The sequence below is a fragment of the Patagioenas fasciata genome, chromosome 1 (assembly GCF_037038585.1).
Source record: "Patagioenas fasciata isolate bPatFas1 chromosome 1, bPatFas1.hap1, whole genome shotgun sequence".
Classification (NCBI taxonomy): domain Eukaryota; kingdom Metazoa; phylum Chordata; class Aves; order Columbiformes; family Columbidae; genus Patagioenas; species Patagioenas fasciata.
In genome coordinates, this window is record NC_092520.1 from 167873774 (window position 1) to 167945862 (window position 72089).

Genomic DNA, 72089 nt, shown 5'->3' on the forward strand with positions numbered 1-72089 from the left:
CACAGATTAAGAATTAATAGGGTTTATAAATATATTCTGCCAGTCAAACAATATTAACTTTAATTCACTCTGTAAAGAGGGTTTACATGCCACGTGGCTGTTTATATGTGGAAGTCTTAAAACTGTTTAGAGAATAGACAGGCAAACATTTCATATTTTGGTAATAAATCAAGAAAAGCATATTTTTGATTTCCCAAATACTCATACAAAAAGATTATCTGGAAACTTAAGTCTGTATTAGTTTCTAACTACATTGACATAATAAATTTATTTTTCCTTGAAAACCTAGTAGTCCTTTGTTATTATATCTTTGAGTATGAAATTTCTTTTTGTTTGTTTTTCTCCTCAAAAAACTATTTTTTAAGATTAAGAAAAGGAAATTTATATTTTAAAAAACCTGCATTCTTGTGAAATAATTAGGTTTTGTTTTTTAGAGATTCTGCTCAGAGTTCTTTTGGTAAATATTTGGGCAAACTCACAAAGAAAATACTATCCAATATTTGTTTTAATGAAAAATCATTTTGGAAGGATCATTTGAATGGCTTTCTTGTGGAAGAGCTACAACAAGTAGCAAGCACAGTTTATTCCAATCATTTCAATCACTCTTGAGAGAAATTCAGTGCCCCTCAGGCAAAAATTAGAAAAAAAAAAAAGTTTGAACAAGCAATCTTCTAGGCATTTATCTACACATGGACACACATGCCTTACATTTCTACTGACAATCATTTATGTTTTCCCTACTGATTCCTTTCTGGTGCTTCATATTGATTATTGGGTTTTTTTCACTATATTTTTTTCATTTGTATCCCAAAATTCCTAAGTGATTTTTAACGAAAAGCATGACTTCTGACCTAAATGTTTTGCATGCTGAGAACAACATTAGACTAATATGGTACAGGATACCGAAGCACTTCATTGATTTCTACAATAAAATTCAAAATAATTGCTTGTGTAACAATTTCTCCAGGTCATTATATTTCTGTGGCAGGTGCTGTTTTATCCTCAAACACCAACAAAAAGGTTTTTTCCCTGCAATATGAGATTGTGATGATGGGAAAATTATAATGCCTGGAATATTTCTGCAACATATGTCAGTTTCTTCATTTCCATGGGTTGGGCAGGAAAGAATCCATAGCAGACTGTACTGTACTGTTTTGGGGAGCACAGAGGAGAAAGTGCTTGCAAATGCTTCTGAAGTTTGTTATAGAGTTGATTTTGTTTGTATTCAAAACTAAATACAATGATGTCTTTATATAATTCTGGAAGTTAATAAGAACCTTGTTATTGGAATTAAACTCAGAATGCTGATGATGAGAAGGAAAGAAGAGATGCTTTCACTAAACTTATCTTTTTTAGTATTTGTCTGCATGCATACATGTGTTTACTGTGGACATCTATGTATTCATGTGAGCCAATTCTGTCTGGTTTCCATTGCCTTTGGTAGAAAGACATACGTAGTGGGCTAGATCTATTAGTGGAAAATGAATTAGATATTTGCCAACATCATGTGCTTAAAACTCAGAAAAAATAATAGAAAGGAAAATATCCTTTCCAGGTTGACCTCCTGTGCTCATCACCATGGTATCTCTATGTGTTCATAAGAACATTGATTGTGGTGTCTGTTCCCTCTCACACATGGTTCTTTTTTCCTCTCCTCTTTCCTCTCCCCATGCAAGAGTTATGGGGTGGAACTGGATTCATTTTGAAATGCTGTTACTTTGTAATTGGCAATGCAGTTTTCTTAGTGAGTCATATCAAGAAAAGGTACCATTTATTTTGAATGTAGAGTAGCTTCGTTCTGGTGAGAACAGGACTGTAGTCTTTCAGAGACATATAAGGAAAAATGAAATTGGGAAAAAAAAAAGTTTTTAAGAAAAGTTTAATCACTGAAGCACCGAGAATGACATCAATCAGCATCTCTCCATGTCACAGTTTTAAATGAGACTAGCATGTTTACGAAGTGGCACAGCAGACAAAGAAATGACAGTGACTTCAGGATCTGAGCATCATTTCCCAGTGCCATTAAAAAGAGTAAAATCCAGTTGTGGGAGCCAGGTTTGGCAGCATTTGGTCTGTTAAAACCATAATGTCATGGCAGCATTGAAGTACGTACAACTTTGAAAACAAACTGGGAAGACCGGTAGTGCTTCCTTAACCCAGTATTAGGCACACAGGTCTCTCTCTGAAGTGTAGCAAGCTGAAGTGCATCTGTTTCCAACGTTCCAGACGGTTCTTGTACAATCCCTATAACTTCTTTCAGTCTCCTATTCCCTTCCCAGTTTTCCTTCCAAAATGCCACTGACTATGAATAATTTAATTCGCCTGCCAGAGTTCTCCATCACATTCTCCAGCCTTAAGAGAGTAACTTTCTAACACTGTATTTCAATGTCTTCTGGCAGAATATTTTCCATCTGGTTTTTCGATGTGTGAGTGTGGGAGGGGCAGAGGAGGCTGGGATAGCGGGGGTGGTGTCAAGGAACGACGCCAAGACATACTGCTCTCGTTGAAATGATCTACTGCTTCCTTTCTCTTTCCACAAGCCTCGGTACACCACTCTCACTTCCCTTCGGTGTGACTGCTGTTCCTCACTTCTTGAGGTAAGGATAAAAAGGAAAGAGAAAGTCAACTCCTCTACAGATAACTTTCAGAATGTGTTTGGATTGGAAAAGTCTGTGAAATAAAGCTTTTATCCTGTTATTCTAGGCTTTTAGTCTCAGCTAGCAATGTAGCTAGCTTGAAAAGTGTTTGCAGTGTGAGCACTGATCTGAGCGGACAGAGGAAGCTGGGCAAGGACGTGGGCACCCAGAAGGAAAAGGACTTGGACTCCATCCCTGTCAGAGATCACTTGGGGCATTGCTCTGTGAACTGGGAAGACAGGGAGTCTTCTGGTTATCACAAAAGGAAAATAACATAAAGCAGCAGCTATTTTCCAAGATACTGTTCATAGAAATAACACAGGTTTATTTGCCACATGGCTTCTAGGGGTTGACCTTTACAGTGAAGATATATCTGCTACAAGCAGTTTTCCTGTGTTTGGGCTGGGAGAAGCTGATAAATTTTGGGTCTTCCCTACCTCTAGACACGTCTTTTGAGTGGTTTTCTGGGATGTTACATAAATAATGGGAAGCTATGAGAAACATCCTGAAGCAGCCTCTAGGATTGTATTGCAGTACAGTTATGTAATAAGAAGCAGCAACGTGGATTAGCTTGTGAAAGTCAAGAAACATGACAGCGGGCATTATGCTTAACGTGGAACATATTAATGATAGATTAAATAATACAGTAACCTGTTCTCCTAAAAGACTAGTCAGGCAGTTTGTTGCCTGTGGCTATGGCTGATGTGCTGCACCCCATCACATTCAATTGTGGATACTCAGTTCAGCTGTACAGGACCTTTATTTAAATGGAGAACGCTTGGAAATCCCACCCACCTTTGGCACAAGCCAAGGAACTGAACTCGTTCTGTGGAGCAATATTAGATCATGGAAACAGAACGAAAAAAGCTTTGTGCAGCTCTGTTGCTGCTGACACACAGCATGGAAAATGGCTGCTGACTGCTCTGTTTCCTTTGAGCTCTTGTACATTATTTTCTTCTGAGTTCTGCTAAATATAGTGGCATTTCATGCAAGTTATATAGTTTCTTTGTAGATAATTGATTATTAAATATAGTAGTGTTTTACCCAGATTATTTTTTTTTCTTTAGTAGATAAGAGCTTTAGCATATCAGTATGACAGGGAATTGGATGAGAATTTCAAATTCTTGAACATTGTAATGCAAAATTCTCTCACCAAGATGTTCATGGGGTAAAGACACAACTTCTTTCTTCTCTTTCTAAGAATCTTAGAGCTGAATTAACATGTTTTGCTATTGCAAAGTAGCAAATTTAGTTGATGAAATCTATTTGTTAATGTTATACTGTGGATATTTTAGCACTCTTTCTTGGTAGTTTTAACTCAGTTTGACAGGTGAAAATCTACATGCAGCTGGGTAATTAATTTATACTTCATCAAAGTTGGGAAACAATTTGAATGGCAATTCAGAAGAATCTCATACAATGCTTGAGTTAGATCGTTGCTCCATGTACCTTAGAGTGTGTACAAGACAAAGGCTGAAATCTACAGCTTTGTTCTATTTTGCATAAAATTGTAGGGTTCTTTTTTTTTTTTTTTTCTCTTTTTGAGCATATGCCACCAAGCATGATAATGAACCAGTCAAAGAATCAGCTGTACTAACAGTTAATGAGAATTCAAAGAGATTTATTTAGCCTAGCACCATCCTTTCAGTGAAGATTCAAAGAGGATTAATTTGATTTATGTCAAAATGGAGGAATCTTTATATAATCTGCAGTCAAACTTTCATGAATATATTTATGCAGACTTGCAGAGTTCTTCAAATTCATGTTTAAAAGGATATGAGAGAAGAAGACAATATTTATTTATATGTAAATTATTCTTTTTGTGCAGAAAATCTATTTCTGGTTTCAAATGTGTTTATATTTCATCTTTGCAATGCTTGGGGACTGACAGTATAAAATTTGGAGCTTCTGAAATCAAGAGGTTTTGTATGTGATTTCAATGGACTCCAGAATTCATCTACAAAAAGCTGATGGGCAGACATAGCTCAGAAAAAAAAACCCTGTACAACAAAATTCTTAAGGGTGCTCTACCATACCTCGCAGCATCATTTTTTCTGGTATACTTATCACACATAAAGAATACACATTAGTGTTTTATCAACATTTCATCTGCTCTCTTTCGGAGAAGTTGCATGACTCACATCTTTCTCATATCCAAGTAAAAAACTCGTGCTAATAACGTCATTGCAATGTAGCAAAACCTCACGTACAACTATATTAAGTATGAAAAAGACAGCTGATTTCAGCTCCAGCAGGATTTGCAAGCACATCACTGCTTCTCAAACCCCATATCATTATCATTTCCAGGAACTGTGCATGGCATCCTGAAATGGCTTTTCAGATGGCCCTTCATGCACTGCTGCTTTCATACAATGACCTCATATCATGCATGATGATACTGAGAGTCGCAGATGGCATGAACACAAAAAGCCTTGTGTTGAGCCATTTTCTTCACATACACATTGAAATCCAAATTATTCATGAGTAACTGTACTTTTGTTAGACAACTTGTGCTACCTAAACTCCAAATTCACAAGATTATTCATGCATAGCCAGAAAAGAAAGCAACTGTAGCACAAAGTATCAAATGACCTTACCAACTTTTACTATTCTTTTTTTTTTTTTTTTTTTTTTAATTATTATTTGTTACCTAGCAGGATTTTTTAAGCAGTGGGGAGTGCTTCAGGTGCACATTAATGCAATTCTTTTTCTGACCTGCTCTTTCCAACGTTTCAAGTGAGGATATTATTGGTAGTCAATGTTAATCGAAGATTAACTACGAGAAGCAAAAGCATTTTACTTGATCCAAGTAGCTATTGGTAATGGGTGTTAACATTTAGAATAAGCAAAATTTCCAGCTGTTTAGGCATATAATGTGAGGAAAACAGTAGATCTTGTCTTGTTTCACACCAAAACATCCCTTTCCCACTGACTCCACAACACTATTTCACGTCAGTATTCTTTCATTTTCACTAAGGGTATTTGCTAGAATGTTTGCTCTCTGAAACGACTCTCAAGCTCTCTGGCTGTCACCAGGGTTCTCTGTCAGTCATTATGTTCAGCACATATTAATGTTATGCTTCAGTAAGAAGGACTTAATGTCTTGTACTGTCCAGTCTACTGTATGATTCATGCACATAACTGTTTAGACATTCAGAATGAAATCTTAGCCTTGTCATTGCCTAGAAAAAGTAAGGTAGAGAAAATCCCTTTTATACTTGCCTTGATTTTAAATAGTCACATGTATTTACTTGCTATACTAACAGAATAAAGATATGTAGAGTGATGCCGTATTTTTGGCCAGGGAACCTTGAAAAACAGTGAGTATGTAGAAAGGATACAGGCTAGTTTAGTGCATCTCCCATAGGCATCAAGAGTCATTTTGTGACTGGCATCAGTTGGAGCAGCATTGGAGGAGCTCTGTCCACTTCAAAATCTAATGAGAAATTTCCGTGAAAATAAAATAGAGACTTATTTGGCAAAAAGTATCATAATAAACTCTGTGCCTCCTTAAACTGAACCTTAATATGAAAAAATGTGCTAGAACGTACAGTTAGTCTGGTAGGATGGAAAAAGTCTGGCTTCCTGTGGATCTATGTTCTCTGATCTTCATCTCTTACTCACCCACTTTTGTATTCCTATCCTCTATATTCCGTGTACCAATTTTCTTAGGTCTTTCTGAACATTTGCAAGCCTCTTTTCTGATACCTCCTGTCCTTCCAAGTCCCAGGTCTCCTGAACCAGTATTTTGCAACTGATGATCCTTGGGCCACTACTAGTCCACAGAAATCCAGGTGGCTGTCAATTAAAAACAAAAATACCAAACCAACCAACCAAACTAAAAACCCCTGAAAAAATTAGCTAAAGACTCTTACGTGTGCAAGCAAACAGCCACCAAATTTGGGGAAACAGAAGCAGTTAAATAAAATTCAGAGCTGACACTAGTTTTATTTTAGTGATAACTGAAAAGAAGTATAAAAATGCTCTTCGGCAGTCCTGCACAAGAGGAAGATATTTTTTGAAATGGTCAAGCAATCCTTGAAATAAAACTAGCTGAGAAATAATATCTTAACAATAACAATTTCTTGCCATGTCCTTTATCTGCCATGTCAGGCCAGAGCACCACTTGCCATGTCAGGTTTAGACCTGCCTACAAACCAGCTCACTATCTGTGATGGAAAGCTGACGGGTGCTTCCGTAGCACAAGCTGATCCCTAAGCCTCACTGGTACTGAACTGGGTCCTTCTGTACTTTCTGGACACCAGTCTTTATATAATGTACAGAAACATGATATCTTTGAGACCTCTACTTTTTGTCATATCTTGTTGTAACTGGCTAACTAATTAGACAGTTATTAGCTGGTACTGACAGATGAATTCAAAGAACTTATTTGCTAAAAAACCCAGCTAAAAATAGAAGGATTATAACAATGTCCTAAGTGACAGTTTCAGCATGATCTTAATTAAAGGGTTACTTCAGTGCACTGCATATGCAAACTAATCAATCAGGTCCTTTTAATGTGTTTTAAAAGGAAAAAAAAAAACTTTAATTTCACTGAAACAAGAAAACTTAAAACCTGCACAAAGTAGCTAATGATGAGTTGCTCTAAACATTTTCTGCTACTGCAAAATGTAGGTTCTGTGTTCAGTCAGTTGTGCTATGATAACTCTGTTATGTAAAGTCAGGTCATGTGAATGTAATGCCATTTAATGGGATAGGTTATAAAATCAGCTCTGGACAGAAATCCATTACAATTTCCCATTCTCATCTTGACAAGAGATAAAAACTTTATAGTGGTCTGTGTTATCTTAGCTTTTATCATATGGTGATATTGTATTCCCTGTTAAAAGAATAAATTTACTTTTCCTTGACCCAGAATGCAATTCTAAACAACAGTCACCTACACTCTCTTATGCTATAATGTGAATATAATAGATACAGCAAAGTTAATTTTAAGCTATACAGACTGTGATCATTGGGACGGCATCAGTATGGGGCTCAGCACAAACTAACACCTTATTTGCTTATTTACTTTGCTTTTTCAGCCTTTAATCTCTCATTGAACCTACCATTTCCTCTGTCACCTGCATCTAAACTACTTAGTGCAATGTTAATTCAGGATAGTTCCTGTTCCATGCACTGCAACAGCATTATAATCAGTAAAACAAAGGAATGAAAAGGCCCAAAAGTTTTCGCCTTATCCCACTGGAGAACAGTTAAACATGGAAAATAGTATCTTCACAGATCAGACAGTGCTGTGACCATGTAATAAAAATAGCTCCTTCTTATTCCTGTTGTCTCACTGCTGTGTGAGAAAAGCGGCAGGTTTTCCTCATACATATCATTTATGCTTCCATATATGAGACCTCTGTCCTGCGAGATTAAAAAAATAAAAACATTACATAACCAAGAGCATATTCTCCATAGAGTGGCCTAGAAGAATCACTTCAGTTTTCGGAAGCCTAATTAAAAAGCTTTCTTTCTCTTCATGAGGGAAAGAGAGGAAGAACAATCCTTGCTCAGAAAAAGTAACATTGGACTGTATTGGAGACCTTGGAGTTTCTTGAGGCAATTTACGCAGAAACATAGTTTCCCAAATGTCAGATACAGAATGTTTTTCCAGGCTTTTTGTGAAACTGAGAATAAATAAGTAATTATAATGAAACCAACACTCTTAAATCAACCAAGAGGTCAAGCTTTTTCAGTAGCTATTCACAACAGAGCTTTGAATATTTTTTCAATTATGTGCAACAGAAGGAGTTATGTCCTTCTGTAAGAATGTACTCTATTTTATAAAATATTTAACATGGTCCTATGCTTTGTAAGTAAACTCTAGAAAGAATGATATATTAATTACCAGGAGAGAACATCATCCACTTAATTAACTTGTGTGTTGAACTTCCTTTTAACATATACTGTGGAAGATATAAAGTTCTGATGTGTTATATTTATAATCTGTTATTTTTCTAGAAGCAAAAATGAGATGACTAGCATTTTGGATATGGAGATTTGCTGAACAAATTAGCTCTAGGGCTTCCCACATAATAATATTCCTTTGACATTCAGACTCTGGCCTCACTTTTAAAAAACATATGCTACACACTGAAATACTTCATAACTCTTTGGAAGTGAAATTAAAGTATATTTTAAGATTTTAAAATGTCAGGATATTATTTCTTGATTCTTTTATTTCCTAAATTAATGCAAATATGATAATTTAGATACTGGCTTATTCCTCTAAAAAGGACTAGAAAACAACTTGAACCGCAGTTGACCAGTAGTGCATTTGCAGTGAATGCACTACCCAGGATTCCAGGCTTCTGGTGCTGCCTGTGGGGTTTGTTAAACCACATACTCTGCTCTCACCTCACTCCATTTATGAATGGGAAATTTTATCTGAAGAAAGAGAGTAATTCACCTTTTCTGAGTGGTGTTACTGTCACAGAGGCACACCAAAACTAAACCAGACAGGTGAGAAGCTTGAACTTTGTTCTAACCAAAAAATAATCAGTAGAAAATCAATTAGAAATGGGGTTTATCCAAATGCTCCGGTAATATTTAGCAAACCACAGGTTCAGGATACGGGTTTGGATCTTATTACTACATGTCAACACACAGGAATGATGATTCAAAGCGAGCACTCACTCACTCACAAAATGAGAACCCTCAAGGGCAGCCCCTGAAACACAATCACTCACCAAGAAGACAAGGGCACTCAAGGATATCCAGGAGGTATGATCACTCGTGAATAAGATGACAACACTCAATCCTTTAGGAAGGTTCCTTAGATGGTGTCCCACATCAAGGAGAGAGTCCCCAGCTTCAGACTCACTGATCTGAAGAGGACTTTCTCAAATAAGTTTTCTGGCAGGGCCTCAGTTATACTCTAGGTCAAATCTGATCTGTGGTCGGATATGGTCAGTGGTCCATAAACTTCTCTGAATCGAGGTATTTCTTTGGCTAAGGACCTTGTCTATTGGCTGAAGGACTTTGCCTTGGCTACACAGGAAGGTGTCCAGGCAGGTTTTGAATATCTCCGGAGTAGGAGACTCCACAACCTCCCTGGGCAGCCTGTTCCAGTGTTCTGTCACCCTCACCATGAAGAAGTTTCTTCTCAAATTTAAATGGAACCTCCTGCATTCCAGTTTATACCCATTTCCCCTTGTCTTGTCATTGGTTGTCACTGAGAAGAGCCTGTCTCCATCCTTGTGACATTCACCCTTTATATATTTATAAACGTTAATGACTTCACCCCTCAGTCTCCTCCAAGCTAAACAGACCCAGCTCCCTCAGCCTTTCCTCATACGGGAGATGCTCCACTCCCTTAATTATCTTTGTTGCCCTGCGCTGGACTCTCTCCAGCAGTTCCTCATCCTTCTTGAACTGAGGGGCCCAGAGCTGGACAAAATATTCCAGGTGTGGTCTCACCAGGGCAGAGTTGAGGGGAAGGAGAACCTCTCTCGACCTACTAACCACTCCCCTTCTAATACACCCCAGGACGCCATTGTCCTTCTTGGCCACAAGGGCACAGTGCTGGCTCATGGTCATCCTGTTGTCCACCAGGACCCCCAGGTCCCTTTCCCCTACATTGCTTTCTAATCTTAGTGTTGCTATACAGTGTTATGTTCTTGTGCACTGTTTCAGAAAGATGGGGTGTTACAAATGCAGGCAACAGAAATCTGTAATATTTAGAAGCCAAACCTCCTTGTCCCTTTCTTTCCATTTGCCCTGAAGGCCACAGTCAGCTGTGATTTCTATAGCAGTGGTAATTTCTAAACATTTCCCGGAGCAAGAGAATGAACAAGATACAGATATGAATTGCAAAACCAGTACATAACAGTTTACAACATGAAAACAAACCAAACCAAACCAAAGTAACACAGATTAGCATTATTAAATTTAAGTTTATTTTTTTTTCCTTCTGTTCTTCACCAGAGGCAATAAAAATAACTTTTTCTACAAGATCCCACTCAGTCAATCTGAGATGGCAACATTGGTTTCATCACTATCATGTACATCATTTTCACCATGTTTACAGAAAAGTAACAGTTGGAGTGTTTCAAATTAATAAATGCCAAGCAGACAGGTCAGGATTTTTCTCATTGAGTAGAAATGTCATCTCATGCAAAAGATTCAGGACTCTTATTTGAACCCATTCTAGAAAAAGAGTTGTACTCAGGATCACCTTAAACAATGTCTCCAGGTTTGTGAACTGGAATGTCTGCTCCTACGAATCTCTTTTTTGTCTAGGATAATCTGGACTCGATTATTGGAAGCAGTTATTCTATTTGAAAACAATTCACTATATTTTGACTAAAAAAGGAAAACAAAGTCAGCTCTGTTGGTGTACAGGAGTGAAGTCTTTTTTAAAGTCCTATTCTGTAGCTGCTTAATTCTACTGTAACATTAACTGCTTAAAATTGCTTTCATCTCCTTTCTTTGCTTTATAATACATGCAGAAGTCCTGACACAGGTTATCTTATACACTTCCTAATACTGATTTTTTCTGTTTCTGTAACATGATAATGAACAATAATACAGTATAAAGTTTAGCTCAGATCTCCTAACATTTGGTTACTCAGTTGCCCATTTCCAAACAGGGAAATATTACATAATAAATCTCTCTGTGACGAAGAAGACTCATCGTTCAGAACAAATCACTTTTCTTGAAGCAACTACAGGAAAATTTCCTATTTATTTTTACCAGTTTTGGCATTAGTAAGAAGATCCCGTACTAGTGCATTCCAAAGGTGATGAGGTTTGCTCAGAGTCTGACTGAAAAAAGAAGATATCCTTAGTCAGAGGCATCAATATCAGACATCGATTTATTTCTCAAAATAAACCTTCAGTTTTCACCAAGTTAACTGTAACTTTTGTTCTTTAGCTTGTAAGCATACATATTTACAAACATACCAACCAATCATCCACTTTCATGCTTTACAAATTTTGTTCATTATTTGAAAGAGTTTCTAAAAACTTCTGTTAAAAAGATATGCTCTTGTTGGTCTCATCCTTCAGCCAGATGCCAAAGTTCTTAAAGAGTGTTTGTCTGATTCTATTCTTCCTATTAGGAAGTACATCTTGAATATGCAATAAAAGGAAAGATGTTAATGTTCACATTTTATTATCTAATGGATTAGCACTCTCTTCTTCTTTTTTTTTTTTTTCTTCCTGAGATGATTTCTTTTATTTTCTTGATTATTTATTTTTCATTGAATGTTTTATTCTGACTTTGTGATTTTTTTTTTTTTTTTTTAATATAAAACTGATCACACTGCATAGCCTATACTTGCATTTTTAATTGGTCTTCCATCTCATAGTCTATTGTTTCTGTTGCTTTCTAAAGAGTCTTGAACAAGGAATTTTAAAGTGTGTATTTTCTGATCCACTTTAGTGAGGTTTCACACTTTCACGAATTCAGGTAGGATGACCAAAATGTTTTTATTCACTTACTGTGGTGTGTAGGTATACTCATTTCAGTGCAAATAGCAACTGTTGCTTAAACTAACTGTTGTTAGTGAACAAAACTCACAAAGCAAAACCTTTCAAATAATGTTTGTGAATATGACTTGAAGCATTCAACTACAGTAATGGTTACCATAATGGAACTCCATAGCAAAAAAACAAAAGCACTGACAATGTTGTTAGGCAGCTCACATACATTTCTAGAAGAATAAAATATGTTTTAAGCACTGGGATTTGATTTTTTTTTTTCAATTTAGAGCAAACTTATTTTAGGTCTTTTAAGTTTACTGTGTTGTATTGTTATATCATATAAAACTATGTAATTTCGTAAAAAAAATCCGAAAATTTAGGATCCCACATAATACACATTTTTTTCTTAAACACTTTGCTAAATAATATTTTAATTTTTATCACCATTTTGTTCCTTTTTGGTCTACACTACTCACTAATATAAATACAGTTATTGATGCCAAGCATACAATTCCAAACTTCTTATTATATCCCACTAGTTGTCCCTGGTGTAGTTTCTGTAGCTGAATTCTAACTTTAAAAAGCATTGACTGAGAAAGACACAATTAATTTTATTTTTAGAAATCATAAAATTTGATCTGTGTTTGCAAAATGGGGATACCCATTGGACTTTGAAGCCCTGTTAAATAAAGACAATGCACATTGTCAGCACAGACTACAAATACAAGAAGTGTTCCTTAACCACATTGTGACAGTGAAAACTTGGAGAGCTACTGTGCTCCGTTTGGGAAGACAACTTAAATCACTAGTGCCAAGGACTCTAATGAGCAATAAACATGCTTCAGTTATAGGCCATTAAAATGTTATGACTATTCCATACTACTGTACCATTTCGCAAATGTTCCTCTCTATATAGAGAGAAACACAGAGAGCTCCTTATAGCGACAAACACGTTTAATACCTGTCTATATATAAACTTATTCGGCTATTTATAAAACTATATAAGGTTTCTAAACTATATTTGTAACTCTTTCTCTCAGCAACCATGCCTTCTGCTATTTTGAGGTGATAGTGGATACCTAAATAAATCCTATTGGCTATATTCAGCTTCTCTTTATTTTTGATCTCTTATAACTGATGGGTTTAGGTCTCATCAATTTGACCTTGAAAAGACCTTCTGTTAGTTGCATAGGACAATATAGATCTATGTGGTCAGTTATGGCAGACATTACATGCTTATGAAAGGGTAAAAAATATCAGCAATCATAGACAAGAAATAAATTCAAATTAAAGTAATCATATTCTAAATGAAGTGGAAGAGCAGGCAATGTGTTCCCTGTGACTGGACAAAAAATCAGGACAGTTGTATCCTAAGCCTTCCACAGGCTGCAGATTTTAATTTTACAGTGCTCAACTGGGACAGAAAATGAAGTACATCTTATAGAACTTTAGACTACTCCGGTTGAGATGCCAGTAACCAAACTGGTCAATCCAGTCCCTCTTTATAGTCACGTAGACACAGAATCACATTAGGATGACATTCACTTGCTTACTATGAGATGGCTGTTCACTGATTATCCAACTTACAGGTATCTACTTGGGATCTGAGGAATTCTGGTCTTAAAACCCAATGTTAAGGCTCGAATCATCTTTACCACCAGCTGAAGCTAATGGAAGTTGCAGACATTCAGCATTACTGAGAGTACTGGAGTTCATTTTTGACATACATAATTTGTAGTGATTCTTCTGTGGTCATGCTGTGAAAAGCACTCCCATCTCTTATCAGAAATATGTTACAGAAGTTAGTGATAAAAATGCATCCTCAGGTCGGAACTCAGCTAGAGAACACTTTTAATAGTTGATAAACTCTGTAACCATTTCATCACCTCAAGTATATTCATGACTCCTGAGAGGCCCCACCTTGAATACTGTGTTCAGTTTTGGGCCCCTCACTATAGGAAAGAAAATGGAGATGCTGGAGAGACTTCAGAGGAGGGTGATGAGGCTGGTGAGACATCTGGAGCACAAGTCTGACGAGGAGCGGCTGAGGGAACTGGGGCTGTTTAGCCTGGAGAAAAGGAGGCTGAGGGGAGACCTTATCACTGTCTACAGCTATCTGAAAGGAGGTTGTAGCATGGAGGATGTTGGTCTCTTCTCCTGGGTAGCAAGTTGTAGGACAAGAGGAAATGTCCTCAAGTTGTGGCAGAGAAGGTTTGGATTGGATATTAGGAAAAATTTCTTCACGGAAACGGGTGTGAAGCAGTGGAGCTGGCTGCCCAGGGAAGTGGTTGATTCACCATCCCTGAAGATATTTAAAAGATGCATAGATGAGGCACTTAGGGACATGGTGTAGTGCTAAAGTTAGATAATGGCTGGACTCAATGATCTGAAGTGAAGCATGGGAATATTCCAACCAAAATGATTCTGTGACTCTATTCTATGCTTCCATGTAGTGACGTCATCCATAGAAGAGTCTACAAACAAACAAAATCGATAATGAGTTAACTCTTACAACCTTTTTCAATTTTAAATGCTAACAGTAAATTATGTGCACACGTACAGGGCTGCATTCAATTTTTCTTTAAATATTTGCTTTCTTTAGCTGTTGAAGTTGATTCAGGAAAGAATTCTGTCTGAAAAATAAATGCAGTATAACACACAGAGTATTTTACTGAGAGGTTTTATAGATCTATAAATTTTAAAAGTTTCTCTTTCTCTACTAGAGGACTTTATTAAGACAAAATGATAAACCAGACACAGTCTTTTCAAAAGTGAGACTTGTGTTTCTTCTTTTCAAAGTAGTAAATGTCAAATCCACACGTGGTAGAAAGTACTCTACATTTATGTTCAGGGTAGAAAAAAGACATGTAAACAGTTTTGACTTTGTGTTCCAGAGAGGTTTGCTTAGTCAGATAAAGGTTTTATGAGAGGCTCAAGAAAAGATTAAGGAAGATCACAGACTGCTTTGAGGGAAGAGGAAAAGGAAGAAGTGGAGTCAAGGCAAGACCCAACATGTCTCAGCTGTGACATGGCATGATGGAACATGGCACAAATTGAAACAAAGCAAAACCTTCACCCCTGTGCCTCTGTTAAACGATGTTTTTCCTGGATGATGAGATTACATCTTGAGTGTAACAAGGGTTTCCCAGTATCAGAAAATAGATGAGACCTCACTGCCCTTTTGAAGGGTGGTTTACAATGGTGATCTGTGATTAATTTTCACATCTGATGAAAGAAAAAGACTTACGAGATTGGAACAAACCTTGAGGTTTGAGGTACTAAAATGGCTAGAGAGCAAGAAACCTAAATACCTCATCTCTTTGTGGACTGACTACATGATGATACTATTCTTCAGCATAACCCATGGAAATAAGAAATTAAAACTCATTCCTTTCACTCTGCAAACCTATGTATGCACTCATCTTACTCCATTGCTGCTATAGATGTATGATTTGCACAGGCTATCCTAGACTAATTCCAATAGACTAGATTGTGATGCTAATATCTGTGTGAATGTGTGGATGCTTTATTGTTAGAAGGGCCATTTCTTTCCATCTTAATAAAAAGCAGCCAGTTTGATTTCACTATACAGAAATACTGCTGAAAGCAGTTGCAGAATCTCATTATATTGTGTTGGGAAGAGCACACATATATGTTGAAATGGCTGCTTCAATGAAGTAGATTCTAGTGACCACGAATTAAATGCAAGGAAAAACTTTTTCACTGTGAACATGGTAAAGTATTTGAAGTAGCCCAGAGAATCTCCATCCATGGGAATATTCAAACTCAGAGAGTCTCTGACCAGCCTGGTTTAACTGAACTGCTTCAAGCAGAGTTTGGACTAGATGACCACGAGATGTCCCTTCCAACCTCATTTATTCTATGATTAGAAAGGTTAGGGGTTGATTGTACACCTAAGGCAAAAACATCAACCTCATGGTGAAAATCAGAGTGAGGAGCAAGAGAGACATCTGCACTCAGAATTTATCACAGAACAAGGAAGTTTATTTTCTAAAAGTTTTTCCAAACAGCTGTGCAAAATATTGTTAAAAATACTTGTCTTGAGGTCAAAGTTCATTTTTCCACTTTAAGTTTCTGATGTATTCACTATTCACTTAAAGTTAAAATTATACTAACGATTAAATAAAAGACACCTAAGTAGATTTGATGCTCAACTTTTAAACTAAAGTGAGAAAGTGCCATCCTTTATAGTTGTCTCTGTTTTTTTTCATGCATGACAGAAAGACAAAAATGAAAAATGTCGAAGAGCTGCATCACTTCTGAAATTCCATAAATTTTAAATTCTGATTAACACAGAGGTACAATAAAGACTTCAACAAAGCTTTTGACACGGTTTCCTGCAGCCTTCTCCTGGACAAAGTGGTAAGATACAAGTTGGGTGTGTGTCATTAGAGATGGATAGGAAATTGGCTCACAGGCTGCACTCAGAAGGTGGTGATCAATGGTTTTTACTCAGGCTGGCCACCTGGCACAAGTTGGGTCCCCCGGGAATCAATACTGAGCTCCTCACTGTTCGATATCTCCATAAAAATTCTGGCTTGTGGAACTGAAAGTACTGTTACGAAGTTTGCTGACGACACTAAACTGGGTGGTAGGGTGCACATGTCAGAAGGGAGAGCTATCTTACAGAGCGGCCTGGACAGGCTGGAAGAGTGGGTTAGCAAGAACTGTATGAAGACTAACAAAGACAAGTGCAAAGTCCTGCACCTGGAATGAAATAACCAAAGAGCCCAGTACAGGCTAGGATCTGTGTGGGGGACAACAGCCTTGCTGAAAGGGACGTGGGGGTCTTGGTGGACAGCAAGCTGAGCAGGAGTCGGCAGTGCACTGCTGCATCAATGAAGGCAAGTTGGATCCTCAGCTGCATCTGCAGGGGCATTATTAGCAGGGACAGAGTTGTGATTATCTCACTCTACTTAGCGCTTGTCAGGCCACACCTGTGTCCCCCACAAATCAAAAAAGAAGTGAACAGACTGGATAGGGTCCAAAGATGAGCCACAAAGTTGATGAAATGGCTAGAGAACCTGCCCTATGAGAAAAGACTGAAGGAGTTAGGTCTTTTCCACCTGGAAAAGAGAAGGTTCAGGGAATTTCACCACAGTATTCCAGTAATTAAATGATGTTTACAAAGAGAATAGAGGCTCTCTCTTCGCAAGGAGCCACATGGAGAAGACAATTGGCAATGGATACAAGTTCCACAGGGACAACTTTCATCTCCATATAAGAAAGAAATTTTTTACAGTGAGAACAGTTGATCACTAGAACTTCTTCCCCAGGGATGTGGTAGAGCTCTCATTGTTAGAGGTTTTCAAGATGCAGTTGGACAGGGTGTTGTATAACCTCATCTAGACTCCCTTTCCCGCAAGAGGCTGGACGACATGATCTTTCAAGGCCCCTTCCAAACTGAGCTATTCTGTGATTCTATGAAAGACAGAACATATTTAACATCACTTGGAATGCACCTGTGTGTAGTAAGGTATTGCTTCATCATGGAGTATGTGGTCAATAGCTGATTTCAGCAAAGATTTATTAGGATTTGGCATCTGTGCACTCTGACTCTTCTCCACCAGCTCCTGAACTCACTGAACAGCTTTGACAGAGCAACAAGCACACACTTCTCCTTGAGACAACTTTCTCTGCAGTTGCTTCTCTGGCACTAAGACTACAAACAAAGAGAGTGTCTTTCCAGTGCTCCACTCACTGCCAATCCTCCTACATAAAAGACAGCAGGAAAGTTTCCCTGGGTCAAGTATGAAGAGGAGGAGAATTAAAAAAAAAAAAAAGAGCACAGAGCTGTACTGGAAGAACTGACAATTTGGAAAGAAAGAAGGAAAGGAAAGTTAACAAATATTGGTCCATGTTCCTCTCATTCTGTTGGGACTGAATGTGGTAATCCTAAATCTTTGTTTCTCATACATCTAGAAATAAACCACACTGCCCATGTGTCCCCAGCTTATGGCAGAAGCAGAGCTGAACGGGAGATAATTTTTCCTTGTTATGAGTTTGCCTCTCAGTTCATGCTGCCATGACTGTTAAAAATATTTAAAGATCCTGTTGCTGCTGAGGATGTGATCATTAGATTCTTAGCAGTCCGATGGGATAGGGCCTTGAACCATGCTCCTTGTGAAGCAGTTCAGGAATTTCATCTCAACTTCCTTGATTTCAAAGATTATGTTCATGGGGTTGGCTCAACATTTACTGGCCCGTAGTATTTCAGTCTGTGTGCTGACGTGTGCCATTGCAACTGAAAAAGTTAATATTATTTCAGCTGTTCTCTAGTAAGAAAACTGCACCAGAGTTGAATGCTAGGAGCCTGCAGATCACTCAAGTACAGACCACTTTCCCATATGTGACTAATAGAGTTGCGTTTTGCTATGAACTTACGTTTTGCTTCATGTAGGGGAGAGATAGCTTTGAATGTCTGAGAGTCTCAAGGAATGATTCAAAATTATTGTTGACAGAATCACAGTGTGATATATTGCAATTTACTAGAGAAACCAGGAAAGGATACACTTTGTGTCCATGGTGGCAACTCTCTGGTAATCTCCTCATGTTGCCTGTAGTAAAAAACAAAACAAAGTGAAACAAAAAAACAAACAAACAACAACAAACCCAGACAAAAGCTTTTGGGATTATTTATTTATTATTCTAACCGAGGGCTGAATCACCCTAGAGGGGTCTTGCCACCTCCTGAATGAATTACTTCTGACATTTCAGTTGTAATCTGAAACACGGAACCAAATCTCTCTTTAGGCAAGTTTTACTAGCTGATTTCCTGCACTAAGCATACATTGTATAGAAAACTCAAAGGCTGAGAAGGGAAAAACAAGCCCTGTTGCTGGTATGGATGTCTATCCTTTTGCTGCTCTTGTTCTTGTAGATTGGTAATTACACACAAGAGGATGGATGCTTTTGTGGTTGGCTGTTTTCGGCTTCACAGACATTGAAAATTTTGTTTGAGTGAAGTCGGTGTAGTGAGTTAAAGCAGGTCAAAGCTTAGTCCATTTGAACATGTGCCTTTATGTAAGAGATGAGGAACACACCCCAAATCCTGACGGGTACTCAGTGCCCTCAGGCCCTACAAAGGGAAGGCAACTCTCTGATAATGAACTCACTGTTCCTCCTGTTTAAATCATGCCATGGCTCCACAGTTACACTGAGACATCTAAGAGTGTATCTTTTTATTAATCTATTCAGTTTTATTAACTATTATTTTTTTTTTCTAGATTAGGACTGGATATTTGAAGTCTAATTCAACTACTGTAAGCCAGGAACAATCAAATACATATATTGCGGTGCTTTTCAAGTTTTCTTCCTAATTTATGAAGACTGTGTGGGAGAAGACAACAATCCGTACTCAAGAGAAATGCAGTGAATCAGCTTGTTCTTTATGGTGAAATGTTCTTCTATGCAGCTGCTGTACTTTGGAGAAAAACAAACAAACAAAAAACAACAAAACAAACAAAAAACACAACAAAAAACTCCCAATAAACTCCAGATTCTACTGTAACAAGTCTGTGGGGGTTATTTGCTTGTTTTTGTTTTCTTTTGTTTGTTTGTTTTTGTTTTTAAGAAACTTAGGCTGATGTTCTTAAAAATACTGTTCAACAATGAAATCTACAGTCTTAATGCAATATTTGGTATTGTTTAGAAACACTGTATAATATCCCCCTCCCTTTCTCTTTGGCTGCAGGAGCAACACTGATTAATCACACTGACTATTATGGAAGTTAGACAAAGGCACAGAAGGAATAGTGTCAAGACCTATTGTCCCAGAAGAGGATCCGGGAGGGAGTCTTTCCTAAGTGCCACCACATGCAAACAGCATTGGTTGAGATGCCTTTTTAGGAAATCTGGAATGTTATCTGCATACCCAGCTGACCCATGAGGGAAAGAGAGAAGCAAGCACAACCCTTGTTGCCTTTCTGTCCTCTGCTGTGCAGAATGCCTGTCAACAATAACCACATCTTGCTTTACTCTGTTACTGTGCAGGGATGTAAGAGGTGACAGAACAGGTACATATGTACACAGTCACCACAAAGAAGCACCTGGAGAAATGAGGATCAGTCTGATTTGACCTGAGCTGAATTATCACCTTTTTTTTCCCTTTTCTAGGAAGTAAAGGACTATATGGATGTGGCCTGTTAAGCAGAGAGTAGTGGCTGTCCCTCTACATCTTTCCTGGAACAGAAACTAGCTGAAGAATTATCACAAAGGCTGACAGTTTGCAGTTCCAGCCTATACTTACTAGCCTACTAGTGTCACGGTGCTATGAGCATAGCAACAAGAATTATAAAGGTCTGGGAACTTGATGTAAAACGTGAGGCATCTTGGGATTACGTGATTCAGGAGACTAGCTGAATGGTCATGTGCTCTGACATCTTTTCTACTTGTCCCAGTGTGAGAAACCCCAGGAGTAAGGCTGGTAGCTCTCCATTCTTAGAAAATCTCACTAGTAATGTCTTTGCTGGGCACAGTCCTCTGTGGTTCAGATCTCTTCGAAGGCAGAGTAGGATAATGTTCCTTTGCACATTCCTACTTCACCTTCTGGTCTGAACAGCTACAGCAATGGTCTGGACTTCCAAGGCTTTTGGCAGCACCTCCATTCCGGAATGCTGCTATGACTACACGTATTTGCATTTTAAGCTTTATGAGAAGAAAGTGTTTCAAGCACTTTTACTTAGTGGCAGACATAGCCTTGGTCATTGTGCCCTACATGACTGTTGGAGTCACAAGGTGATCCAGCAGTCAAAACAGGCCACTTATCCTATCAACCACATGCCAGAGGCCACCAAAAACTTTGTTCATGCTCAGTACACTTTACTGGCTCCCTAGCAACTGCCCTGTGAGATGTAAACCACTAACTGCACTAAGTAGAAAACATCCACTCACCATTTCTCACCTTACTCTCAGAGAGTCAAAACTCACTGCAGTAGAAAGTAGGATCTTCATATTTGCAATACATCCCTCCCACTCCCAGCCTCCCCCAAACACACCTTACAGCAAACCTAGAATGAGGCAAAATAAACTACAAAATGCTTTCCTCACAGCAGTCACTGCCTTATATCAAAATATGAAATCCTAGCTCACAGAACAGATTTATAAATGCATGCTGTGAAAAGTCAGTAGGAATTAGGCATCAGGGCATATCCACAAATTGTCTTTGGTAAGGATTCAGACCTGGGCACCTGACATTTTCTCAGGTCCTGAACTTCACTCACTGGATTTGCCCTGTTTCTTTCCATCTACAAGGTATGGAAGAAAGGCAACGGTTTTCTCTTGTACCATTTTACAGGCATTGTAAACCCTCCAGTTTACTTCAGTTATACAAACACTTTTCCCAATGGAGCAAAACAATTCAGATTCATGCAGTTGTCTCTATGCTCTGGGTTAAAATGTTTCAGAAGCTTGATCTGAAATGCAACAAGGGTAAAACAATGATTCACTTACAGCTTGTTTTACTGAACATTGCAATAGTTTAACTTATTCCAGCAACACCCAAACATGTTCAGATGCAGCTGACACTGCACCATTGTGAACTTTTGTTATTTTGTTTAAATTCTTCTGGGTGGTTCAGTTGCAAAGTGAAGATCCAGATAAGACTGCATGTCAAGGTCAGAGGTGTTTACATCCCTAAGTTCAGCCCGGAAAACTAAAATTGTGGGATGGAATTTTATTCCAAACTTTTCCTTCCCTGACATTCAGGGTGGCAGCAGCTGTTAGCACTGATGTTAGTAACTGTGCCCAAAAAGATTCAGCAAGTGACAGATTGTTAAAGATTATGTAGGGTGATAATCTTTAAAATGCTTCTAAAGTATCTTATTATTATTATTGGTATCATTAATTCTCATGGGTAACACCAGTGACCAGATTTCAACCCCATCACTCACAAACAGTCCATCACCTGAGAAGGAATCAGACTGTTTAGTTTATGTTACAGCAGTAAACCCTTCACTGGGAGGAAAAAAATAATTCTGCTATTTGTGTTCAACATGGGAGTTTTTTCTTCAGTCATGGAATACAATGACTAGCAGACTATTACAACTTCGTTTTCTGGATATTTCCTGATATTCCAGAATGAATAAGATATGACCAGAGCATTGCAAATACTTATGCAAATGCTGAATTTTAGACATGCAGGTAGTCCCGTGAAATTCAACAAGGATAGTGAGATGGAAATGAAAAGCGATGCTGATATTCAGAGAGAAAAAAACCAAACAAACACTGCTTTCTGAGTTGCTACTCAGGGATGTGAGTTACTGATGACATTGTTGATGTAAGAACATGTCTCCTAGGCATACTTCAGAAGCTGGTTACCTTTCATTCAGTTTTCTGGAAGAAATTCCACAACAGAGGTACGTATTTCTATGGGATATGTAGGCCTCCTTTTTTCCTACACTCTCACTTCCATTTTTCATTGGTTCCTTGTGTGTGTTGAGAATGAGTCAGGGTCCTGCTAGTGACAGTGGGTACTCAAACTAACACCAAGTTCTGCTCAGCCCTGCATCAGAGAGAAAGTGGGGGCGAGTGCTGAAGCTGAGTCAATGTGCTCTGAGAGGTTTTGCGGGAATATGTCAGCATCAGAAAGTGATGGTTGTAAATGCATCTGAGCTCTAGCGTCGGCTATTTTAAGTACAAAAAATGAATTGTATCTGACCTAAGAACTAGCCCGCAGGGTGGACACTCTTCTGCAATGCATGACAGGACTGTCAAGTACTCAGAACAGGCATGTGAATTCAACAGGCTAGCAGAGCTGGGCTTCAGGTCCAGTTTCTTTTCCTTGGAGGCTGGCACTCTAATTGCTTGTCTCTTTTGGAGGACATGAAGGGGAGCAGCAGAAGGAGTGAGACAACAAAAACTTTAACTTGTTTGGTTTTTTTTTTTGCCTTGAAAAAGTTGAAAGGTCTCAATTTCATCCCTATATGGAATGGAAAACTGCTTCTTGACTTGAACGTATTTCTGGAATGGGAATAAACAGTTTTCTACTAATTTCTATTCATGGTTCTTCATTCTTTCTATTTACAGACATGGATTTCAGATCATGAAATCTGAAGTCCAAACACCTTTGAATAGTGATCCTCCCAGGAGATGTTTAGTATGGTTGCTCATGGGTGAGTGAAGATGGAGAACAGTTGCCTTATAAAAATCATCCCACTGCTTTCCTTCCTTCATTTTCACGGTATTCCTTTGGCTTTCAACTAACACCAACCATTTAGGAGAAGGAAAAAAAACTGAAAGCCTGTCATAAATAATTATATAGTCTTGCAGTCGTCTTAGCAATGTTCAGCAGTTATTTTTGAAGCATGCCAGCACTAAAACACAATTGTTAAAGTGCTTCAAGTTCTTTGCTTTTTGCGTAGTGGTGAATTTTTCCACTGATGTTTTTTATTAGATGAAAACAATGCAACTAACTGGGAGCCAAGAAGATCCTGTATTTTAATTCATGTGAGACAAGGGTTTGCCTGGGAGCATGTTGTCATAAGTGTGGTTGCCCAGGCCAAAAGAAAAAGAAAACAAAACATGACAAAACAAGCAAACAAAAACCCCCAAACCAAAACAAACAACAAACCAATACAATTTTAGTAGATACAGAAAAAAATGCTCAAATGTCCACTGATTGTATAATTGACACCTCTGCTCAACGAATGGAGACAAGATGATCCATAGTATGATAATTTTATTAGATCAGGGATATTGTTAATTAAATAAGTAGGTATTGCAGTCAAGTGTTTCATCTCCTGATCATTTTTCACTTTACTGTTCTATGGAATCCTGTGTCTCTTATTACATTGCTGGATGTAGATCTTGTTATAGTTGTCCATGCCTTTTCTACCTTTAAGTTAATCTAACATAATATGCTGCATGGGAAATGTCTGTCAAGATGTTCAGGGAAATGTGCTAGGGCAGCATATAACTGGCTTCTTAGTGATCAGCAGAAAACTTTACCTCTCTGCTCTGTGATCGGCACTGTCACTTCTTCATTTTCATGTGGTGTTCAAAGTGTTACATTTAGCCACTGAAACTAAGAGTCTTTTACCTGGTTGACTGAAGAAACTGTTTCTGCTCTGCAATGCTATCTCTAGAAAAGATCAAAGCTAAGATACCTACATATCTTATAATCACCATCAACATTTGACATCTGGTAAACTTGACTTGACCAGTTTCAGCAACTTTTAATGCAAAGATATAGAATCTGAAGAACTGGAAGAAGAAGGGGAAAAAAAAAAAAAAAAAAACAACAAACAAAACCCAATCTATTATAATGCACTAATTTTACACTTACCTGACAGGGAATCACCTGCGATGGCTGTAGGTTACATCTGCAAGAAAACAAAATGCTGTAATTAGACTGGCAGAGGCAAGCCTCACAAACCTTGGACTTCCTCTCATGAGAACAATCCACTTCAGATGACTTCTCTTACAAAATGAGTTAGATGACCAGAAAATAATTTCCTATAAACCTTGAGAAATACTCTGAGTAGACAACTATCATATAAAAAATATTTGCAAATGCTTCTGCACAAACTGCAGTTCACTTCTGATTTTGGCCATGGAAATAAAATGATCAGATGCAGAGGTCCAGATAATGGTGTCTTCACTCCACCCCCAGAGTCTAAGATGCAATAAACATTTTATTCTTAGCAGGGCAAAATAGTTTGAACTACATGGTATTCAGCCAGATTGGAGTTTAGGCAGAATGCATATGTAACTATCTGCACCTATCGGTGTAGTTGTGTCCTAAATTTGTTTACCTGTAAACACAGAGGCAAGAGTAATGCAGGGAGCAAAAGAGTTTCAAGGCTCAGGTAAATGTCTTTGTACAGGAAGGGCCATTTTGAGAAAAGGGAGGATCACCATACAAAGGACACATCAGGATTTATAGAACAATTATGGATATTTAGAGGTATTAATAACTCACCAACAGGAAGAGAAATATCTACCATAAATAATGAACACATCTAAACAGACAGAACAGATATGTTAACATATGAGCCCAAGGGCTATCATACAGTTGATACAAAAAAAAATAGGAATGAACTGGAAGTTAAATTTCATGGCTGAGGAACAGACCTGTTCTAGTTGAAGATATTTTGAAAGGAAAAATTAGAACATTAAGGATGGTGTGTGACATTCAGAACAGGAGTAGGAAAGGGTAATAAAGACTGGAAGATTAAAACAGAGATCTTACTGAGAACATCAAAAGGATAGAAATTAGCAATTAGTTAGGGTCAAGACAGGGTGCTTCTCCCAGGTGCTTCAAACATTGTGAAGAATTTTAAGATCTGATTTGATCTGATTTGATTTGATTTGATTTGATTTTGAGATTGTGTTAAAATTCTGGTTAGAGTTTGCTTTTTTGTCCCAAATGATTGTTGATCGTTACATATGAGCAATAAAAGTGTGACTGTGTGGGCTGGCTGTAATGAAGCTGGGATTTTGCGTTCATTCATCACAAGATGTAACTCTTAAGTACATCTGTTATCTATTTCAAGATCTTTTCTTCTTATGGGTAGCTTTATGGATAATTGAGCTAATGAGGTTTTTGTAGAAAATCATCAGGAAAGAAGGTAAATAGAGGCTTTGGTGTGGTGTCTGTGTGACGGGCTCAGTTATGACAGAAGAATTACAGAAAAATAGAGTTTACCTCATACAGACTTAGTCAAACAAGTTTTAGTATACAGTTTCAGAGAGTCATCAGGGACCTCTCTATTAATGCTGCATGAAAAATCATCTTTTTTTCTTATACAACTGTCTTACGATGTAGACAACTGGCATGTGAAGGTGCTTATCCCTCTCCAGTTAACACAGAGGACCAAAATAGTAGCTTAGGTGACACACTTCCAAATGACTGATAATGTAAATCTCACCTTAAGAATACAACAGAAATCTCTCTACTTAGGTTAAAGCCTCCGAGATGCCCTCCAAGGAGAGAGAATCATACAGATCCTCCAAACAGCTAGTGGAAGTTGGGCACAAACCTCAGGATATACCTGCAAAACTCCAGTCTCAGGTGTTAGGTTGTCTCTCTTCCCTAGAAAAGGTGGCAGATGGTAGCAAAAGCCTGCATGTATAAAAACCTTGATCTCGTCTAAAGCTCTTGAGTTGTGTGTTGCTTGTATTTAATTGTGTTGGACTTCAGAACCAACACAAGAAGTGAGCTGCTGATACAAGGGGAGGGAATGGAGGTGGACATAAGCTTGCACATAATCACATGCATGAATTAGTGCAGAGTATAGAGACTTGTATTCATATTCTCTGGGCAAACAACAGAAGTTGTTTAAGGAAATACCTTCTCAGCTGTTTGCTTACTGGACGTTACTGTTCCTGTAACTGTGCTCCAGCAGCTCCCACTCACAGACATGCATCTTCAGGCAAGACCACTTTCATTACCAGTATTGGCTAAGATATTGGACCTGATGTTCCTATCAGGGCAATGTGGATATGTAGTGAATTATTCTGACTCTGTCATGAGGAGACAGAAGGAAACACCGGGCAATGGAATGCTGTAAATTAATAGACCAACATCCCCAATAGATGCTTTGTCAAAGTCCTAGATCAGTGCATAATTTGATTCTTCATGTCCTTCAAAAGCCTATGTCATTCATTTGCAAGTGCTGTAATCAGAGGTTTGTTTATGGTAGGGGACACGCTTCCTGCTAGAGTAAGCTGTTGAAGACAACAGAAGTCTAAAGGCATAAACAAGGATTGAATACCAGACTCCTACTGTTTTTTTATGCAACCTAGTGTGTAGGGTAACTAAGCGTTGCACTCTGCACCTTTCAAATATTTCCCTGTAGACCTCAATGCACTGTTTTTCAATACATTTCTGAGACATGTTTAGTCTTCTCCTAGAAATTGCTGTGCTATTTTTGTATATTCAGATCTCTGTATCTGTATCATTCCAGTTTAGAGAGGCCAACTGTTCCCTCTGTTTTCATATGAAGATAGAATGAATCAGTGTTACTTCCATTCGTATTGCTGTTCCTCCAAATGCTTCCACAGATGTACTAGGAACATGGAGTTCTGCGATCTGTAACAGTAATATCCCAGACTGGGCTCCTTTCAGCTTTCAAAATCCACCCTGTAGGAACTGTACAGTTACAAATAATTCAAGACTAGTAGGAGTTATCGCATATTGCATGAGATGATAGCAAATCGCTAACAGAAAAAAAAGGAAAAATCACAGAAGCAAATAGGCTTCCAAAACTCTGATATGCACACTTAGGGGAAGAAAGTTACTGTGTCTCCAAGACTGGTCAGCACAGTACTTACTAGATGACTATATGGAAACTCTAATTATTGGTATATAATTTATTTTCAATTTGTTGTGTAAATTTTAGCCTGCTGTCAGGAAGGCTGGTATCACTCTCATATTCTTTTCTCCTCAGAAATATGATAGAAATCTAGCATGTACTCCTAACTATAAGGAGACTGCTGATTTTATATCCAGCCTGCTGTGAGAATTATTTCACATCACAGCATCACTGCGCATCACTTGCACTAGCTCAGCACAGATATCAGTATGAGCTCAGAGTGGAACAACTAATTATATCTACATTCCTGATGAGGGAAAAGATCGGGGAACTGCTGAAGATAAAGTACAGGGCCTGGTGATGAAGACAGGAGGAAAAGAAAGGTCTTCAGCTGGTAGACCTTAAACCTCTGCAAGCCTGAACATTTTTTTCTTGGCATTTCAATAGCAGTAACATCAATAACAGTTAAGAATAAATTGAAGAATGGCAATTAAGAATAAAATGAAGCCCATGTAAGCTTTCCTATCTGTGAGACACTTAGGCTCCACCAGCTGTGTTGGTTTGCTTCCTACATCTGGGCTCCAAAATGGGTAACAAGAAAACTCTGACAGAACTATTTTAAGATCTCTGGCACCAAGCAGAGTGGGAAAAAAAAAAAAAAAGAAAAAGAAAAATAGAAAGAACCCCAACCCTCCACTTTTGAACTGAAATCCGTCTGTTAAATGCATTTTTGTTTGGCTGCCACAGTTCACCAAGCAGCATAGTGTGCCAGCTATTAGTACCCAGCAGAGAGCATGTTTGCAGCTATTCAGCAAAACTATCACATGTCCTTAGCCAAGGCAAGAGGGATCAGCTGCTCAACACTGGAGATGATAAAGAGCAAGCCTATTAAAACAAGCAATAAAAAACAAAAAAACAAAACAAACCACAACCCAGAATGAAGAATGATTTTTATTATTATTTTTTTAACCTAATGGATGACATCTATAACTGGAAAGTATGAGTCAGAGCGTGCTGTGCCAGCATGGGGTCTATATGATGTTTTCATCTGGTTTGTTCTTCTTCCTTGGCTGGGACCATTTTATCTTATTGATTTGTAAGTTTTAGGTTCCTTACAGTGCTTAGGAGATAGGTTCACATGTGTGTTTGTGTGTGTGTAAGTAGTGATAGTAGCTCAGTGAACTGAAAGCAAAGAGCTAAACTACTCAACTCAGGGTATTTTTAGGGAGTAGTGAGGTTACTTTACAGCGTTGGGACCTCCTAGATAAATTATTGTTGCCAAAGAGTTATTGCTGCCAAATCTGGCAGCGATGTGAGTGTGGGAGGCAACCACCCACTTTCTAGGGAGGACAAAATGGACACAGCTCTGTCTTCACAATGATTAATCTCACCCAAAAAAGCTTTAAAAACAGAGAACTGTTTGTCCATTTGTAGCACATGAACAAATAGAATTCATTTGCCACAGAGCTTCTCTGTAATACTGGGGCAGTCAGCATGGCTTTACCAAGGGTAAGTCTTGCTTGACCAACCTCATAGCCTTTTATGAGAATGTAACAAGGTGGATGGATGATGGCAGAGTGGTGGATGTGGTCTACCTTGACTTCAGTAAAGCCTTTGACACAGTCTCCCACAGCATCCTCACAGCTAAATTGAGGAGGTGTGGTCTAGACAATAGAGTAGTGAGGTGGCTTGCAAACTGGTTTAAGGAGAGAAGCCAGAGAGTGGTGGTCAATGGTGCGGAGTCTAGTTGGAGGCCAGTATCTAGCGGAGTGCCTCAGGGGTCAGTACTGGGGCCAATATTATTCAATATATTCATTAACGATTTGGATGAGGGAATTGAGTGTACTATCAGCAAGTTTGCTGATGACACTAAGCTGGGAGGAGTGGCTGACATGCCAGAAGGCTGTGCTGCCATCCAGCGAGACTTGGACGGGCTGGAGAGTTGGGCGGGAAATAACCTGATGAAATTTAACAAGGGAAAGTGTAGAGTCCTGCATCTGGGCAGGAACAACCCCAGGTTCCAATATAGGTTGGGGAATTACATGTTAGAGAGCAGCGTAGGGAAAGGGACCTGGGGGTCCTGGTGGACAACAGGATGACCATGAACCAGCACTGTGCCCTTGTGGCCAAGAAGGACAATGGCATCCTCGGATGTATTAGAAGGGGGGTGGTTAGTAGATCGAGAGAGGTTCTCCTTCCCCTCTACTCTGCCCTGGTGAGACCACACCTGGAATATTGTGTCCAGTTCTGGGCCCCTCAGTTCAAGAAGGATGATGAACTGCCGGAGAGGGTCCAGCGTAGGGCAACAAAGATGATTAAGGGAGTGGAGCACCTCCCTTATGAAGAAAGGCTGATGGAGCTGGGGCTCTTTAGCTTGGAGAAGAGGAGACTGAGGGGTGACCTTATTAATGTTTATAAATATATAAAGGGTGAGTGCCACGAGGATGGAGCCAGGCTCTTCTCGGTGGCAAACAATGATCAAGCTGGAACACAAGAGGTTCCGCTTAAATTTGAGAAAAAAACTTCTTCTCAGTGAGGGTGACAGAGCACTGCAACAGGCTGCCCAGAGGGGTTGTGGAGTCTCCTTCCCTGGAGACATTCAAAACCCGCCTGGACATGTTCCTGTGCGACCTCACCTAGGTGTTCCTGCTCCAGCAGGGGGATTGGACTAGATGATCTTTTGAGGTCCCTTCCAATCCCAAACATACTGTGATACTGTGATACTGTGATCTCTAGCATGTAACCAAGAAATAAACTTGTACTACTTGTTGCAATGACATTTGTCTTGTTACCTCAGAAACAACATACCTGATTCCAGATTTTTGTTTCAGAAAAATCTCTTTATATTTCAAGATCAGCCCTGTAGCATGGAGGATCCCCTGACATGGGTGAATTCTGTCCTAACATAGAGCCAGCATTTTTTTAATGGCAGCTTCTCCTACCCTGCAACGCTCCATCACAGGATTCATGTTGGGACACACAGACTCCTGTGAGCAGAGTAATCCCCAAGACCAATGCAAGACAACATCATGTAATCCATGTCTGCTTGGGCTGGTGCAATGGTTGGGTCCCTGCACGGCTTTCCAAGGACATAGGGAGGTGTGAGGCACCCACAGAACCTTTGCCTCCCTTTTCCCACAGCTGATATAGGTCATGCTCAGTGCAGCTGAAAATTGAGCCCTCAGGGAGGGAGCTATAATGAATTCACTAGATTAGGCAGTGAAAGCCAATGTGAACAAAACAACCAGCTGGATCAAGAATGTTTCAAGCGAGAGCAAGAATGCTACATGAGTGGGGGAAATAATCTTCAGAAATATCTCCTTTCATTCTCCTGAAGATTATTCCCATCTTTTCTTTTATACACGTTGTTATAGCTCATATATAGCCGTGAAGCTGACAAGAAATAAAGGTATTTTCATCCTTTATGTACTATCTTGTAGTCATTAAAAGCAGTAGAATGTCTCCTCATGAAAGAATGTGATGTTTCTTGGTAAAAGACTAAAAGACTATTTATGGAGGAACCTGTCTGAAGCCCTGGGATGTCCCCCCGCCCCCCTTTTTTTTTTTTCTTTTTTCTATTTTATAATGAGTATCGGAATCTAAGTTGTTCAGCTCTTTGTGGTTATTTTTATTTCTGGACAATTAAAAGTCCTTACAAGAATTAAAACAGTAAAATAACATACATAAGGTAGCAGAATTCCAGAATCAGAAATTGAAAAGGTATTTTAACTTTGTTACTGGAGGTGGAACAATAATTTCAGCATAGACTAGTGTGAGAGTAAACTGCAGTTTATTTCTTTACTTTTGTCCTGTGTCTCACAGGTTGTGTGGAAACCCTATGCTTTCAAATGCTGTTGTTTTTCCTTTAGCTGAGAAATGTCTTTTCATATGTGAGCCAATCCACCCACACTCTTCCTGTGATTATCCTCAAGAAATGGGAAGAGAATTCCATACAATGTGCATACCCGATAGTGTCACATTTATACTTCAAGCCTAGTTTCACTTGATTAATAGTTTCCCTTCCTTTTCAGTTCCCAAGGAATGTGTATTCCCATAAGGCATTATTGGAAAATGTATGACAATTACTGTACTGGAGGAATCTCTCCTATGGATGCCACTCTTACCACAGAATTCAAGTAGGTAAAAGCAGCCTAACATTTGTCATTTGAAGGAGTGAAAGGCAACACTTAGGAATTTCTGTGCAGTATTGCCTGTAAAATCTCCTAAGGAAATCCACGGTAAAATACAGTATGTGCTGAGAACAGGCTGGGCCACCTAAATGTGGATTGCTTTTGGCTTCAGCTATTCAGAAATCCCCAGAACAGGTGCCAAATTAAGTCACTCTACTAGCTGCTTTCTGTGGTTGAAGGTCAGCGATAGTTAACACAGAGAGGAATTTGGATAGTAGATCTCACAATTCAAATACACAGGAGCTACTCTAAAACACCAATGCATTTCTACCTCAGAAAACCTCAAGTGTGGAGCAGTTTAGCTTTCCTTCGACATGGAAGTGGTTTACAGCTTATAAGAAAAACATTTTAGTCTTTCATATCAACGTTAATTTATGCCATTTATCCTATCTATTTATAACTCAAAGATTCTAAATTAGAACTATTAGATGCAAATACACTATAATCTGACAGAAGGCAAAATATTCTATAAATCTGATTTGGAAAAGGAAAATATTCACTCTCATATAGCTGACTAATGGTTTTACAGTTGCAGTTTCAGTAGCTCGACTTTCTGAAAGAACTGCTGACAACCCATGTTAAACTTCGAAGATTAGTATGTTTAGCCATAATTTTGCTCCTATTTGAATCCTACTTTGTTGTCTGCTTGTTTCTTATTGCTGCCTTTGTTTCTTCAAACACTTGCATAAATAGAGGATTTTTGTTACTTGAAAGCTTTTTGATCTCCTTTTCATTTCCCACCTGCAATTATAATTCTTTCTTGGTGACATCACCCATTGGATGCAATGAAAAGAATTCTGATAAATAGCTCAATAAAGAACTATTGACATCAAATGAAAAATAGTCAGCTGGAACTGATGAACTCTCAAAAAGCCTGTTTGCATGCAAGAATCATAAACTAGAAAGAATACAATCAGAGAAATACAGAAAATACACTATGTAAGCTATGCAGTGCAAAGTCAATGCAAAGAATTGAAAAATCTCATAAAGGTGGTTGGTAATACAAAGTTAACTATGTAACCTGGTTAGTTAGAGAATGCTCACAATCATTAATCCAACAATAGTGATGTATTATTGTACTTTATTTCAGTGAACTAACAGGGGTGTTGTAATTTCTTTTTCTTCCATATCTACTTAAATTCAAGCTGGGTGCACTTTTAAGAATATCTTTCTGTGTACTGAATTTCATTCTGACAGTGAAACACACCGTAAGTGCATGGTAGGCCCATATTGGTTTGATATTTTGCCTTTTTCCTTATTCCTCAGACTAGGAGTTGCATTATATGTAAGTGCAGACTGAGTAAGCATAAAAAAAATATAACTCTCTGAATGTGAGTGGAGTTGCCTTTAAACTGTGCTGGTAAAGGATCTCATACTTTTTTGAAACAAGTACTGGTGTATGCTATTGTTATGGGGTTTTTTTTGTGCGTATGTGTAAACTGAGGACATATTGACCTTAAGCACATACCTTAATCATATTTACTAGCCCATCATAGAAGTATGGATTGCAAGCCACTTCCCTCTATTAGATGTGAAGTATTCCTTAAAAGAGAATTAAAGCACAGTTGTTGCTCCTGGGCTCTATCCACTTTGGTGAAGTGCTTATAATATTCACAGCATAAAAGTGAAGGCAGGGAATATAGAGTGTACCAGTAATTTTAGTCTTGGCCTCTTCTTTTGAAAGAACTGGAAAAAAAGAAATTGCAGAGAGGAGTTTGTGTCAATTTACACTTCTGTTAGTTTTGGTACTCTTGGCTTTCTAGATAGAGGGAATGTGCTAGCTAATACATATTCTCAAATATCTTCAGATTAATATGGAGTCAGTTTAACTCACAGTTATAGATTATTATCATTATAGTGACTTTTTTTGACAAACCTGATATGTCTGTGTTCACTGAATAATAAGATATAAAAAGTGACAGGACCTCAGAGCTGTTTGAAAGAACGTGACACATACAGATTCAGTAATAACTCCTAAAAGAGTAACAACAGACATATACAGTCTTACAGTCAGAGTTGGTTTGTGTCGACAATCACAATAGTATTTTCCATGCTTATACAAGCTCTGTGTGCTAACAAGCATGGATAATGTTCAGGCTTTTCACTGTACTTTGAACTTACACAGGTTAACGCTTCATAGTAGAGATGACCCAAATGCATTCTCTGGTTCAAAAGCAGTTGCCCTCTGGAAGAACTTATTAGGTGCTCCTACTTCAAACCTAGTTATTTAAGCCTAAAAACCTCTTTCATACACAGGTTGTATCTGCTTTAAGTCCATCAAAGCTGCTGTGGGTTTACACCATTGCAAAAGAGAAAGAAAAGCAGGCACCATGTAACCTCTCATCCCCAAGGATCTCTGTCTCTATTTGCTTGGAATAGCACATTTGGGAAACCCATCAGCTCTGCAGTATGAACCAGCCAAACCAGATTTGGTTTAAAACAGACTGGTTTAGAGTTAAGGTAGACAGTTTATGTAAACAAGATGGTAGAAATAACTTCCAGACTACCCCAGTCTTCTGATGATCCGACATACAAAGAGAGATGGAAATCAGAAAGTTATTTCAGAAACTCTCTTTGATTCTGAGAGAGATACATTTTGCATTTGACCCTTTAAAAAATGTCAGCAACACTGTATTTGCCTTTCTTGATCTTTGTATCAATACCTTCTGGCTATGTAAGATACTAGCAAATACATTTTACATCCAAGAAGATTTTTTTCAGAGCTGTCACAAGTGACTTTTCACATGAAGCATCATTTATGTGACATTTACAGTTCCTGAAAAAATCAGGCACAGACATGCCCAAGAGTGCCAACCTTTTCCCTCTGGAAGGATGAACCTCAGAATGATTGTTTTACCAAAGAAGACAAGCAGTTTGTTGCCTGGTAGACTTTTACGTCATATGTCTTATTTAAAGTCATATATGTGGACACTAAAGGCAACACTGTGACCGCTGTGACTGCAGCCATCAAAACAGCGGTGTCCCTTAGCTCCACTTCGCTTCCTATTGTCCAGATGATGTGATTCCTCAGCTTTCTTCATGCTGGGTTGACGTAATTACTTGAGTGAGAGATAAATACCTGAAGCACATCTGAGAGAAGCTGGCAGACTGTCTGGGAGAGGTACTGTCTGAGGCTGAAGGAGATATTTCCTTCCTTTTGGCCAAGCCTGTGAACTGAGAGTATCTTCTAGAATCTTCAAGTGCATCTCAATACCTTGGCAGCAATTGCAGCCAGGGAACTTTATTCTGTTTTGTTTTCTTATTTACAAACCTATGTCAAAATGCAGATTTTCCACTGTTTTGGTCATGCAGAGTAAGCAGTTGTAGTGTCCAGGTTTTAAAATAATTTGAAACCTCAGAAAGAGGTTTCTGCTCCATGTCTGCTTTCTGCTCCATGTCTTTTACTGCCTTACTGCTTAATAGCTATCCTACCTTCCACTTCCATTCTGGATGCACATCAATTACTGACTCTTAAGATCACTGCATCTGAAAGACACAGTATCTTACAAGGCAACAGGTAAGATGAATGAACTACCTTGCTGTGGTCTTCATTTCTTGATCTAGTGTGCTGGTTATCAATGAATACTACTGATAAAAGCTATAATAACTTAGGATTGGATTTAGAGAAAAATTGTCTCGTTGTCTAGTTTTTTTCTGCTTGAGAGGTATTTATTTGAAATTGTGTCAGTTTGGGTTTATCGATAAAATGAGGTTTTGTATCATTTATACTTTCATCCAGAATATTTGTGACAGGTGCATTGTATAAATTGATTAAAAAGTTGCATAAATTGCATAACTGTTGTAGATATTAAAAGCAGGAGTTTACTGGAAAATGGCCATACAATCGCCGAATCATAAAGAAAGGCGTGATTGTGGTATATTAGGCCCAGTCATCTGAAGGTCTCACTTTAATCATTTGTGGTATTAGAGAAGATGATATTACTTCATTCCCCAGCACAAGGGAATGAAGCTATTTCACAAGTTGATGCAATCATGATCAGTTAGCTGTAATCATTTATTGGGCTCAGTTCTTCCCTCTTATGCAATGGTACACAGCTGTTTTATCAGGTCAGAGAGTGCTTTTCTTTTTAGTTCACTGTTGAGGCTATATTGTAATCTCTGCATTAATTTTCCTGAATGGAACTCATATCTAATCATGAATGTTTTAGCAAGGCATTCAGAAAACAAGCAGCACAGTTAGTCAGTTTTACATACTATGATTGTCTGGTGCTGCTAGGGCAGGATGAGGACTGAATAAGTTCTCTTCCATTGAGAAACTGGCCAAGATCTCAGTTCCCAGTTTCAGTTAAAGTACCTCTTAGGAACTTAATGGGGTGGATGACAATATACATGAAGGCAAGTTTTACAGCCGAGGCCCATTGCAAACACAGGCCAATTCATAGTAGACTTCTCAATGATTTCACAGTGATTTCTGGGATTTTACACTAGGAATTCAATGTAAAATTTTTTCTCACTGTAATTTAAGAGCATGAGGAAGCAAGACAGACATTTCAAATGTTTTTCTTTCAATTGTATTTTTAGCATCTGCTAGTGAGGTATTGTCTTTCACCATTGTATTAATCTGTACTACTGATACTTTCAATGCTTTGGTTTCTATGAAAAGAAGGAAGTTTTATACTAAAACAACAAATATATACTTGAGTATAAATAATGAAGACTGTTCTGCTAACTAACTTGAGTGTCAGTTTGTAAAGATAGCCAGATATTAAAAATTTTACAGTCCAGGTCAAGTTTGGATAAACATCTATGAGAGAGCAAGCTTTCTTATCAGATTCCAGAACTTCCACTTGGCATCTCAGCTGGAAATACCAGAAGAAAAGCCCTTCTGTTAGAGCACAGTCATTTCCAGCACCAGTCCCTGGTGGAAATCAGAGGTGCCAAAGTACTTTTGTTCATGAAGGGTTCAGTGTAAGTTCAGTTCCAAACATGGACTAAGGTTTGTGTTTTCTTCTTGAAGTCTGTGAGAGGGATTGAATTGTAAGTACTGCATTTTTATTTTAAAGCCTAATTGTAAACAAGCAAGGCCTTCACTTCTAATTGCTATCTGAGGATGTGACTCAAGCCAATCATAGAATCATAGAGTCATTTCAGTTAGAAGAGACCCTCTGGATCATTGAGTTCAATTATAACCTAGCTCTAGCACTAAACCATGTCCCTAAGAACCTCATCTAAACTCCTTTTGAACACCTTCAGGGATGGTGACTACACCACTTCCCTGAGCAGCCTGTTCCAATGCCTGACAACACTTTCTGTGAAGAAATTTGTCCTAATATCCAATCTAAACCTCCCCTGGCACAACTTGAGGCCATTTTCTCTTGTCCTACCACTCAGTAGAAGAGAACAACACCCTCCAAGCTACAACCACCTTTCAGGTAGTTGTAGACAGCGATAAGGTCTCCCCTCAGCCTCCTTTTCTCCAGGCTAAACAGCCCCAGTTCCCTCAGTTACTCCTCATCAGACTTGTGCTCCAGACCCCTCAGCAGCTTTGTTGCCTCTTCTGCACTCGCTCTAGTACATCAATGTCTTTCTTACGGTGAGGAGTCCAAAACTGAACACAACATTCAAGGTGTGGCTTCACCAGTGACAAGTACTGTGGTACAATCACTTCTCTAGTCCTGCTGGTCACACTATTCCTGATACAAGCCAGGATGCTTTTTGGCCACCTGGGCATGCTTCTGGCTCACATTCAGCTGGCTGTCAATCAACACTCCCAGATCCCTTTCTTCCAGGCAGCTTTCCAGCCACTCTTCCCAGAGCCTGTAGTGCTGCCTGGGGTTGTTACGACAAGCACACAACCTGGCACTTGGCCTTGTTGAACCTCATACAACTGGCCTCAGCCCCATGATCCAGTCAGTTAGTTTTGAAAAGGACCACTGGTTTGGCATACATTAGTTGTCAGGTTTTCTGTAAAAGAGAAAGGAAGTAGTTAAGATATTAGATGGAACTTTTCTTAACTTAATAATTAAATCTATTCCTTTCCCACAAAATGCAGAACTATCTTCTTCTGCCTGAAGAGACTTGAGCAGCAATTGTTTATATCCCCAAAGACTGCCCTAATCACTGCACTTCACCACAGTCTGAGAGTGGGAGGGAGGAAAGTCGTCTTTCTTGGCTACTTTTGATAAAGCTATTTCACTTTGGATAAAATAACACAAATCAGATGAAGAGGTTTAATACACATTTCCTTATATTCAGACAAGTGCTTAAGCTAAAAGAAAGATTTATTTTCATTGTTTACCTCAATTAATTTTTAAACATGTGCAGATGAAGTAGAGCAGCTTCAGTTGGAGAGGCAGAGTTGACCCTCCAGTCCAAAATGTGTCACATCTATATATTAGACCATGCTTGCAGAAAGTGTGAGTTCACAGCCTCTGAAGCAGATGAGTAATGTGAGTTCAAGGCTTTTAAGACCCTCCTGAGTGCTTTAATATCAATAGCAAGACAGCACTAGCACCTCTTCCAGCAATTTTTCTCTGTTTACAATGTCTGGTCCAGTAGCCGTCTTGTGAGAAATCCCAAATTCTGAGTGGACTATAGTTTGATGTTTAGCTCAGTGGACATTTAGCTCACACAGACATAGTTTGGATGGTCCTGTACATGCTGACAAGCAGATGTTTGGGGTCAAATTGGGCCTGATCTTGGTTAATTCTCCTCTTCAGTCAATGAAGGTGCTGTCAGAGGGTCATTCATCCTACATACCTTAGTGTCACACCTTATGATAGAACGAGTGGTCCTCTGAAGGTGACTATTTCTCTTCATAGCATGAACGTAGACATCCAGCTTTGATTATGTTAACTTTTAGGGTGACAGGAAGAAATCTCACTATGGAATCCTTATGAAACCTGTCTTGTACAAGTGGATACATTTTCAAAATTCAGACATCAATACTGTTTGGTAACAGTTTGTGGGGTCTTTTCAGATTAAAATTTTGAATGTCAGCAACAAAAGTAGGAAGCAGATACAGCAACATTTTTGTTGATATAGAACTGCATGCCTGTTTGGTGTCCTCTCTGCCTGGACCTGAGGTCAGCTCTTTAGATTCTGTTTTAAGATGAATAAATAAAAATCTTTATTTTCTTTGTAAAGTGATTTCACATGACAATCCTGTGTAACAGAAAAAAATTGTTCAGGATACTGCATTTAAAACCTTTGATAAAGTTCATAAATGTATTTTTTATGTCTTATTTTTTTTCTTGCCTAAATATCCAAAACACTATGCTTTGCCAATTTGATATTCATGTGCAGATGGATTGGCTGGGAAAGATAGCATGAATTTTAAAATAATATATTGACTTTTTCCTTGGAATTAAAAATGTTGATTTCCTTTGAAAATAGTCTGAAAGTTGCAACACCTGTAGTTCTTTTAATTACTTTTTCTTTCTTAAAGTTTAAATTAAAAAATCAGCATATCTCTCTGTTCTTCTTTTTGATTATTTCCATTCAATCTCAGCTCAGGACTTAATCTGAAAAATGGACCTCAGAAGAACTTCGTATTCTCATATATATCTTCCTTATGGTTGATCTGTGGAAAGCATGTTCCTGTTGCCAAATTCCTAAGACTATATTGGATACTGCATTATTGATACTGTAGTATATAACAGTCATATGCCAGCACAAGGCAGGGACAGAAATATCCACAGGGCAGCAGGCAACTTCAGTTGCAAAGTTTGACCTTGTGTTAAATCCACTCTCTTTTTAATTCTTATGTTTATTTCTGAAAAAGGGGTTATCTCTTCTATGGAGTACAACCCTGAGTGAAGTGAACCAAGATTTTCCTGCTGCTTGAAAGAGGAGAGCTGAGAGTGTTACCAGAAGGTCACTCAAGGTAACACAGCTGCTTTAACTCAATATAGCATCTTTACCTAGAAAGCAAGAGGCCTGACTTACTTTCTGCATGAAATTAATTTTTTGCAGTGTGTATTTTTCCTTATTAATTCAGAAAATTGTGTGGATTGTACCTGTGAGTTATCTGTACTGTGGAACAGTGTGGAAATAAACAATGATCCAGAAAACAAAGCCACTAACTCAGTTATCATGGCATCTGTCATTTCTTCCTATGGATTTCAGGGTCTTCAGTAAGGAAGATGACAGTCTTTGAATATCAACATGATGAGAAGATGTGTTCAATGTGGGCTGTACGCTGCTGTGCTTATAATCATTGACCTAAACTGTGAGCTGGGAAAGTGACAGACTCCTTCCAGTCCCTAAACATCCATTTGGCTCACTCAAGGGCAAATTTATTTTCACAGCAGTTGATTACCTGTCTGGAATAAGTGAACTTCAGAGAAGGCCAAGGTAACAGAGCTGAAACACACATCTGTTCAGATCACAGTGCAAATGAAGTTTGTGAAATGATGCATATTTCCTGCAGAAAGTCCCAATTGCTCCTTTCTTTCTGTGTAAAGTATACTTTTTCTCCGGAAGTTAATTAATTGATATTTATGTTTCATAATATGTTCCTGCTATTACTAACACTACAGCTCACTGCACAAAATGCACATCAGGTGTTTTTTTCTTTTTTTTCAGGCTGTCAAACAACTGTAGTGTGGCACTAGCTGTTTAACAAGACAGAGCACATACTACCCATTGCTAATTCTTCTCCAAAGCAGCGGCTGAATAAACATAAGCTTTAAGTGGGTGTTATGTATTCATTTGCACATTTGCTGCTGCTGCTTATAACTGATTCTGCTGCAATATGCTACACCTGACAGGACTGTTGAATCTCCACAGAACCTTAAAGAAGTGACAGATGTTGCAGGTATCTCTGCATAAACTCGTGAAACACACTACAGGTCATTAGTTTCAAATGTCTTGGGGCAGAGAGATAGGAATCTCTTTTCCTCTGCCCACAGTCTCACCCACTACCAGCTCTGGACAGAGTACTCTCTGTAACCTACCTCATCATTGTGAGTCACATTTCAGCTTACTGTCCTTTTTCTCTGCTGTCTTTTATTCAGGTGAGATATTTGATTAAAGTATATCCAGGATACACTGGTCATAAAAGAGATATATTTTTTTTCCATTTACCTCAGAAGACTGAACCTGGTCAAATGCAATCAATTGCAGTGCTTGCTTTTCCACACAACCCTGCTGCAGTACTCCCTACCAGAAGGACTCCAGGCATAACCCCTCTGTTGAGCATGCTGAAGTAACTTTGTTAAACCATTTCCTTAAAGACAATAAGATCAAACCAATGGTATCATTCTCTGCTATTACCTACACAGGATTTGAATTCAGATTCTTTGCAGAAATTCCTGTGATAGCTCACAACTACTGCTTGTTTCCTTTTATTCTGGGTAAGCACCATTTGCAGAAAAACATCAGTACCATGACTCCCTGAATTCAGATTAAATCAGGAAGTATATGCTATTTTTAGTTCTGGAAAATATGATCATCTTCTCTTGCCTGCTGCTTGTAAATCACTTTGCATGGCTTTTTTTTTTTCTCTCTTTTTTTTTTTTTTTTCTCTTTGAATGTATTAGGATGTTACATATTTCTGTTGATGTATGCAGTGGTGATTTCCAAGATCACATAGGAATGAAAGTGAAGTGTGTACTGTTTGTTTTGATTGCTTATTCAGTCATTACACAGCAAGGGTAGAACTCATTCATGCACTGCTCTTCATTTTGTATCAGTTACCACTGTGACCCCACTGTGCAAGTAGCTTTGCACACAGAGCTGTAGAGGCATGCTTAATCTCTTATCTCCCTGAGATCACTTCTTAAAGCAAAGCATGAAGTGGATTACATAAAAATGTGTTAAATGTTTTTATTTGTTTGTTTGCTTGTGTTTGTTGTTTGTTTTCTGGCCTACATTTTATGTGGTAAGTGTCAGGACAGCTGAGACATTTTATAATAACTTTTCTGCATTCAGTTTCACTTTGAAACCCTCTTTTCTACAGCCTGTGGTTGGTACATATGAAAACCTATGAGCTGTATCACTGGAGGTCTGTCAATATTGAATGTCATGCAAAGCAGCAGAGCTATTCCAAGGACAGAGAGCTAAAAGTCTGTGACCAACAGTGTGTTAGGTTCTACTGTAAGGTGATGAATCTTCCTATTATGTCCAAATAATGACATAGCACAACCTGCCTTACTTCCTTCACTCTTTTTGGCAACATCGATTTGCTGAGTCAGGCTGTAGTTGTGAGAGGTGACAGAAAGAGTGATGGATAAACTGCAGAAACTACTGTAAAAACTGAGAAAAGAAGGCTGATGTCCATGTTTCAAAGACAGTAATTATCTGTATGAAATCTGTCTCTGGACATGTTCATTTTCTACCGCGAAACATGCTTTATAAGTTGTTCCTTTTTCTTCTTAGCTACTGTAACATGCAGTATACCATTTTCCACCACTAACAGGTTGCTATTTATGAACCCTACTTGATAAAGAAAACTATTAACACTCGAGCCTCTCTTTGAAATGTTAAGCATGCATCCTCTAGAGACAATTAACTTGTTTATATTCCCATACACTTCCTTTTTTTCTTGTTATTTGCTACTCAGTTTGATCACAGAATCACAGAATGTTAGGGATTGAAGGGACCTCAAAAGATCATATAGTCCAATTTCCCTGCTGGAGCAGGAACACCCAGATGAGGTCACACAGGAAGGTGTCCAGGTGGATTTTGAATGTCTCCAGAGAAGGAGACTCCACAACCTCCCTGGGCAGCCTGTTCCAGTGTTCTATTACCCTCATCATGAATAAATTTCTTCTCAAATTTAAATGGAACTTCCTGCCTTCCAGTTTATACCCATTGCCCCTTGTCTTGTCATTGGTTGTCACTGAGAAGAGCCTGGCTCCATCTTAGTGGAACTCACCCTTTATATATTTATAAATGTTAATGAGGTCGCCCCTCAGTCTCCTCTTCTCCAAACTAAAGAGACCCAGCTCCCTCAGCCTTTCCTCATAAGGGAGATGTTCCACTCCCTTCATCATCTTTGTTGCCCTGCGCCGGACTCTTTCCAGCAGTTCCCTGTCCTTCTTGAACTGAGGGACTCAGAACTGGACACAATATTCCAGGTGTCGTCTCACCAGGGCAGAGTAGAGGGGGAGAAGAACCTCTCCATACCCCTTCTGATACACCTCAGGGTGCCATTGTCCTTCTTGACCACAAGGGCACAGTGCTGGCTCATGGTCATCCTGCTGTCACCAGAGCATATTTGTTCCTAAACATTATTTTAAATAATCTCAGTGGAAATGTCTTGGATGCAGTAACTGAATGATAGATTGTCAGGTTGCTTTTCAGCTGTAGGTGAAATGTCCCTGTTGTCACGTATGTTGTTTGACATTCTGAAAACTGTCTTTTCAAACAAATATTTCCCAACAGGGAAAGACAAAAATAATATACTAAAACTTTTATTTGAATCAAAACCACACTAAATACATTGGTAAGAGATTTTTTTTCTTTAATTTTTATTTTCCCATTGGATTGTGCATTTTTTTGAGTTCCTAATATTCAACATGCTGTATTAATTCTCATGAAGGAAAGACTTAAGCCTTTGACATGGAATATGTCTTCATCTCACCAGGTTTTACCTATAAAATATGCAAACATTTAATCTAAGCTAAACAAGTAGGCTCCATTTGTAGCTGAAACACCTCCATATTATCTTAATACAAGTGTCTTGGGCTGATGGGATGAATGACCCTCTTGAGATGCCTATGTCTCAATTAGGTGTAGATGGAGCCTAGAAGGCAATCCTAGATTTGATGTCAAGTCTAATTTTTAGATGAATTTAATTTGATGAGGTGAATTGCATGTGATTTCACTTAAAGGTTGATTCAACACAGTATGAACTCAAGATTTTTTTATGAGAAAACTAAGTTATATAACAAAATATTTTGCTATTGCATTGGACTGCAATATGACCTCGTGTTGAAATAAGGCAACAATGAAGAAAGAGGGCTGAGTAACCAGATAAATTATTGATCTTCTCAAGAGAGAAAAAGGGCTCTCATTCCTTGTACTATTCCCTAGGTAGAATAATGATTCACATTTCACTCCCATCCTCCCCTCTGGGCATTTGGGCAATAGGTGTAGTGAAAGAGTAACGTTGTCTTTTAGGAAGATATTCCAGGATATTCCAAGGTATTCCAAGACAACAGAGCAAATTAGGAGCGTGATACAGGTGAGAAATTATGGGAAATTTATCTCAGTTTGAGTTTAGTTAAGAAAAATAAAAACCCGCCTTGATACCATGTTCTTCAAATGTCTCTGAACTGGATCATCCTTACCTACCTAATTTTGACAAAAGGGTCCTTCCTGAAAAAAATTATTTCAGCATTACTTTACTGTGTTTTTTATGTAGTGTGTTTGGTTATTTTCACTGTGATTTCAACCATATGATTCCTGTGTTTAATAACTATTTCTGTAGAAATTCTACATACCATGAGCAGCTGTAATGGCTGGAGAAAGTGCCATTTCAGTGATGGACCATGTTCGTGCATTTGTATATAGGAGACGTGTTTTGGCAATAATTTTTCATCAGAAAAAATTTGTGCTTCGGGGACTTTGTTTTACTTTTTTTTTCTCCAAAAAACTAAAAAAAAAAATGGAAAAACAATCAGCTAGCTGTGGGAAGCACATCTGTGTGTGCATCAGATTCTTTTGACGGAAGGCACTAAGCAAAACAAAAATTCTTAACTGCTATTGTAATAAGTTATTTGTGTTCAGTAATGAGTTATCTTTGTTCACTAATGACCAGAAGAATTTTTAATGAGAAGTCACTTTCTGATGTTTGGATCATAGGTCATAATGTTCAGATAGAGACAACAGAAGTTAAACATATGAAGAGTTATGTAGTCACTCACACGGTCAGATCTTAACTGGTGTCACGTACTCAGAGGTTCCACTAGCCTGTGGAGAAATTATTTTATTGCTCAGCACCTCCAAAAATAGGGCTATAGAGAACTGGACTGAAAAATCTAATGTAATACTGACTGAAAAGCAAAGATATTTCAAAGCCAAACACTTTGTTTCATATATCAGTCATTGTAAATAACAAAAAGCTCTGTATTTAGCTTTTGGAGGCATTTGCACTTTACACAAAACAAGTACCATTACTAAATTAGCTCTTTTGTACAGTCATACTTGTTAAAAGAGATAACCCTGCGAGTGCTTGCTGAAAAGCCAGCCAGAAGCATTTCCAACACATTCCTTGTGTTTAATGAACTATGGCTACACAGAGACTTACTGTCATGTGGATATGGAGTTTCACCAGGGCCAGTGAACAACCTGGAGAAACACTATTCATTAACATGGACATGGATTTCCTGTTTGTTCCTAAATAACAGTGCTTCAAATATGTAAGGTGGTGTGGGAAAAATATGTAAAGCGATAGTACACTCATTAAAACTAAGTGTTCTAAATAGAAGAAATTCTCTTGCCAGTCTTCAAAGTCACATGTGGATTTTGTCTGTAAACTTCCCATTAACTGATGTGAAAATTTCTGATGATTATTATTACTGTTTTCCTTCTGTTCAAATTACTCACCTGCTTTTTTTAAACAGAATTACTTTATCTTAAATGTACCTCTCTGGCAAGCTCATAACATTAGTCCTCCTTTAGCAAATGTTTAAGATTATTACAGACAAGACAGCATTAGAAGCAAGGATAGACCGAGAACTACAGCTTCTCTGCTCTACCTGATTCGACACTTCAGAGTTCTAAAAGGTGTGGTGATGTGGGAAGGTAGCACCAAGACAACAGGTTTCACCCAAGGGTATAGTCCAGCCTATGGCATTTGGTACATCCACTTGCTTGAAGTATCATCATGTAATTCTTGTATCTAGTAATCTGCAGAGGTCTGTCAGCTATAGTTCCTTTATTCTAGCGAAGTCCAGTAGTAAAGAATGGTCAAAGGACTAGAAAATAAGAGAATTACAGATTACTTGAAAGCATGGTTAAATATGGTTAAATATTATTTTAAAATGCTACCTCTATCTTGCTATTTAGAAGCAGACTTGTACCTTCACACATATATTTGCAAATGTATGGATATACGCCCTTTTAAAAGGAAACAAATTCAGTCATACGTCTGTGCAGCTCCTACATTACGTAACTGGCCCCAAGCTATGGGAGTGATCTTGTCTTTTATTAATATGCAAGTTAAGAGCTTACTCTAAGATAGCCATGTGAGTTGGGATTCTTCCTACCCTTATTATTTTTCTTTCTAGGTTCAGACTCAGAATTTGCCTCAATGTTCACTGGTTTTTCCTCCTTCTTACGTTTCTCTCCAAAGCGAGAAGTGTCTCAGCAGTTGCCCAAACTTCTATATAAAGTACAGAGGCAAGTATATGACTAACTTAGACTGGACTCACATTTTAGGTAACTAAAATTAGTGAGGTGAATCCTACCCACTTAGGTTTGCTGTCTCTATGAAGACAGTTTGCGTCATATGGACGATAAATGCTACAACAAACATCACCCTTGTAAGATTCCAGAACTTCAAAACACAGCCATGTGAAGTTCTTTTCCGGAGTTTTTTTTTTTTGTCTAAAATGGGTGTGAAGTTTAAATATTTCACTGATGTTTGACTAATGTCTTCAGCATTGGAAAGACATTTTTAATAAGGATATACAAGTAAATTTTCGAAAAACTCAGAGGCTCACCTCTTCTGCCAAAAATATTGATTAGGTCTTCAACATCTTCTCGTGAAGCAAAGGCTATTATTGTCACAAATGCATTCAGCTGAGAGGAAAGACAGTGAGACTAGCTGTAATTGTCTTGGCTCAGAGTCTAAACCCTTGATTTGCAATTGGTTATTATCTTTTTTTTTTGACCTCAAGAATGTTGAATCAAGAATTTTCTCTATCAGTGCTTCTTGGCTATAATGGTATAAATAAGTTAGGTATGGTCATTCACTTCATATGTTCATGCTTTTGGGGATAACTAAGATATTCAAAAGCTCAGTACTTTCTATTCAGCAACTGATGCAAAGTTTTTTTTTAAATGAAAGACTTCTGTTGATATACCCTTTTTTTGTTTTTCCTTCCCTCATTTTATTCCTCCACATAAGAGAGAGTAGCACATGAACCTTACACTGATTGATATTTTGCACATGACTAACAAAAATCTCAGCTTGGAAACTTGGGGAAATAAAGTGTGACATTTACTTAAAGTCTGCCTGTATCACAAAATAGTAAAAGCTTTTCTGGCTTTTCACCTCCAGTCTGGAATCAAGTCAGAACAGAGACAAGTTCAGTTAGATGGCATGTTTCATAATTCTTCTTCCTTGGAAGAAACTGAATAACTCCACATGGATTCTTTGGCAATCCTTAGTGACAGCAGTCCTGGTAAGAGAGAACACGTAGGAGATGATCATGCAATAATGCTTTTGAACATGACAGCTTGCACTTACTTCTTAAAATTAAGAAACAAACAAACCAAGAATGTTTTATTTTAAAATGCCTAGTACTAATGGAATATTCCCCTGTTGTCAAACTGCAGCATTGCTTGCACTGGGATCCCATTTTCTTAACATACACTGTCATGAAGTACTTTCCAAAATAGCACCTATCTTAAAGTGGTTACTTTCTTTTCTGTTCTCCAGTGAAACTTATATAACTTCCTGTTAAACAGGAAAACCAATAGCATCTTCATGAATCTTTCTTTTTTCAGTTCACCAAAAAAAAAAGAATAAGTGCCTTGGTGTTCCTCTTAACATGGGAATGTTGTTGAAAATACATGTTAAAATGAAAATTTCAGTGTTTTCAATAAATGCCAGAATATAGACAGAAACATTTTCTGTTGATACATCCTAAGAAGTCCCCCTCCACAACCTTGTTTGATAGTAACACTGCTGGAAGATTTTTAATATGCGTCTGACTTCATTCATTTTATTCAAAACCAATGATGATGTTCATTTGCCAATTTTTGTTTCTGGCTTGTTTTTTTTTGTGACCCTGGCTCAGTTATTAGTATTTCCTTAATTGACGAGCAATCCATTTTGTTACTGCATTTTTGGTGCTTCATCAGTAAGTAATATTTTGTTTATTCTGCATTGATCTAACAGTCCAACTGATGCTTTAGAAACAGTCATTGCTCTGTAGATACCGGTCAATGGGCAACAAAACTCAGTAGACTTCACCTCATGGCATCAGTCTATTATCGCTTCCTAGTTTGAGCTACCTTAATTTTATTTTTTGCTTCATTTTCAGTTCCACCATAAGCATTAGTGGAAATTTTCCTGCCTATGTACATATTTTATATTAGGCTATCATTTAGTAAACTCAAAAATATCAGTATTCTGAACCTGACCTGAAATCCACATTGAAGACTCATTCTTTCCTTAAACCAAATGTGAACTATTTATAGGCCTTTGGATTACAGAAAAGTGTTAAACCAGCTACTGGTTCATAATACTGCTTTTACCAAAAGCTTCCAATCCTGCACAGATCATGAACAGCACACAGTTTAACTGTCCTTCAGTACTGCCCTATCCAGGTGAAACTATCTTGAGACATTGGCTTGACTAAAATGAAGAGAAGCTGCTTTCTTTTGTTTTTCCTTTTCCTTAAATTTTCTGAAGAAAAAGAAAGAAAAGAAAAAGTAAAAGAAAAAAAAAAAAGATAGGAATTGTGGAAAGGCTTGAGAAGGAAAGGAAATTAAAAAAAGAATAGATCAAATTAGATCAAATTGCTTTAGAAGGACTGATCCAAAGAGGATCATTGGCCTGGAAGGACTGATAAGACAATGGTGTTTTAGAAGTGGGTGTTTAGTCCTTGAAGTTTCGAGATCAAAGCTAAAGGGTGAAGGAGAATGAGCAACAAATTGTGGGAAAATGATCCCAAACACTTTGTAGTTTATACTGAGAAAAAAGTGACAAGGAAACTGAGACAGGAAAATATATATGAGAGTATTTCCTGCAGTTTGCCTAAACCTTCCCCTTTGCCTAAGGCTATGTGGATCTCGTGGATGTGTAGCCAGCAGAATGGGATAGGGGAGTGCCCTAATGCAAGGAGCTCAAACAACACTCTGCTGGTGGACAAAAATGGTTTAACAGGGCATATCAGTGGACATAAACAGTGTGATGGGGCATAACAGTGACTCAGAAAGCAAACCACACTGAGGCAGTGATTTTCCACTGCCTCTTGGTGGAGACAACGGCCAACTGTGTAGGTGAGTTCCTTCTTGCCACTCTGCTCCACTAAAACAACGCGAGTGGGTGCAGGCTCCTGATTTGATGATTTGAAGAGACCCGTTCTCATCTTGCACAAGTTAAAACAGTTGAAGATGACTGACTTACAATAAGTTGTTCCTAAATGAATCCGACACAGCTGAAAAAAGGATTAGTTAATGATCTTGTCTGTAGCCCATGAGAGGCACATTTTATTCACTTTCCCATTACCAAACTTCTCAGTGCTTGTTTTTGTTACATTCTCTTCTTCTGCAGCTAGTGGATAAGATGGCAGAATTCCCACTCATTTCTGTATTGTGTATAAGTATTGTGTAAATCTTTTCATGAGGTCCAGAAGGCTTTTTCTCCTGCTGTACCGTACCTGTCTGCAAACAAGTCCACTCTGGTTTCTAATTTTGAGTATTTATTAGAAATGCTTTTACATCAGCTGGCAAGGAGACAACAGAGCAACCCTATCTACAGTAAAAAGAAATGTTCTTTTCAAAAGCATTGTGTGAAAACAAAAAGGAAATCAGTGCTAAAATAAATCACTTAAAAATATGCTAGACTCCTTGATGTGTCTTTCCATCATCTGAAGATGATGCAAGCCAGTTATTAAAAAAACGCAAAGAATATTTTTCTGGGTAGATCACTACAACCTCTTGGGATTTGGCTGACATATTTACATATGTATCATAATAATTATCCTGCCTTTTCCTGTCTGTTGTTGTATTAGTTTAGCTACATTTGTTTTAACATTGATACTCAAAATAGTCGGCTTGATTATTCTTATTATACTTCCCTGTCTTAACTGGTGGGCACCAATAGATGGAGCAAATATTCAAGAACATGTTAATTCTCTCTTTTGCACCTTATATTGCTTTCATATAAAAAGATAAAATAGATTTTTGGAGACAATATGCTATTACTGTAAAGCATCATCTCAAAGAATCACAACATAGTTCAATGGAGTAACCACAGTTATTCTCTGATAGGGAGCTCTCTTCTGATAGGGACAGGTAATGCTATGATTTTCCCAAGGCCATCCACTCAAAAATCATGGATTAATTGCATCTTCAACACATGCAAAATAATAATTAAAAAATTCCAACTTTTTTTTCTCTAATTTTCCTTTTGGTTTTTGAAGCCATATGTGTGCTCATAGCACCCTTTCAAACTCTTATTTTTAGCCAAGAGTCCTTTTTTTTTAAGTTTTTAAACAGAAACTGGAATTATGTGTTTGCTACTCAACCTCATCTCCAAGAGTGGAGGTTTAAGAAAACACATTAAAGAGAGGAAGACTGCATATAAATTGCAGGAGCTGAGAACACACATATAAGAAAAACATGGAAGATGTAACATGCATTTCTATACTATAAAATAAATCTTTGGCACCAAGAAAATTATGCAAAAGTTAAATAATGAAATTTAGATGTTGTTAGCTGACCTTTAGAAGGGGTTGTACAAGTATTCAAAGTGCCAGTGTTTGATTGTTCAATTTAATAAAACCAGTAAGAAATATGTTTCTCATTTCACTGCCTCTTGCTATTCATACAGGCTAATTTTCACTCTGCCAGTGGCTCATTTCTTCAATTCCAAGATGTACCTTCATTATTGTTGATGTATTATATTACACAGTAAGTGTCTTATGTTAATATTCAGAACCTTGTGGTTGCCAGGCATCCTCCTTAAAGAAAAAAAACCTAGAATTTTCTTTTTAATTAAACAGTTGTCTTCAGTATGAATAGTTGTCATAAGCTACTGCCATTACCCAAGTGGTAATGTTTTCACAGATCATTAGAGAATTATTCAATAAGAAATCCCACACCTGTATTTATTGAATAGTATATGGAATATATAAAAGCAGTCAAATTACCAAGTAAACAGTCCTCTAGTGTAGCCCCCAAAGAGAAGAATTATATAACAGTACTGAAGAAACTTCGGGAGTTTCTACAACTTCCTGTTGTATTCTGTAAAGAAATATAACAGCCACCTTTGTCATTTGTATCATCTTATTACAGTAATAGCCATCTTTTGCCCTCAGTTTTTCCATGGTGTCTGTTGCAGACATTTGACTCATCTCATTAACTGGGCTATAACGGTTTGATGATGAAATGATGTTATTGGAGAAATCAAAGCAGCTCCCAGTGAGCAGCAGTGGCAAAGGCAGAGTGGGTACTGCTTCTTGCTGTGAATCTAGAAACTTGGGTTTGAGCCATGTCCCCTGTAACCCAACCAGCAGTGAGGGCTGTCCTCTGGTGACCCAAACAGAAAGGGTATTATCTGATTTAGGTAACTAAGAGGAGCGGGAAAGGAGACTGCCCCTTGTGCATCAGTGTCTACACAGCAGATACTGGCTCACATTAACCACATCGGATCACTTGCAAAGCCTTGCATGAACTGGACAGACATCAGTGTAATGAATCTGGTCTGGATCAGTGTCTTTGGGCCATGTCTTAAAAATCTGAAATGTGAAACATGACTTTGAACTTCTCAGAGTGCATAAATTTTCCCTGTGTGATTGACTGAAACAGAAAGCTCATTAAAAATACTCCCATCTTCACATATTTAAGCCTGGGAAAACAGTGGGAAGGTATTTCACTGTGTTTTCCTCTCTCTTTCCCAGTTCTTCTTCGGCTACTGCAGTAATATGTAATGAAATAATGATCTTACAGAAATATTGTGTCTGAAGAAAACCACAAAACCCTTAGAATGCTTTTAAATGATGGGATTCATTATTTAATCAAAGCAAAACTAATGTGACAGTGTCTCCAAAGGTGAGTCAGTTTATTCTAAGAAAAAATACCTAAGACAAGAAGGCTAAGTTGCCCTCTAGAAATGTCATTCTTTTTCTATTGCCTCCTGAGGGAGCCCAGATGACTTGGTTAGATTATGTGCCTAATTTCTAACAGGCTAAAATTAAGTCAGCAGGATACTGCTCTAGATGGTTGTGTTATAAAGATCATCTATTTGATGTCTCACTGTATTCAGTACAACATTGGCACTAGGAGGAACCTTGAGTTCAGTTTAATGATGGAAAACCAGCCCTAGTGTAAACCTAAAAAAGATCTCTAAATTATGCAAAATGCTGCAAGACAAACAAACAAACAAAAGCTTCCACCATTTCCTTTGTCTTCAGAAGACTAAAAAGGCTTCAGATAGTCTGTTTTCTAAAGCTTTAATAATTTATGTGAGTAGATTTAATTGTCCTGGTGCTTCTGTTTATCTATTTTTCTCAGCATTTTACCTGAAAATCACACTAATGGAGAACTTGGCAGAAAAATATAGTTGTCAGGAAACTGGATTGTCAGAGACCTGTTATCTAGACAAAGAAAACCAAACAAAACTGAAGGAAAATATAAAAAGACAGGAATGTCACTTCCTGCTGTTCCTTCACCAGGATTATTACCATTCAAAAGACCACTTTCCAACACAGCAATGATGTAAATAGAAGTGAAATTTATAGTGCTTTGTCTAAAAGGAACAAAAGACTCCAGATGCTGTTAAGAAACATATGTGATAAAAAATATAAGAAAACATTATTTCATTATAAAAAGTTTTCATTCTATAAAGAAATAAAGTCATCATGAGGCAGTTCCAAGCTTAACTCTAAGTGAAGGAGAACTCTAGAGAATTTAAACAGTCTTGAAAGTGTCTTGGACTGCCTGAAAAAAATATCATAGATCAAGCTGCTATTAAATTTCTTGACCCTTTCAGATGCCTGTTTAGACACCGAAGAAATGCCTAGGATGGGAATGTATTTGTAGCTCTTTTGTAAGACAGAAGATGAGACGTCTCTGCTACCTTTTTTTTTTTTTTTTCCCTGTATATGCTTCATCCACCAGTTAAACTAAGACAGAATATTGACAACAAGCATCTGAATAGATATGAGCAATGTAGGAGAGAAAGAGTTGGTCTCTGCAAACTCAGTTTCCTATCTTACATTATGTATTCTTGTTTATTGGTCTGTTCCTTAATGTCTGCCACAGGAGTGTTGGAGTGATTAGAGAAATTAATTTACACTTAGAAAATTTAAATTTATTTTCTAGATCTGCCAGCAATTTTCTGTATAAACCTCAGCAAACCAACTGAAAGATGAGATTTGGATACATTAAACTTGCATAAGTCTTCAGAGCTCAGTTCTGGAAACCTTGGGACAGTTTGGCTGTATAGGACATGCTTGGGACAATTGTTCTTTCTGTTTTCTTGTTAATAAATAAATATTCACATGGTTCATGAGTGCTCTAGGAAGTGTCCAACAGTAAATAAAAGCCATGGATCTGTCTGGTGTTTATGTGTGTCATGCGATCTGGCTCTATTTCAAGGCAAATAGACACTAATAAACACAAGAATGATAGACAAAAGAATGTTTCTTTATTACATATGCTAAAATTATCAGAGTTTTGCTCTTGTTTTGACATTGGTAAGATAACACATCTCTGTAGCTGGTAATATGCATACTAAATGCCCAAAATTATACCTTATTCAAGTTTTCCTGGATTTTCTTTTCAGTTTAGGATTGAATCAGAATTAATATTTTTTTTTTCCCACATCAGACTAAAAATGGTAACATTCAGCCAAATAAAGTTAAAAAGAAAGTTCAAAAATATTAATTCTTGACACTAAATTTCATTAAGTTTTTAGAAGATGTCAGAAAATGCATCCAATCTAACTTCAAAATGCATACTAATTAATCATTTTTTTTTCTGTACAGAATATGGCATATCACTACGTACTTATCCTGGTAACAGATCTTCCTCAGAATTACAACTGCTTGTAGCTATGACTAGTGTTATAAGATTATTTTTGGATTACAGCAGCAAGAAGGATAATTATTTTATCTTGATAAGGAAAACTTATGGATTTATGAATCATAAATAAAAAGTAGAAAATACATCAGGAATTTTAACAAATGAATAAACATCCTTTATAATATTTTAAATTCATATTCATATTTAAATTCATATTTATTAAATTCATATTCATATTTATTCTGTGTTATCATAATAGGATTGTCTCCCACATCTGACCCTGAACTTCTAACAACTTTTGAACCTGTTAACTAATTTCAGACTAATTTGACACAGAGGTGGAAATTTCATCATGAAATTCTTAAGTACCTCATTACAATCTGGCTGGTAGAGGAGCATGTGTCCTCATAAAAGGAAAATTACCATATGAACTTATATCTGATTGGGTACCAAAGAATTAAACCAAGAAAGAGCCCTTAGAAGTCCTCTGATGCATGGAAAGATTCAGTCAAATTTGGCCCCTTCTTCATATCAAATTCAGTTAATGATGATAAAGATAAGCTCTGAAAAGAGAAACACTTGGTTAGCCCCAGTGCCTATGGAACAAAGTCCTTGTTTATTCAAAGTTTATATGTGCTTGCACCCTGAGGACAGTAAAGTCAAGGCAAATGCCTTTCAATCACTCTATTTGAGGACCCCATATGGTCTTTGCCTTTAAACTGTCACTGACTTTAGACTGAAACACCTCTCTTGACGAAAATTACTTTTTTTAATGATTTTTTTTCTTGAAGAAAGTTTTATTTTTTCTGAACATAGATTATACTGGAAATGCTGAAATTAAATGAAATTATCTTTGAAGGCTCTTAAACCTTCATGAGATTCCACTGGATTCTACACTTGCATCAAATGTAATGGCCCAAGATATGAAGCAAGTCTGACTTGATTATTTTGAGACATTTTCTTGTTTTATACTTTACAAATTTAGGAGCTAAAAGTGGCCTTGACTGTGTCTGGCAAGTCATTAGTACAGAATATGCGAAAGAGCTCCATTCTTTTCTGATCATAGAAGAGACTCCTAGATCCCTAACTTCTTATCTACAAAGACCAGCTACCCACCTGGTTATAAGCAAATATAGGAAGACAATTTAAATGACCTAGGCACCCATGATGGGAGTCAGCCAGCACTTGTGTACATTGGCAGCGGACATTAATGTCTGTACACAGAAGAAAAACAGGACACTGCTGTTAAAATGTCAGAGGTTAAAACACCCAAAATTAGGGTGTATCATTATTTAATAGTGCAACAGGCAAAATCTTTAATTAATTCAGTCTGAATGAATACAGTCATTTGTAAGTATAGTATGTCAACTCCAATATTTAAATTAATTTTTACTTCTTGATTCATGCCTACTTGAACTAATATGGAAAATGTAAAAATACTTTTGAAAGTATCAGAAAATTTTGACTACTTTTACTCACTATAGTGAAAAACTGACAAAAGTTATAATAGAAACCTGAAGCCATTGGCTATACGTTCTGTAAGATCTGTATTTCCTGTGACTGAGAACAAAAATAGGTTAGATGTTTACATACGAGCTGAGAAGAACAGGGAGCAAATTAATAAAAGTGTGTTTTTCTTTATTGGATGGCCACACATACATATATTTAATGGATTTTGCTTATCAATATTAAAGAAAAACAGATTTTGGTAGTATATATATACATAGTAAGTTAAAATATTCATATACATTTTTTGTTTTATTTATACTAAGCATTCATATATATACTTAAGTAATGTTACAAGACTACTTAAAATATGAATTTATAATTTAATACTATAATACATCCATATCCCAAGTACTTTCAGCAGTCCTTAACTGAAGCATAGATGATGAAGTACTTTACTATGTAGTTAGCAGGTGTTTTCTGTTTCTTTTTCAGACTACATCACTTCTGAAGAGGAAACAATATTGTTTCTCTCATAATAATCTTTGGTGGGGCCAGGCATGTACAGCAAACTCCAAAGAACCCCTTTGAGTTAGTGGAGACAGTTTGCAGCAGTTTGTAAGGAACTTGGAGAAAAAAGTTTGTGTGAAAAACCTGGAGGAAGCCTCAATCTTTTTGCTCAGAGCTCCTCTAGCAGTAGCTAGAACACCCTCATAAATAAGTAATAGGGAAACTAGATTTTTTTAGAAGCAGGTAACCCTTTCATGTCACTACCCAGTATGTATGAAACACGGTGGCAATGAGGAAAGCTAGTGAGAAGTACAAGAAAACAGGTGAGTGTTGTTAGCAGAAAAACAAACCAGCAGTCACAGCCTAAATAGGTGACTCATATAATAGGAAGTGAGATCATTAACAGAAATAGTGCCCCAAACTGAGGACAGTGGAAAAACTGAATTCTGTCACTTCAAACTGGAAGAGTGTCTGTGGTGACATTGTTTATCAGAAAACAATGGGCAACAAGCAACAGTGTTGAGAAACTTGTTATTACATGTGATTTTGGCAAGCATTAAAAATTTCTTAATTTTTGGCAGGGCTATGTCATGGAACTTGTGCCTCCAGGGGTAGAATGGTCAGAGAAACAAATTTAAACTTCAGCAATGGTCTGCAAATAACTAACATTAATGAAACATTCAGAGAAAAGTGCAGAATAAATGTGGATGCTCAAAATGAAGGAATGCACAGGGCAGGAGAGAGGCTGAAAGCTGAGGAAAACAGGCAATATAGAGCAACATATATACTCCAGAAAGTAATATGAAGTCTTAAGAAAGAAAAAAACAGTGTCTGGGCAAGAATACAAGAGACCAAACAACCCTAGCCTCTTACTACCCAGTTAATTGGACAGCTTCTTCAGGAGGAAGAAAGTAACTGAGAAGGTAAAAACTGCACCTGGTGAGAAAACTTCTTGTAATGTCATTTGTACACACCTTGCCAGGCAGCTGTTGTGCTTGCTGTGATGTAAAAGGAAGAAAATAACTGTCTTAGGTGTTGCCTGGCAATGATTCTGTTTGGTTTTTGTTTAGTTAGTTTTTTGTTTGTTTTGTTTGCTTGTTTGTTTATTTGTTGTTGGTTTTGGTTCTTTCTTTTTTTTTTTTTTTCCATTTCCTTTTCACACGAAAATAACAAGAACATTTTAAATAGTTATTTTTCTGATGAATGCAATGAAAGAACAAAGGAGAAAAGGTGGCGAAAGTGGTTTTAAAGAAACAGCATTTTTGAGAGAAGAACAGGTGATGCTGTAGCAAGCATGAAAAAAGCACAGATGTATGTGAAGTTTTGGAAGATAAATTCAGGAGCTACTGACCTCAAAAATGCCTAAAGCTAACTGTTCCAGTCATGATAAAATTTGAATAAATACAAATCAAATAAGAGACACAAAAATTACATTAAGATTCCATGCATTTCATAGAAATTATGATCAGGCACAGTTCTTTGTCCTTAATAAATACTTTGCAACAAGAGTAATAGATTATAATTGGATTTTGGCTTTTTTTTTTTTTTTTACAAGACAACTAAAGTGATAGTTTAATGATTTATAGAGTTTAATTGTGTTTCTCTAGAGAAATGCCACTTAATAAATAGCATAACTGAAACTCCAAGTAATGCAGAGAAATCAGCAAAAGGGATGAAAACAAGTTCATCCTGGAATCAGATCTCCAGCTAAACATTACTTTGAATATGTCATGCACACAGATGCACATTTTAAGAGTTCAAATACCTTTCTGTTTCAAACATCAACTGAAGAAGTTACTTAACATTCTTACTTTTGGAGCATAAGGTTGCAACGTAGCCCTTGAGTTTGATTTTTTTCTAAAGTAGAGGGTGCTCTCTCAAATGCCACAGCTCTGCAGTTTATGCTTTTGCTTTAAAACAACAATTGCCAGCAGCCTTATTCATGTCACTTTGTTCTTCCCATAATATATCTTTTTGTTTCTCCACAAATTAAATTATAATTCATAATTCTCTCTCAGAATTAGCTTCCCACAGAGATCCTTATTATAGCAAATGCAATTGTTATAACTAATTTTAACAATTTAGTGTATAAGTTGGTAGAAAGTACTTTTCGTTTTTCTGCTAGTGAACAGAACTTATTTTTAAAGGGAATTTAGATGTGTTATATGTACTGCATGCTGACAAATTTTTGCATATCTGCCATTACAGTACATTAAGCATGTAGTAATGCCGCAAGTAGGGATGTTAGCTGCAGACCCAAACATGAATTTGAAAGAACTGAGACTGAAGAGGAAGAAATAATACTTTTGTGAAAAAAAACTAGAATTATGCTGATATGTTAGAGCACAGGCAAATGTATTCTAATAATTATTGAGATTTCAAAGAATAACTGCTGCCAGAAGTGTTGAAAAAAATCTTATTACCACATACAGTGCTTACCTTACAGCCAGTTCCGAGTGACATAGTAGGCTTTGTTTATAGATAGATAGACAGACAGATTGATATATCTGTATTTTAACTTATTTTTTAAGATTAAGCATATCACTAAGCTGTCAGGGAAGTCAGGTAGGAGCAGGCTGCTCTGGGCTGGGAGTAGCTGGCAGGACAGGCAGCACTTTGCTGTCACCAACAAAACGGTGGAACCTTGCAGCACCTGCACAAGGTGAGCAGGTCAGGGATGATGGCAGTAGCTGGGGATATTCATCCTCATGTCATGCTTTCCCAGGAGATGGTGCAGGGCTGCTTGAAGGCACCATCTCAGGGCCGGGGCACCCCCCCAGGAGGAGAGTGCAGAGCCTATTGGGGTGCTTTGAGTCCTGACACAGGCAATGTCTTTCTCTTGTATTTCTGCGCTTCTCTCATCTTTCTCCACTTCTCTCTTTTTTATTTTTCACAACAGGGTGTTTTCTTTCTCTTACATATAACTCTCACACACCACACTTTTTTCTTGATTAACTTCTGTCTTGGCTTAAGGAAAAGTAGGTGTCATATGACTTTGGATTTTACCTGTCAATTCCCCGTTCCTCAGGAATTTCGTGATCTATACTGGACTCCTTGGGTTAAAAAAATGCTTTGGAATATTCTTCTTTTTTAGGAGGTAAAATACCTTGTACAGATGTGCCTGCGGTATGAGCCCCTCAAAGTTAGAAAAACTTCCAGTCCTAACAATCCCTTTTTTTGCATTCTCTAAGTCTTTGTTCATGTAACTGGTTGAAATGGGATTGATAGGATGAAGCAAACTCATGGCTTTTAGGTTCTCCAATGTCAAAATTGCTCTGTTAAGAACAGAAACCTTGATGTTCCTTGTTACTTCACAAACATAAATGCTAAGAGATCATGTTTGAAGTAGAGATTACACAGTGCCACCTTGATCATAACAAGCTTCTGTGTTTATGAACACAATATGCTTACAGTCTTCATCAGCAGAAACCCCATATATCTAGATGTCTTTACTCAGAATTGTTCATACCATTTGGACAGAAACATTCCAAACAACTGAAGAAAAATCCATTGAGTGATACCTTTTTGCATTCCTGTGAAAAGTACATTTTTGTTACCTCATTTTTGCTCTGATACCACCAGAAGATGACTTGAAGGAGAATTCATTAATGTCTGAGTAACTTCAGCAAAAGTTTATTTAACACAGTATAAGCACTCTAGATGAATCTCTCTCGCTTATGATGGAAACTAATTTCTCAAGGCTCTCTGAAACACAACGTATGACAGTGTCCAAAAAGAGCAGCACAAAAATCTGTCAGTCAAAACACACAAAAAAATCCATAAATACCATTGTTTAGTGTAAACAACTCATTGAATTCACACAGTTTGAATCCTTTCTTTTGTAAGTTCTAGCAATAAAAGCTAGGAAATAGCCAGTTTTTCAGGAACTTGAAATCATCACTCATCTGTAAATCTGACAGTCCATGGCAGGGGAGATTGGGTGTGGAACATTTAATTGCAACCATTTCACTGCTTGTGGCATTAAAAGCTCTTTTAAAGTAATTCAAATCATCGCCTGGCAGCAGTCTAGTATGCTTCGTCTCTGCTCTCTAGGAATATTTGGTTTCCATTTTAGAATATTTTGTTCAATTAGGCTGTGTGAAAAGTAGGACACCAGACAATAGAAACATTTTTCTTTTCAGGAATGAGCTCTTGGTACATTTTTAAGAGATCAAGGGCTGAGGGACCTGAAGTTACTCATGTTACACAATCTGAACCTCTTCTCAGTGCAGCATCCAGTGGTTTTTATTTGCTCTTTATTTAATACTCAGTCTGCATGTCATGTGTTCATGTACAAGGTTCATACTGTTAATTAAATGGATTGCTTCTTAAAGTGCACTAATTGTGAAATCACATCACTTTACCTCCAAATAGCTAAAATAGAAGCCACAAGCTAGGCAGAAAAAAAATACATTATTTTAGACAAGACAGAAATGTTAATTAAGAACTCTTGTATGCTGAAGTTGAGAGGCAATATCTTCATGTCCTGTCCTGAATGGGAACAATTGCCCAGACAGATTTTTTAAAACTTTACCCAGAAATAGCACTGTACTAGCTAGAAAAATTTTAATAGTTCTTTCCATTTCCTTTCCAGGTATTAAAGGTTATTATATAGAGAATTAAATGGCATATTGCCTAGAAGTACTGAAAATCCAATCGCAATATGTACTAAATTGCAAAAACAACACATGCCAAGTAAGTTATGCAAGTAGTTGTTTGGCTAAATTTTTCATAACCTAAACTGATTCTGTCTCAAGTTGCTTTCCAAATGGAGATTGTCTGGGGACCAAACTAGATCTTCTGTTCATGATAGATGGCAGTCATCTGCCTATTACTTTTATTATTATTATTAATTAAATCTTTTGAAGTTTATGGTAGAAAATGTCCTTGTTTTTGCTTTTAGTTCCATATTACTTCAACTCAAGGTCAAAAGGAAAAAATGATTCCTATATTCCACTTCAATTATAGTAATAATTTCCCCACTGACTGAGATATTGATTTTATCATAACTATTTGAAGGTAGCAAATTTTTATACATATACATCTATACACACACACACACAAATACACAAAGACATATATACACATGTATATATATGTATTTGTTTATACACATACAGAGATGCACAAACTGGCGAGATTTTTAAAAGTAAAGAGAATGGTTTTGTACTCATTTTCTACTAAGGGTCAATAAAACTTGGTCATTTGAAATCCAGTTTGTATCTTGAATAATCTTCTCCATAAAGATCATATTTAGAGTTAATATTCAATAGGTCCCTTCCAATCCCAAACATACTGTGATAATCTTGTAACTTCAATGATAGAAATAAGAAGGGCTTAGAGTCTGCTTCTTCACTTATGCTGCAAAATTTCTACACTTTATTGGAAAAGAAAAATAACAAATTCTGTTTCATTTGCTGTATTTTCTCTTTTCTACATATAGCAATAATGCCACTGATGTTGGCGTCTTTACGCTGTTGATCATTTTGTCCTAATTGCAGAAACACATCTTAAAACATTTAATACAAGAGAAAACAGGGCATAAACATAGCTATTAGGTTATGGTTCTCTTACCATTTTTTAGGAGAGGAGGTGGAGGGATTTAGTGTTAAGTAAATTAATATTGTACTATGAGAATAAGATGTAAAGTTATGGGAGTAGGTAAGGAACCAATCTGTTATTTTTCGAGAGTATATAACTGTGAATTGCATTTTATAATTAAAATATAATACAATTTTTAGTCATTTTCTGAGAATTAAGAAACTGTTTAACAACAAAAAATTTTGCTAAAAATAAGCAATTGTACCTTCCTGAGAGGGAGGCAGTTCTTATCTGATGCCTTCAACTACTAATCTCTTGATACTGAAACTTGTACATCTTTTCTTTCCTAGGATAACATTCCTCAGTTGCTCAGGGTCAAAATGGCTCCTGTCTATGCCATAGACTCTTCTTACAGTATTTTTCATTGCTGCATGCACATGGCATTGTCCATCTGTCCAGATCATGCCACTTCCTCTCTTTCAACTTGACCTTTTCTGCCCCCAATCATCCTTTAGGTTTCATTTTTCATTCTTTTAAAATTCCTTCTTCTGCAGTTCCTCACTATTATTTTCCTGTCACTGCTTCCTACCACTTCTATCTTTTCTGTCCCTTCTCTAAAACCTAACCAAGTTCTGGTCCCCTTGTAGATGGACTCCTGTCCCTACCCACACAATCTTCCTGTTCCTGCTTCCCACCTTTGCATAGAAAACTCATGTTATTTCCTCCAATCTGTCACTGTCATACTTCAATCCATGTTGATGACTCAACTTTTCTTGCTACGTCGTTGATGACTCAACTTTTCTTGCTATGTCCTTACTACATTTCAATCATGTAGAAGTTGTCTTCTTCTCTCCGCTTACTGGCTCTTGAATTTCCATTTCATTTTCCTCATCTGGCTCTGAATCTGTGTCTGTTTTCCCTTATGGGAAGCAGTATTTTTATCATAATGCTTTGTTTATCACACTTTTTTTTCCTATAGCCTCCAAATCCTTTCTCTACTTATAATTTCTCTAAGTTTTTTTTTTTTGCTTGTTTGTTTGTTTTTGTTTTATATAGGTTTTTTTGTTTGTTTGTTTGTTTTTGGTTTTTTTGTTTTTTTTCTCTTCTCCAAGCTGCTGCCTACTAGGCCAGATTAACCCCACCTAATTTTAGCTGTCTAAAAGCTAGCATGCAACCTGAGCTGCTCATCCATTTTTTTTTTTTTCCTGAAGTTAAGAAAGAAAAATAGTCAGTTTCAGAGATTGATCCATGATGCTTACGTATCTCAGGATAGGAGAACATCACCTGTAGAGGTGATTACTTTCCTATATTAACTACCAGAAGAGTTTACACAGCTAGATTAGATTACATGATAATTTTCAATGATTAAAATTAATTGTTCTAATATGTATTCCATTGTAGTTTCATCCTCTGATTTTCATCTTGTGATCTCCTACACTTATTGCATAGAGTTCTGTATAAATTAATATTTTCAATTTCTAAATTAATTTAAAAGAAATGACTAATTTCTCACAAGTCAAATTCTGTTTCTGATTATATAATCAATTATATTTTTATTTGTTTTGTTGCTATTGAAAACATTTTTATTCTGTATTACCTTAGGCTTCTCAATTTTGTCATGGGTCTAATGATCAGGATAGTTGACAAGTGTACTATAACGACAATGGTATTAATTCAGCTTTGAATACACAGTTTCTAAGCAGAAATAAAAAATGCCCACTATTAACAGAAGAGGCTAGACAATTAAGAATAGTAGTTGATGGAAATTCACAATGTTTCAGACTTGAGGGGAAAAAAAAAAGGAGGAAATCTAGTTGTTCTAGACATGACAAGAAAACCATAAACAAACAAAACCCAAAACCCTCAGTTTCCTGATTATGTCCAATGTCTACAGAAAAGAGATCTGAGGTATAAATAATTAGATCTGGAAGCCTTACTATTTGATCAACAGTAGGACTTATTTGGCATAGTACACAGTTCATGACATAAAACACATACACAGTTCATAATATGCAATTCATATTACGTTAATGTCAACAAATTTAGTTTAGTAAAATAAATATAAAAACGTATTAGTTATTGTTCTGGATTTATTAAATAATATCACTTTAAAATATTAAACCACACAAAATTTAAAAACAATGCCATCAATATTTGTATTACTAGAAACTGAAAAAAACAGAAGCATTGCCATCTAGCTCAAAGACAGATACTTGCTCCAAAGTCCAGAGTTTAGATGGATCCAAAGGCAGCTGGCACATAATAGTAGAAGACAAAAAGTATATCATGCTAAGGATTATGGTGAACCCTGGAGCTGAGGTGCATGAAACTTTTTGTAAAGAAGGACCAACATTGTCTGAATGAGAGGACTGAGTGGTTTTAGAGGGAATAATATGCTCCCGTACGCTGGGAGAGGAATTTTGAAACTATTCTGTAGGTTTATGGTACGAGCTGGGGATTGGATAGATAAAGTAAAGGATGCAATAGAAGAGTTGTTTTTTCTCCTCACTACAGAGTGACTGACAAGACCTGAATGCAGCTTGGAAGATGGTGATCCTGAATCACTGAGGTAGGAGGAAAATAAGGAAAATGTATAATACACTCAGAAGACTTAAGAAGACAGATTTCAATAAACTCTGGGGAACTGGAAACTAAAATCCCTGTCAGAGAAAGTCCAAGTCAAAAAGGAGAGCTGATAGTGTCTCAATTAAATAATATTAAACATAATTCCCAGCTATATTTTAGAAACTTGATTTAGCAGTCTCTGGATTGAAGATGGGTATTTTAGATCTTGTGGAGCATGACTGAGGGTTCAGAAGAAAGTTCAAACAGATCCACCATTTTATTTTTAAGGGGCAGCTGGGAAAATTATATAGACAGTTCATGGAAAATACTGCAGCAAATAATTAAGCAAACTATGTATAAACTAATAGAGTGTATGAGCAGATAGAATTTAACAGGAAGATGAGTAACTCCGAAAATGCATTTGACAAAAAATTCTACTCTCACTCTTCTAATTAGAAGCTCAACTAGTTTTGTATTTCTGCAATCTGTTACTGCATAGATATAAAATACATTGTCCAGAAAGATAAGTACTTTTGCCATTAGGCAAATACTATCAGCAGAACTGACACTACAGAACATCTTTTTGATTATCTAAATAAATTGCCCATCAGTAGATGAGTGAAAATCAAACCTTTTTTTTCATCAGTATCATATAGTTCCAGAAAAGGACTGAGTATGTTGGCAAAGGCAGAGAGAGAAAGTTTATTGGGATAATTTGTTTGAGAAAGAAAAGACTGTTCTCAGGGTTATCTTATACTTTATAAGCAAAAGCACTCGGAGTAGATAAATGTGTAGATCTTCGAATACAAAGAAAGCATGTGCATGGAAATTCCTTGCCTGTTAATGCAAGACGCTAAACATTTTAACAATAGTACACTGAAAGATAACTGGGAGGGACACACACATTTATATAGTAAACCAGAACAATTGAGATGAAATAATATATATAGTCTAATAAAAGTTTGTATTACTGCCAGGAAGTGTCCATGCCAAAAATGTTCAGCAGCACAGCTGCCAAAAAAAAACTGAGAGCATTATGAAACATGCTAAATCTATACATAGAGGGGCTTAGAGAAGAAAAAAAAAAAAGTATGTTTATTCTTAGGATTCAAGTATATCAAATCATTATGGTTATTTTATGCACAATAAGCAAGGCTCTGAGCATGCTGGCAAGCATTCAACAGAGCATTTGTGCTGCTTGAGGACCATGTTGGTCGTTAAATTCAGGAGGAAGGCTGAGGAAAGCCATAATTAACTTGACTGTTTGAGACAAGCTAAGCATCCAAATTGATGAAAAAGCTTCCACGTGTTGTTAGATATAACTTAATAACGTTCCTGTCATTGCTAAGCAGACTCAGCTTCCAATGAAGGTGATTTGAGATGCACAGAGCAGCCATCTTGGGGTCTACCTTGAAAAAGATGAAAAGTAGGTTGCAATTGCTGCCATATGGCCTTCAAATGAGTACTTCCGTGAGGAACTTGGAGAGCCTCAGGAAGCCTTCCTAGTTTGCAGTTTCCAAACCAGTATTCTAACCACTGGGTTCTGAGGGCTAGATCACGAATTATAACTTTTGTCTTGAAGGTAGTGCGCTGAACAGCCAAAAACATCAAGATTCAGGTATCCAGGAGGGGACCTGGAAACCAAAGGCCAGTGACAAGGCATGACAACTGGGAGAGGGAGCTGCCATGTTCTGAGAAGAGACTAAAAGGGTATGGCCACACATCAGAGCAGAGAAGGCTGAGAGATGACAGACTGAGGTTTAAAATTCATGAAGGCAGAGGCTAAGGTGAATGCAGAACTGTTGTTTACCAGATCCCATGATACTGGAACCAGAGGGCACTCAATGACACTAGTAGGTGGTGAGCTTAAAATAGCTACAAGAAAGTACTTCTTTACACAGCAGGTATAGAACTTTTGGAACTTACTGTCACAGGAGGGTTTTTTTAATGTTCATCTGTGAAAAAGGATTTCAGAGATGTTCTCCTCCTTATTCCTTGTTGTGGGCTGGCTAAAGCTTCTCAGTGCTTAGATCCCTTGTAACACCTGATGCAGGAGGTTAACCTTGCTCTTTTTGATTGCTGCATGGTGTCTTCAGCTCTTACCTCAACATTATGAATTTAGTGATTAGGAGTGTGCTCTTAGCTTCAAAGTATTACAGCTCTACCTGCCATGGAGTCTGACAGTTTTTGTTCAGTATCTGTCTATGAAGATACACAAGCAGGTACATCAATTTCTTTTCCAGGAAAGCCTTTTAGTTTACATAGCATTCTCAAGCTTCACTGTGAAATAGGATGCAACAAATATGTCATTGGGAAAGAGAGGTAAATCACAAGTGTGTGTGATATGTGGCTTAATACAGGTGGTAGGAGAGAGAAATAACAAGAAATTTTGATTTGCAAGCCAATAGTTTCAGGAATGATACTCCTTCAGATTATGGCAAGATTAAATGGGAATTCTTCTTCTTCTACCATTAATACAGCATGAATTTCTGATACCTGCTTTTGATGGGGTGTGAAGTTCATGGTTAAATTTCTTCTCTACTTCTCCCTTTATCACAATATACATTGAAGAAAGAACACGGTTTCATGTTTATTTGTCCTGCAAACAGGAGAGAAAAAGTGACCTCTGAACTGACTTAATTTCTTTATTATTTCTGATTCCAGACATACAAATGTGTGAGACAGGCAAAAGCTGAAAAAAATTGTATTTGTTTTCACGAGACAAGCATTTTTCTTAGTATCTTTTTTTCACAATTAGTTGTTGTAATCACTATTTCAATTATGATTTTCAATTGTTATGATCAAGCATCTTGGAATTGAGGTTAATAACAAACATCAGAATAAAGATAATTAGGATAGTGGTGTCATGAAATCTTAAATTCTAATTTCAATTTTAATCAGTCCTCTGATAAAATCTAAACTGATTTTAATGGCTGAAGAAGGGCAGAGAGAAGACTCAAGTATTCTGCACCGTAAAGAAATAATTAAGTAATAAAGAAAACAGTACAATTGAAACCAGTGGTTCCTTCTTCTACAAAGCCCTGGCTGGTAACATGGTGCTGGCTCACTTCATTTCCAGCTGCTAGATTTCACTAAAAGAAGCTAAAAATAAATTCAATACTTTCCTAAAATGACTTTCCCGTGTAAGCAAGTGTTGCAGTTGCCATAGGGATGTTATAACATCACAAATGGGAAGCAGTTCACTTAGTGGTAAATAAGCACACTGGTGGGCAAGTTGTCCATTTGAGCACATCTCAAAGAAGAAAACTCTCAGGATATATTTTTGAGGCAGGAGTAAAAAGAAAAAGAACTTTAGACTTAGTCCACAACAGTGCAGATCACTGAATGTGGTTTTTCACAGGTGGGAGCATCTGTGGAGACGCAAGACACTTACTGCCTATGCCTAATGCTCTAGCACCTAACCTGTAGGATCTACACCTTCTATTGGAAAGAGATAAAAAATGTGAAAACATCTTTAAATTCTGTGAAAACGAAAACATCATCCTGTTCTTACATTTACCATCTGTCCAGCGATCCTGGAGCTGTCCAGCCCTTCTCCTTTGCAATGCATTAAGTGACTGAATTCTAGTAGTACACAATTTGCTCTATACTACCCATTTATTTCGAAAGTTAATACAAATAAACACAAAAATACCTGACAAACCAATTAAATTTCTTTCCAAGGTTTCTTCATAATGTTCTACATCGTAAAATTTCAAAGGTCAGATGATATAAATAACCAGTGACTTCACTGCAGTTGATACTACTGTCCTGATTTACAACAAGTAGTAATCTAACCTCAGCACTCAAGTATCGCATTGTGTGCTCAACCCAGAATAGAAAGCAAATGGCTGGATAATAAATACCATGGAAACAAGAAAAAAAAAAATCCTATAAAGAATCAAATTGGGAAAAAAAGAAGAAAAGCCAGATTGTCTGTAGTTAAAATAGAATTAACTGGGATTCTGCAACAAGATCACTAAAATACGAAATATTATGATAGTTTCTACATTTTTGTACGTGCCTTTGGTACATGTTTGAAGGGTTTTTCTTTTAAGGCTGGCAGTTTTACCAGTCTTAGAACGTCATTACCAACCTGCTGTTCTGAATCCAGTTTTGAAGGGGTCCCTTTTCCAATCAGCTCTTCCCCATGTGCTGGATCAAGCCCTCTGAACTGCCCTCCCACAACACTTTTGTGTCTCTGTTTTGTACCTATACTCACCTGTTTCCCCAGATAAATAATTAAAAGTGTAGGTTTCCCCCTGAAGTGTGCCCCGTTCATTTTGCAGTATATGTACAGCTACAGAGTGAATAGTAAAGCTCAGCCTGGTCAGGGGTGTTGACCAGTAAACATTCCCTCTCTTATTCCTGCCTGGGATTTAACCTACACTACATTTATGGCTCCATTTTACAATACTAGGTGCATAGCAGAGGACAAGTGCTCAAACACAACATCTACATGCCGAAGCAGGCTCTGTGAGCAAATCATATCAGGTTTCATGTTAACCCCAGTGTCAGGACAGAATTAAGTTAGAAGAATCATCCACCACCTTCCTTGATATATCTCAAACTGATATTATTTGGGACCATGTGGCTGGCCAAGAGCAGCAGATGCAAATGAGCCAGATAGCGTTTGAATTGCAGTGTAAAAAGTAACTACACTAACTTGAAAATTTGAGATTTTTCCCCAGTTTTTCAGCGTCCAGTGTTCGAAGCCTGGTGGCTAAGAGAGAATGAATCTTAACCAGTGCATATTTAAATGGTACTTGGTCAGATTACTACAAGACCTGCTAGAATCCCACAGAGCAGTCTGGACTATAAGTAAGATACAAGTAATCTCTGCAGCTTTTAACAAAGAGATTTGTGTATTGCACTACAGGCCTGGATTTCCTTTATGGTCAACAGGGAGAGATGACATTAGATAGGCTGAATTAATCTGGCTATTTTAAAGATGTACTCAAGCATGAGATAGATAAGGTGAACTGTGCTCAGGATATGCCTATTTATCTCCTTCAGTTATAATGGAAAACTAGAATGAACAACTCAGATGTGTACATTTACATGACAGATGTCTACATTTAGGGAGACAAAAATCACCTTGGCTGCTCATACTGTCCTTGCAAGCAGTCAGCATTCACTCTGAGTTTAGCTCGCCTGCAGATGCCATGCTCCTTTGTAGAAGACAATGCCAGAAACTTCCTTAGAAGGATCTCAGAAGCCTTACAGGCAACCACTGATAGCAAGGGCACATGTGGCAGCCGGGGACTACAAAATATGGTAGCATCCACTCACAGAGTGTGTGTGTCAGATGCACAGGAAGTGGTGCTGGTCAGCTCTGGAAATACCACCAGGGTTGCCTCTTTCCCTGCTCCAAGTGGGCATGTGGCATTAATAGACAGCCATTGCAGTGTCCATAGCAGGAGAGAGGCAGTCCCACAGGGCTGTGTGGGTATCCTTTTTGTCAGGGTCTAGTGCCCAGTGTGTCACCTCTTGGTCTCCTTCTCTTTCCCCTGTTCATGTCCTTCTGCTAAAACACCCAGTCACCCAGCGAGAGACATCATGCCTGTTGGTCATACAGTGACTCTCTGGAGAGGTGCCAGTATGTTTCTCTGTGAATACTTCAGCATTTTATTCACGTTGAAATAGCATCAAGAAGAAGAGGATAGAAAACACTTTCCTCTGAAAGACCCCATGATGTCGTCTTATCAGGCACGGAAAGGTGGGATTTTAAGCACAATGTAAATTGAATACTTGTCTCTCAGCCCCTCTATTCTAAGCAGTGAGCTATTGCTCAAAAGCAATAGTCCTCCTTTCTGCCTATGCTTTAATAAGTTTGTGCTTTGTGTCTTTTATCACAAGTGGCTGAACATGAAATATGCTGGAAATGGTAGGAACAGTTGGTTTCAATATTTCTGAATAATTTCTTTCAACCCAACATGAACTCTGTTCAAAAACTATCTTGTAAGTTTTGCTTTTAGCAAAAATTATAAGAAGATACTGACCTAAATGTACAGTGATTATTCGTTGTTCCAAAAGTGCTCTTTACAACGAAAAAGGTACTTGAAAAAAATATGATCCAGCTGTCCTAACTGTCTAGTACAATGGCTTAATGAGCAATGTGATTCAATAGTTAGATTGAAGGTAGAGCTGATTTTTTATAGTACTGGAGAAGACTCCAAAGGAGACAGAAAAGCAGAACAGACCCTTGTGTACACTTTAGTGCTTTGAAAAGGCAGGGAGCACACTGCAGGACAAAAAGTCTCATGAAATGACATGAAACTTCACCCATTGAACATTTTTTTTAGAAGTAACACCAATCTGGAAGAAAAATAATGTTCAGATAGATGTCAGCTTCCATATTTTATTACATTTTTGTGTATATATCTAGCTTATATATTTATAAACCTGTATGTAGTTATATGTACAATTTTATATCAATCATGACTAGAAAATTTTGCCTGATGCTCACAGCCTCTTTCTGTTTATGTGTATACATAAGTATAGGTATAAATATACACCCATACACACATAAATCCATATATAGCATAAGGAAGTTTTCCAGTCTTGACCAAATGCACTGAATACATATGAAAGTACATACAATCAGCACAGACTGACTGTATATACCGTGAAGTGGCCTTTGTAGTGTTTTTTGTGGTGTTTAAAGGGCACTCTGATGTGAAAGTTATGACTCCAGTGAACCTTTATATCACAAAATAGAAGATGAAGGAGAGACCTCTGTCAGATGCTTTCCTAAATGCCTCTAACAGCAGTGGCTGAATCTTCCCCCCTCTGGGGAGCAACGGTGCTGCTACACCTCCAGTTTTTGCTGACACAGGAACTCCTGTTTCTACTTTGTTGTCATGAAATGCAAGATGGTGGTCAGGTGAAGATAAAATTTTAAATGCTAAATTAATGTTTCATTTTTGTTGTGTTTGTGTTAGTTGTTTACAAATGAATAGATAACTGAGTAGAAAAGCAGTTAAGTGGTCGAATATGCATGAGCACATACTGTAATTTACAGTCCTGTCTTTATCAAGGTATGAGAGCGATACTGGTATTGTCATCAAGGCAACTGCCCACTGAGGCTGGGTTATGCACCCCAGTAGCAGAACTAAAAGACAGAGTTCCTTTGAATTGGCAGAGGTGTGTCTGTTGGAATATTGCAGCCACAGCAGGCTGTCCAAGCTGTGTAAGATGTGAAGAGATGAACCAGTTCTGCTGACAGTAAGTCCCTGTATCATAATTCAGCCTCTAGATAAAACTCAGTCAAGTTTCTCCTGGTTCCTGACATATGAGGTATGATTTTCTCATACTGAAGGTGGTCATTGAGGAGGTTGCTGGACAGGATAAGCTGCCAGTGGCTGCCCTGTGTTAACCATTTCCACCACTGGATTTACTGACAAGCCTTCAAGCAGTGGAAATTTTTCTGTGCTCAGATAGACAGGAACAAACTCAGCTGGAAAACCTAATCTTTTCTCCTGTCAGGGCACTCCAGAGAATTGACTGTCAAAGTTTCCCCAATCTGAAAAAACGTTAGTAGGACCCCCATTTTCATGAAGACCTTCATCTGTCCTGTTAGAGTTTATTTCTCCTCTCTCTCTACTTCTTGTGCAAGATTTTTGCAAATGAATTAAATAGTAAATTCTTACCATAGTATGTATGGGAGCAGACAGATGTGCCAAGCTGGCACTACTTGCTAGATACATTATATGTCAGCTATCTTACATCAGATTCACTATGGTGGCAGCCACATCGTGCCAGTTTCTGACAGCATACGCTACAATAGCTTTTGCAGCTTCTGATAAGGCCAACTGTGGAATTATAGAAAGTAAGGCTAGATATGAAATTGCAATTCATGTAGTTTGCCCCTCTACCCAAAGACAAGATCAGCTGCTTCTGAACAATTCCTGAAAGATGACCATCTTACTGGTTCCTAAAACTGAGCAGTGATAACAATTCCACAATCCCAGGGAAAAGTATTCCAGTAAATAACTATCGGACAGTTGGTATTGCTTTTTTATAATGCCTAACATAAATCTTCCTTGCTACAATTTATGTTTATTACCTCAAGTTCTGTTCTCAAAGAATGGTGAGCATAGTTTATTTTCTTCTTCTTCGGCAGTTACCTTTAAAATATGTGAAGAGTGTTAGCCCATCTTTCCTCCCACAACTCAGTCATCTCTTTTATAAACAAAGTGAATATGATTCCTCTTGTCCTTCTGTATAGGTTATATTCTTCAGATTGCAGTTCATTCTCATTGCACATTCCTGGCATTTTTAGGAGTTAAAGCAAAGGACAGTCATCAAACAATATAAACTTATAAGTTGGATACATTAATGAAATCTAAAATGAAAGTGTGAGGGTGAATTGTTATTTCTTTCCAGAGATTTAAAATAGTCTATTATTTCATTTTTCCAATGATATCTTTTACTTTTCTTAACCTGAGACAATTGTTGAGGTGCTTTGAAAGCAGTACCACCTTAGGCTCTATTTTGTTTGTAACTGTCATAGATGCAATTGTCTGCAAAACTCTCTACAAGGAAGGTGTGACCTCATTACACTGGGAAGAAAAGAGCACACGTGATCTCTTAATCTA

General features: G+C 37.5%; 3 long non-coding RNA genes across 4 annotated transcripts; all 3 read left to right on the top strand.

The window, feature by feature from the left end:
• Positions 1–2539: 2539 nt before the first annotated feature.
• LOC139827066 (uncharacterized) lies at positions 2540–40366 on the top strand. Of its 2 annotated transcripts, none has more exons than XR_011737254.1 (3): positions 2540–2597; positions 39281–39382; positions 40084–40366. It is a non-coding gene; the product is annotated as an uncharacterized lncRNA (long non-coding RNA). The 2 variants fall into 2 exon arrangements; XR_011737255.1 differs by lacking the exon at positions 40084–40366 and adding an exon at positions 39625–39751.
• On the top strand, positions 16317–23081 carry LOC139827065 (uncharacterized). Its single transcript, XR_011737253.1, has 2 exons — positions 16317–16454; positions 19319–23081. It is a non-coding gene; the product is annotated as an uncharacterized lncRNA (long non-coding RNA).
• Positions 40367–50231: 9865 nt separating the features above from the next.
• On the top strand, positions 50232–63892 carry LOC139827067 (uncharacterized). Its single transcript, XR_011737256.1, has 5 exons — positions 50232–50313; positions 51303–51453; positions 55369–56306; positions 59978–60078; positions 63439–63892. It is a non-coding gene; the product is annotated as an uncharacterized lncRNA (long non-coding RNA).
• Positions 63893–72089: the final 8197 nt, after the last annotated feature.